Here is a 72089-nt window from a genome sequence, read left to right on the forward strand (position 1 = left end):
CACAAGGTCCCATAATAGGTTGTCTGCAGGCTAAGGAGCAAGGAGAGACAGTTCAGGTTCCAAAACTGAAGAACTTGGAGTCCGATGTTCAAGGGCAGGAAGCATCCAGCATGGGAGAAAGATGTGGGCTGGGAGGCTAGGCCAGTTTCTCTTTTCACATTTTTCTACCTGCTTATATTCTAGCCACGCTGGCAGCTGATTAGATTGTGCCCACCCAGATTAATGGTGGGTCTGCCTTTCGCAGCCCACTGACTCAAATGTTAATCTCCTTTGGCAACACCCTCACAGACACACCCAGGATCAATACTTTATATCCTTCAATCCAATCAAGTTGACTCTCAGTATTAACCCTCACAGTCTGGCTCTGTGTCCCCACCCAAATCTCATCTTGAATTGTAATCCAAATTGTAATCCCCATGTGTGGGGAGAGGGACCTCATGGGAGGTGACTGAATCATTGGAGCAGTTCCCTCATGCTGTTGTCATGATAGTGAGTCAGTTCTCACAAGATCTGATGGTTTTGTGAGGGGCTCTCCCCCTTTGCTGTGCACTTCTTTCATTCTTCTCCTTCGAGATGCCATGTGAAGAAGGACGTATTTGCTTTCTCTTCCGCCATTATTATAAGTTTTCTGAGACCTCACCAGCTCTACGGAACTGTGAGTCAATTAAACCTCTTCCCTTTATAAATTACCCAGTCTCAGGTATTTCTTTTTTCTTTTCTTTTTTTTTTTTTTTTTTGAGACAGAGTCTCGCTCTGTCTCAAAGCGAGACAGAGTTGGAGTGCAGTGGCGCATCTCGGCTCATTGCAAGCTCTGACTCCAGGTTCACGCCGTTCTCCTGCCTCAACCTCCTGAGTAGCTGGGACTACAGGCGCCCACCACCACACCCGGCTAATTTTTTATATTTTTAGTAGAGACAGGTTTCACTATGTTAGCCAGGATGGTCTCGATCTCCTGACCTTGTGATCTGCCTGCCTCGGCCTCCCAAAGTGCTGGGATTACAGGCGTGAGCCACCGCGCCCGGCCAGGTATTTCTTCATAGCAGCATGATAATGGACTAATACAGTAAATTGGTTTTGATAGAGTGGAGTGCTGCTATAAGGATACCTGGAAATGTAGAAGTGACTTTGGAACTGGGTAACAGGCAGAGGTTGGAACAGTTTGGAGAACTCAGAAGTAGACAGGAATATGTGGGAAAATTTGGAACTTCCTGGAGACTTGTTGAATGGCTTTGACCAAAATGCTGATAGTGATATGGACAATGAAGTCTAGGCTGAGTTGGCCTCAGATGGAGATGAGGAACTTGTTGGGAATGGGAGCAAAAGTGACTCTTATTATACTTTAGCAAAGAGACTGGCAGCATTTTGCCCCTGCCCTAGACATCTGTGGAACTTTGAACCTTAGAGAGATGGTTTAGGGTATCTGGCCCCGATTCCTTTGCTGTTCCAGCCTTTGGGCTTTGGAGTGTCTGAACCGACTCAGGGCAGAAGGGATCCCCCAGCACAGCACAGCCGCTCTACCAAAACATGGCCAGACTGCTGCTTTAAGTAGGTGCCCAATCCCATTCCTCCTTACTGGACTGGACCTCCCAACCAGGACCTCCAGCCACCCCTGGCCAAGCTCTCCAGCCAACACAGATCTGAATTCCCCTGGGGCAGTGCGTCCAGAGGGAGGGGCAGGCCACCATCTTTGCTGTTTAGGCAACTTAGTTGTTCTAGCCTTTGGGCTTTGGAGAGTCTGAGCCGACCTGGGGTGGAAGGAATCCCCAGCACAGCACAGCTGCTCTACCAAAATGGGACCAGACTGCTGCATTAAGTGGGTGCCTGACCCTGTTGCTACTTACTGGTTGGGACCTTCCAAACAGGGCCTCCAGACACTCCTGCCTGAGTTCTCCTGCTGAGAGAGATCTGAATTCCTCCTGGAGCAGCTCTCCCAGAGGGAGAGGTGGGCCACCATATTTGCTGTTTGGGCGTCATATCAGCCTTTGGGTTTCAGAGTGTCTGAGGTGACCGGAGGCTGAAGTGGACCCCCAGCATAGCATAGATGCTGTGGCAAAACGTGGCCAGACTGCTTTTTAAAGCAGGTCCTGATCCCAGTTCTCCTCATTGGGTGGGACCTCCCATCCAGGATCTCCAGCCACTTCCTACAGGTGTCTTTGGGCCAGCAACAGTTCTGTAACTCCCTGGGACAAAGCTTCTAGAGGAAGGGGCAGATTGCCATCTTTATGATTTTGCAGTCTTCACTGGTGACACCTTTAGGTTCTGGAAAATCCAAGGTGACTAGAGACTGGAGTGGGCTCCAACCATACCACAGCAGCTCTACAGAAAAGTGGCCAGACTGTTACATGAGTGGCTATTCCCATATCTCTTTACCAGGCAGGTCCTTCAGGCCTGGGCCCCCAGCCACCTCCTGCCAGAGCTATTGAGCCAGTACCAACTCAGCAACTATCTGGACGGAGCCTTCAGGGGCAATTGAAAGCCTCTTGGCCACTCCCCCTGTGGTGGAACTGTCCTTGCCACCTCAGACTAATGTAAGAGCAAAGACCCTAAGTGCCTTATCCATACCTCCAACAAGTTGTAATCAACCTAAGGAGAGGAGGCCAGTCCCTTTCCCATAAGTCCCACACATTCCCCCTGGCTCATCACTAGACAGGGAACCCCTGGCTTGAACTCACAGCACAAACCCTCCATCTTGCTGAATGAACTGTGTGATTGCTGACCTGCATCTCTCTGGGATGGAGCTCTCAGGAGACAACCAAATGGCCCATGGCCACAGCCACTACTAAGATCTCTTCCTCTGCTGCCTCTAAGCTGGGGAAGGAATATAAACACTGAGATTGTCCCAGAGCTACAGTGGGCAGCCCAGGAGTGCCAAGTTGTGAGCTACAGGCAGCACTCAAGGGGGAGAGGAATCCACACTTTCAGAGAACTGAGAGGGAACATGGCTGCAACTGTGAGGAAACATAGGGGAGCCACACAACTGGGCAAGAGTCTACTAACTGAACAATATGCCTCGGTGTCACCCACTGGATCACACCCAAAGGCTTCAACACCAAAAATACTTCACTGACATACCTCTGAAGCCAGAGGCAAGAAGTCAGCTTCAAATAGAGACGCTACATAAAGCCTTGTTCCAGTGAAAACATCCAAAAAAGAAGTCTATTGACCGTACTCAGTGTACACTGGAGTTAAAGGAACACTCACACACAAAGAACTCCAGTAACTCAAATGGCCGGAGTGTCATATGTCCTCCAAACAACTACACCAGTTCTCCAAAAAGAGTTCTTAAACAGGCTGAACTGGCTGGAATGACAGAAATAGAATTCAGAATATGGATATGAACAAAGATCATCAAGATTCAGGAGGATGGCAAAACCCAATCCAAGGAAAATAAGAATCATGATAAAGTAACATAGGAGCTGAAGGACAATATAGCCAGTATAAAAAAGAAACCAGTGGTTCTGACAGAGCTGAATAATACAATATAAGAATTTCACAATGTAATCACAAGTATTAACAGCAGGATAAACCAATTCAAGGAAAGAATCTCAGAACTTGAAGACTGGTTCTCTGAAATAAGACAGTCAGACAAAAATAAAGAAAAAAAATAAAAAGGAATGAACAAAACCTCTGAAAAGTATGGGATTAGGTAAAGAGGGCAAATCTATGAATCAGTGAATCTATGAATCACTGAAAGGGAGGGGGAGAAAGCAAACAACTTGGAAAATATATTTCAGGATATAATCCATGAAAACTTCCCTAACCTTGTTAGAGAGGCCAACAGTCAAATTCAGGAAATATGGAGAACTCCGTCAATATCCTACACAAGAAGATTATCCCCAAGACACATAGTTGTCAGATTTTCTGAGGTTGAAATGAAAGAAAGAATGTTAAATGCAGCTAGAGAGACACAGCATGTCACCTACAAAGGGATCCCCATAAGGCTCCCTGTCACCTACAAAGGGATCCCCATAAGACTAACAGTAGACCTCTCAGCTGAAACCCTAAAAGCCAGAAGAAATTAGGAGCCAATATTCGACATTCTTAAAGAAAAAAATCTTCAACCAAGAATTTCATATTCAGCCAAACTAAGCTGCCTAAGTGAAGGAGAACTAAGATCCTTTGGAGATAAGCAAATGTTGAAGGAGTTCATTACCACCAGACCTGCCTTACAAGAGAGCCTGAAAGAGGCACTAAATATAAAAAGGAAAGACTGCTACCAGCTAATACAAAAACACACTTAGACACACAGACCAGTGTCACTGTAAAGCAACCATACAAACAAGTCAACATAATAGCCAGCTAACAGCACAATGACAAGATCAAATCCACACATATCAATACTAACCTTGAATGTAAACAGGCATAAATGAGCCACTTAAAAGGAACAGAATGGCAAGCTGGACAAAAAAGCAAGACCCAATGGTATGCTGTCTGCAAGAGACACATCTCACACATAATGACACTTACAGGATTAAAATGAAGGGATGGAGAAAAATCTACCAAGCAAATGGAAAATGCAGGGACTTCAATTCCAATATCAGAAAAAAACAAATTTCAAATCAACAAAGATAAAAAAGAACAAGGAAGGGTATTACATATGGTAAAGGGTTCAATTTATCATGAAGACCTAACTATCCTAAATATATATGCACCCAACTCAGGATAATGAGTTCTTGATGAATTGAGCACCCAGATGTATAAAGCAAGTCTTAAGAGACATACAAAGAGACATAGACTACCACACAGTAATAGTGGGTGACTTCCACACTCCACTGACAGTATTAGACAGATAAGGCAGAAAATTAACAAAGATGTTCAGGACCTAACCTTAGGGTTGAGCCAAATGAATGTGATAGATGTTTACAGACGTCTCCACCCCAAAACAACAGAATATACATTTTTTTTCATCACTACATGGCACATACTCTAAAATTGACCACATAATTGGAAATTAAAAAGTCCTCAACAAACGTAAAAGAGGCAAAATTATACCAGACACACCCTTGGACCACAGCAAAATGAAAATAGAAGTCAACACAATGAATATTGCTCAAAACCATACCATTACATGAAAATTAAACAACATGCTCCTCAATAACTTTTAGGTAAATAATAAAATTAAGGCAGAAATCAAGAAGTTCTTTGAAAATAATGAGAACAAAGATACAACATACCAGAATCTCTGGGACACAGTTATGGCAGCGTTAAGAGGGAAATTCATAGCACTAAATGCCCACATGAAAAAGTTAGAAAGATCTTAAATTAATAATCCAATTTCACAACTGAAAAAATTAGAGAAGCAAGAAAAAATCAACCCCAAAGCTAGCAGAGGATGAGAAACAACAAAAATCAGAGCTGAACTGAAGGAAATTGAGACAGGAAAAACCATTCAAAAGATAAATGAATCCAGGAGTTGGGTTTTTGAAAAGAATAATAAATAAATAGGCCACTAGCTAGGCTAAAAAAGGAGAACAGAGAGAAGATTTAAATAAATACAATTAGAAATGATGAAGGCAATGCTACTACTGACCCCACAAAAATAAAAGCAACCATCAGAAACTACTAAGAACAGCTCTAACCACACCAGCAAGAAAGCCTAGAAGAGATGGATAAATTCCTGGTTGCATACACCCTCCTAAGACTGAGCCAGGAAGAAATTGATTCCTTGAACAGACCAATAATGAGCTCCGAAATTGAATCAGTAATAAATAACCTACCAACAGAAAAAAGCTCAGGACCTGATGGATTCACAGCTGAATTGTACCAGATGTACAACGAAGCACTGGTACCATTCCTATAGAAACTATTCCAAAAAACTGAGAAGAAGGGACTTCTCCCCAACTCATTCTATGAGGCCAGCATCATCTTGATACCAAAACCAGGTAGAGACATGACAATAAAAGAAAACTTTGGGCAAATATCCTTGATGAACATTGATGCAAAAATCCTCAACAAAATAATTGCAAACCAAATCCAAGAGGACATCAAGAAGCTAATCCACCATGATCAAGTAGGCTTCATCCCATGATGCAAGATTGGCTCAACATATAAAAATCAATAAATGTAATTCATCACATAAACAGAACTAAAGACAAAAACCACATGGTTATCTCAATAGACGCAGAAAAGGCGTCTGATAAAATGCAACATCTCTTCATGTTAAAAGCTCTCAATAAACTACATATTGAAGGATCATATCTCAAAATAATAAGAGCCATCTATAACAAACTCACAGCCAACATTATACTGAATGGGCAAAAGGTGGAAGCATTCCCTTTAAAAACTAGCACAAGACAAAGATCCCTTCTCTCATCACTTCTATTCAAGATAGTATTGGAAGTCCTAGCCAGAGCAATCAGGCAAGAGAAAGAAAGGGCATCCAAATAGGAAGAAAGGACGTCAGACTCTCTTTGTTTACAGATGACATGATTCTATATCTAGAAAACCCCACAGTCTTGGTCCAAGAGCTCCTTCAACTAATAAACAACTTCAGTAAAGTTTTAGGATACAAAGTCAATGTACAAAAATCACTAGCATTCCTATACACCAACCACAACCAAACTGAGAGCCAAATCAAAAAGGCATTCCCATTCACAATTGCCACACACACACACAAAAATAGCTAGGAATATAGTTCATCAGGGAGGTGAAAGGTCTCTACAATGAGAATTACAAAACACTGCTCAAAGCAATCAGAGAAGACACAAACAAATGGAAAAATATCTCATGCTCATGCATAGAATAATCAATATCATTAAAATGGCTGTACTGCCCAAAGCAAGTTACAGATTTAATGCTATTCCAATCAAACTACCAATGACATTCTTCATAGAACTAGAAACAATTATTTTAAAAAGTATATGAAACCAAAAAGATTCCAAATAGCCAAGGCAATTCTAAGCAAAAAGAACAAAGCTGGAGGAATTGTGTTATCCAACTTCAAACTATACTACAAGGCTACAGTGACCAAAACAGCACGGTACTGGCACAAAAACAGTCACATAGACCAGTGGAATCGAATATAGAGCCTAGAAATAAAGCCGTACGTCTACGACCATCTGATCTTTGAGAAAGCTCACAAAAAGAAGCAATGAGGAAAAGAGTTCCTATTCAATAAATGGTGCTGGGATAACTGGCTAGCCATATGCAGAAGATTGAAGCTGGACACCATCCTCATACCATATACAAAAATTAACTCAAAATGGATTAAAGACTTAAATTTAAAACCCAAAACTATAACTACCCTGGAAGACAAACTAGGCAATATCATTCTGGACATAGGAATGGGCAAGGATTTTATGACAAAGACGCCAAAAGCAATTGCAACAAAAGCAAAAATTGACAAATGGGTTCTAATTAAACTTAAAATTTTCTGTACAGCAAAAGAAACTATAAACAGAATAAACAGGCAGCCTAAAGAATGAGAGAAAATATTTGTAAACTACGCATCTGACGAAGATCTAATATCTAGCTCCTATAAGGAACTTAAACAAATTTGCAAGAGAAAAACAGCCCCATCAAAAAGCAGGCAAAAGACATGAACAGACACTTCTCAAAAGATGACATACGGGCTGGGCATGGTTGCTCATGCCTGTAATCCCAGCACTTTGGGAGGCCGAGACAGGCAGATCACGAGGTCACGAGATTGAGACCATCCTGATCAACATGGTAAAACCCCATCTCTACTAAAAATACAAAAATTAGCCAGGTGTAGTGGCTCGTGCCTGTAGTCCCAACTACTCAGGAGGCTGAGACAGTAGAATCACTTGAATCTGGGAGGTGGAGGTTGCAGTGAACCGGGATTGTGCCACTGCACTCCAGCCTGGTGACAGAGTGAATGGAACTTTAAATTCTTTTAATTCATTTCATTCTTATTACCACTCTCTGAAGCAGGTGCTATTGTTATTTCTATTTTGTTTGTGAGAAAATGGAGGTACAAAGTGTTTATGCAACTTACTCAAGGTCTCATAAACGTGAGTCTATGCTCTTAATCAGTATAATATACTTCTTCCTGTACAATCTAAATCTCACCAAGGAGCATTTTCATAACTTGGGAGAAAACCTTCTGCCATAAAACCATAGTTGATCTTGGGTAAGAAGATTCAATATTTTGAAGACACCAATTATCCTTATCTAATTAATCAATTCAGTGCAATCTCAATCATAATATATGTACATTTTTTAAGCTAGGTACACTTGTTCTTATATTGCCAGAAACATTAAAGAAAAGAATAAGTAATAAAGTAATGAGGGAGGAATTTTTTTATGAATATAGATACACTAATATATATTAGTATAATTAGTATATATACTAATATATATTAGTATATATATTAACTAATATATATACTAATTTAAATAATTATGTGTTGACACCTGAGTAAACAGACACATTATTCAACCAATGTGAAGAGCCTAGAAACTCAAATATAAATAAAAATTTAATTTATGGGATAGCTGATATTTTAGATCAATGGAAAAATATATTCCATAAATTGTGTTAGGACAAATAAACTGTATCCTTACTTCACTGTTTGAACCCAAATAATTTCTAAGTGAATTGAAGATTTAAAAGTAAAAAATGAAGGCTATAAAAGTACTAGAAGAAAAATGAGAAAAGTTTTAAAAAATGTAATTTTATCGTGTGTGTATGTATACAGGGGAGGGGAAGATTTAAAAGTAAAAAATTAAGACTATAAAAGTACTAGAAGAAAGTGAGAAAAGTTTTTAAAAATGTAATTTTATCGTTTGTGTGTGTATGCAGGGGAGGGAGCTTTCTTAGCAAATATAAAACCTAAAAACCACAAAAGAAGATTGATAAATGTGTTTACATATATGTGTAAAAATAAAAAGACACATTTCAAGTAGAAAAACATTTGGAAATATATGATAGAAAGACAGCTCATTTCCTTAATCTATCAAGAAATTTTCAAACCAATAAGAAAAAAGCCAACAACTTAAATTGCAACATGGATAAAGGAAAAATACTTCTATCATATAATCATTTTGTATTTTAAAATTATATACACATAAAACTTTTGAACAAAAAAGTAGAACATCATTATCCTGTGATAAACCACCTCTCTATATATCTTCTCAGATCTTTTTTATGATTTTATTTTTCACAAAAAATGAATTATGTTTTATGATAATCCATTTTGTCATCTAACATCATAAACATCTTTGGATGTCATAAAATTTTCTTCTATGACATAATTGATGACAAAACAATTTTTCATGTTGTATATATTTATTCCTAGTTTTTTATTACTGTGAATATTCTCTAAGTAAAATCTTTGTGTCTATCCTTATTTTTTTATCAAATAAACTCCCTGAAACAGAATTGCTAAATTTAAAGGGTATATGCATTTTAAAGTCTTTCACTAATGCCTTTGGACATTCCTAGGTGGTTCTAATTTACACATTCTCAAACAGTATTTGGGAGTGGCTCTTTCGTTGAATTCTTGTCAATATTGTGTGTTACATATTAGGAAATTTTGACTAATTAGACCACTCAAAAGATAATACTATTATTATTTTAATATTACATAAATGATTACAATTGAGATTGAATTTTAATATATACGCATATTGGGTTTTTTTTTTTTCTTTTGTGAGTTTAGGCATCTATTTAGAAGAAATTAATGCTGTGCCTACTTGGCTAAAATAAGTATCTGGACTGATCATTTTGCTTTCCATAATCATTAAGTAGGTAGTCTTGCAATCAGTTTAACAACAGTGCCACAAATAGTATCTTGACTAATCTCTTAAATCGCTGCTTTTGTCGGGAACCTATATGTGCAGATTCCCCAAGCAGTCATACAAGAAGGAAAGCCTGATGAATTTTCACAAAATTTAGATAGTTCTCCAGTGTTCATGCAGACAGTAGAGTTTTTACAATTGCTTCCTCTACTTTTTTTCTTATAATTTCTTTACATAATAAACCCGATAATTAGAACTCTCCCTTCAACCGGATTGGTTTCATTTCCAACAGTCAAGGGAAGACACAAACAGCTTGGTGTTACATTGTCAATTAAACCAAGGTGGAGGAGGGGGAGGGTGGGCACAGTGATAAATGAGCAGTCATTTCAATGTTTTCTTTCCAGCCGAAATCAGAGCCAGATTACACTTTATCTCACCCTGACTTTTAGCAAGATAGATAGCCACGCAAAATTTTCAGGTTCAAATAGTCTCCATCAAAAGGGCTAAAACCCTCATCTTCTGGCCACATTGAACTTTCATCTTTTTAACTCAAGGGATCTGATTCCTTTTACTGAATAAGAAAGTATTTTATTCAATTTATTCTCCCGGTCTTAGGTCTTTAACCAAAATAAAGGCAAACAATTAAACAAATTAACCTCACTGCTTCATGCGCAGCTTTTTAGATATTGTCCTATCTAAAAAGTGCTGTTTAAGATCCTGAAAGCAAAGTGATTAGGTTTACTTGTTATCAACAGGGGAGTTCTTGTTCAGAACTACGTATTTTAGGTATCTAAGGCTGCATATTCTGATAAAACAGCGCTGGCCTTAAAGCTGAGGCAGCAATAAATTACATTAAAAGTAATAGACTTCCGGAAAAATAATTCATTTTGATTGCATTGCAGTTAGAAATTTACCTATTTATGTTTGTGCGTAGATATTTAATACAAATATCTTTGTTTTCAAAGGATTTTAATGTATCACCTATATGCTAACAACAGAAATAAAGTTCAGAAAAACAGAACGAATGAATTTGGCGGTGGTTTGTTCTTTTCACATTAGGAGCAAGGCTTGCAGGGTTTTGGAGCGGATCTACTGCAGAGTCGCTGACACCAAGGGTTATCTGCTGTTAGGAACCAGTATATTTTAGTTACCTTTAATATTAAGTGGAATTAAATTTCACGTTGAAATCACTTGTCAGCGCAAAAAAAAAAAAAAAAAAAAAAAAAAAAGAAAAGATTTCTAAACGACCTCTCAGATCTATGACCCGGCTGCTGCCAGATCAAATGCCTTTTATCCAGGTGAACCCTTCGCGGGTACTGGGTCACCTGCAGGGTAACTGGGCAGGAGCTCAGATTTGGTGACCGTCCCAGAAGCTGGGGAGAAGGTACCCACGGAGAGTTAGCGGAAATCTCCCTTGGAGGCCTGGAGGCAGCAGTCCGAACCCTTCAAGCCCCTCAAGCCGGAGGGGGCACCCTGGCTGGCTGGGGCCGGCAGGGCTGCAGCCGCGCGTCCGCAGGTGAAGATGCGCTCCCGCGGGGCATGAACGCCCCCTGGGGTCAGCAGCAGGTGGGAGGATCCTACCTTCCGCCCCAGCACCGCCTGAGGTCAGAGGGACTGTCCTCTCTTGCACTGCCCAATTTGTCAAGGTCCCGTATCGAATAAATAGCTGTCTCCCCAGACCTTTATAGTGACTAATCCAAATAAATCGCAGTCACTTTTACTGTGCGTTTCAGCGGGCAGCCTGGCTTTAATGGCTCTGCCTCCTAGACCTCCGGGGAAGACTCGCCGCGGCCTCTCCGCGATCCTCAGCTCCCCTGTCTGGCCTCAGAGCCTCAGCCTCCCCTCCGGGTTTCGTAGGGTCACTGGGAGCGGTCGCAGCCCACCACCTGTACGCTGGCACTATCTGCTGACTGGAGTTGCCCTCTGGGGTCCCCAAGGTTAAAAGCGAGGGTAAAGCCTCCCACCTTCCATGTGCGCCTGTCTAATATGGGCTCTCCTCTGAGATCTTGTTTACTCCCTACCTTTCCACCCTCTTCCCCCTGCTCCTCTAAACCTCCGAAATTCGAATTATCTTTCACATTCCACTTAAACCCCTTCGGCCAATCAATCCGGATGTTACCGATTTCCTCTGGGATCTTTAAAGCTTTGATCCGCAGGTTTACAGCTCCATCTTACGCACTCCCATCTTTCCCCTCTGGGATCCCTCTAGCTGCCTGCTCAAAATACCTGCTGGCGCCAGAGGAAATTCACATGTAACAGATACCCAACGGGTGTGAAACCAGCACTCTGCTTCCAGGGTCGTTTTCCTCCTCACCTTCCCCATCAAATTGTCGATTAGTGAGTGCTAACACTAGGCATTATTGTGAATCATGAGTGCGGGGCTGGAAGATATGGAACCGCTTTAATAGAGCCGATGATTGCTAACTTACACGTGGCATCGAGCGCTCCTCCCTCCTCTACTCGGGGCAACCCTGGGTGCCCGACGTCTGTAAAATTAATATGAGCCCCAGGATTGGTCCGCAGGTAGCTTTTGTAAAGGGGTCCAGAATGACTTCAAGCAAACTTCAAGATATCTAAAGTAAAAGATAATTATCTTTTAATTAGAAGCAGTTTTGCTTCTAAAACTGTTACTGAAGTAGAAAAAAAAAATCAGAAGAAAGCAGCAAATCTCACTCATTTTATTTTGGTGAAAATAAACTACTAGGAAGATGCTACTTCTAGTAGATGAACTACTACTAGATGTTACTAGGTAACATCAATTTTGCAATGAATTTATTCCAGATGTCTTTTACATTTCATATATAAAGTGAATTATCCATGAAAATAACCACATTATATGAATGCAGATGGCCAGGATGTTGAAACAAATGAAATTGGCTTCAGAGAGAAACAGTAAATAAAAGGGAGACACACTTTCCCTCCCTAAACATTTGCAAGAGTGTCAAGTAGGTTTTATTTGAACCAAAAACCTTATTATAATATTTTTTTTCAAAAGAGCAAAAACTGGTGGTCCATTAATAACTTTTTTTATTGTTGTATTTTTCTCATTCAATTTATTATTTAATATCTGATCTTTTTCAAATTTTACACTTTACAAATCATTTGGCATACATGTGATTATCATCAAAACTGTTGAACTTTATAAAATACTGAAAAAATGTATGTGTTGTGTTTAGATTCCTAACATTTGAATTTCTTGGGGAGATAGTGGATAATCCCCAGTGATTTTATTTGAACATCTCACCTGACAATTGTCTTTCAGAGGAGGTGTGGCTCTGGAGTTTCTGCCTGGCTCTGTCTTTATGCTACTGAGCAGAGTTCTAGGCTCTCAGTAGAAGCTCACAGAATTCCTTTTGATTGATGGTGAGGGGTGATGGCCTATGCAAAGGTCTCTACTTCCAACTTCCCTGTCTGCTATGGCAGCTTCAGATTAGCTCGGTGAGTGTGGGGTGGAATTTTCAGTCAAGATGCATAATGCCTCATGGTTTACTTTCTACTGTAGCATCACTCTTACTTATGGAACACTGTTGAGCAGTTGCCTCATTATCGATTTTGGAGATCTTGGCCTATTTGTTATTTAGAGATGGATTTTAAACAGTGATAAAGATAAGGTACAGATCTACACTGAGAATTAGTAAGATCTTCCTTTGGAAAAAGATCTACCACATTTCAGAGGTTTGGAACTGTTAGTGGAGCCAAGAATGACATATAATTTTTGTTACTTGAGGTCTTTCTCATTTATCCAGTTTTCCAGTTTGCTTTTCTGCCAAACAGAAATGGCAGAAAACATCAGCATATGAAAATTTTAACTAGAAGACAATATCGTCTAGGTTCTGGGAAAGCTAGAATGATTTTAAGGAGAATACCAGGGAGAGCATAAGAAATATTTTACAAATTACATTTAGATGTCAGAGTTACAATTGTTGTTTCTTGAACCTTTTAGAGAACATGAGGGATTAGGATTATCAAATTAGATTTCTAAGTTGTCCATCATAGATTTTTTGTTTGTTTGTTTGTTTGAGACAGGGTCTCACTCTGTCACCCAGACTAAAGTGCAATGGTACAATCACAGCTCACTGCAGCCTCAACCTCCTGGCCTCAAGGATTCTCCCACCTTAGCCTTCCCAGGTGCACGCTACCATGCTTGGCTAATTTTTGTATTTTTAGAAAAGATAGGGTTTCACCATGTTGCCTAGGCTAGTCTTGAAGTCCTGGGCTCAAGTAATCCACCTGCCTCGACCTCCCAAAGTGCTGGGATTACAGGCATGAGCCACCAAGCCCGCATATGGAATTTATTTGATGGTTAAATTGTGCAAGGTCAGTTAAACTGATTGGACTTTCTCACTCCAGAGTTTGGTAGGTGGTAGAGCATAACACTGTTGCTTGAGATGTTAACTTATCCTAAAAATAAGTCATTTTTGATAACACCTAAGGTAAAATTATTAGCTTCAGGTTAATAAAGCATGAAAACAAAGTTTCATTTTGTTAAAGTTGAGGTAAGTTATTATAGCATTAGAACAGACAAAAAACAACAACAAATGAATGGGGAATAAAATATTAAGATCAAAACAATAATTTAACGCCAAGTGTGATAATTATATCACTTTTGATTATCTTCTTTTGAAAGTAAAATTTACAAAAGTCTATTGTACTTTTAACTGTCTCAGTATTTTTCTTTTAAAGGGAGAGATTAAGAAAAACCTTAAAAACAGTTTAGAAATACAGGAATTACATTATCAAAAAAGTACAGCCAACAGTAGTTTTCCAGTGAATTTGAATTGTGAAGGAAATTAAGTAGGTAACGGTGCTTCCAAATAACAAATCTAATCTCAGATAATTATTCAAACCTCTTCTCCACATTTTCACCAGAAACCTCTTGCTCATTGGCAGTCACTCCCATTCTCCTCTCCCAACCCCAGCCCTATGCAATGACTAATCTATTTTGTCTTTATAGATTTGCCTACTTTAGAATTTCATATAAATTGAATAATACAATTTGTGGTCCTTGATGGCTGGCTTCTTTCACTTAGCATGTGTTTTTGAAGTTCATCCATGTTGTAGCATGTATCAGTAATTTATCCTTTTTAATGGCTGAATAATATTCCATTGAATAGATGCACCACATTTTGTTTATTCATGCCTCAGTTGGTGGGCATTTCGGTTGTTTCCATTTTTTGACTATTATCAATAATGGTGTTGTGAACATTCATGGCCAAGTTTTTGTGTTCTCTGCCTTTATTGTGTAGATAGCACCAAGCATGACTTGGTCTGTATGTCCATGTGATATTATGGAAATTTGCTCCCCATCTTGAAGAAGTAGAATTCTAATCCAAGTTTTTCCTGTTCATTTACCAGGTTGAGAGTTGTTTTCTCTGATACATGCATGTGGTTTATCTCCAAGAAGTACCATAGGAATGAAGAGTTGTCTATTTATTTGAACCAGTTGGAAACAAGGGATCTAGAAAACAGAAAAATATTTGTATTGTTTGCATCTAGGCAAATTAATATAATTAACCAAATTAAGTTACTTTCAAGTGTTAGGAACTAACTATATTTGCTTATGGACTTTCCATCTGGTACAATTTGGATGATTTTTTTTATTCTGCTAATCCCCAATTCTTTTCTCTCTCTTTTTTTTTTTTTTTTTTTTTTGAGACGGAGTCTCGCTCAGTTGCGCCCAGACTGGAGTGCAGTGGTGTGATCTTGGCTCACTGCAAGCTCCGCCTCCCGGGTTCATTTCCTGCCTCAGCCTCCTGAGTAGCTGGGACTACAGGTGCCCCCCACCAGCCCGGAATATTTTTTGTATTTTTAGTAGAGACAGGGTTTCACCGTGTTAGCCAGGATGGTCTCGTCTCCTGACCTCGTGATCCGCCCGCCTCGGCTCCCAAAGTGCTGGTATTACAGGCGGGATAGACTGTGCTCGGCCTACTAATACCCATTTCTTGAATGCTTGCTATTGTACTTCCTATGCAGAAGGCCCCCGATTTACAATGGTTTAACTTAACAATTTTTCAATTTTACAATGGTGTGAAAGCAATATACGTTCGGTAGAAACCACACTTTGAATTTCGAATTTTGATCTTCTCCTGGCCTAGGGATATGTACGATACCCTCTTCTGATGCTGGGCAGTGCAGCTCCCAGGTAGCCACACCATCCCAACAGTAAACAACAGATACTACACAGTGCACTGTAGTCAATAAATTACATGAGATATTCAACACTGTATTATAAAATAGGCTTTGCATTAGATAATTTTGCCCAACTGTAGGCTAATGTCAGTGTTCTGAGCACACTTAAGGTAGACTAGGCTAAACTATACTGTTTGGTATATTAGGTGTATTAAGTGCATTTTCAACTTATGATGGTTTCAGCTTACAATGGGTTCCTCAGGAGGTAACTCCCATCGTAAGTCAAGGAGTATCTATATTCCCATAGAATATGCATCTTACACTTTATGTAATATTCTATTCCATTTGGTAAGCATAGCTTCTTTAACCTTTTTTTGGTTTGATCCTATCTAGGAATATTTGATTTCTATGGCAGCAGGCTTATTTGTGTGTGTGTGTGTGTGTGTGTGTGTGTGTGTTTAGGAGGTTTAACAGAATACTTCTGGTATTCTGTCTTGCAATGGTGATGAATCTGGCTCCACCACGTATTTTAAAACAATGTTTCCAAAGTAGAACTCCAGGGTCATAACATGGTATGATATTGGATTGTCTGAATGGCTGTTAGCACTTATACATGTTCTCTGTATAAAGGGGTTATACATTCATTCAACAGATATTTATTGATTTCCAACTATAGCTATTAAAATCTCTCTGCTTTAGGATATTATAAAAGTGTTATTTATTATACAGATTCACCTGGCACCTCTTAGACTATCTGAGACCTTTTTGGAACTCAAAAGTTACATGGAACATGATCTGTAGCACACAGCAGTTTACTGTCTTTGAAATAACGAATGTAACTCCAACTGAATTAAGGTTTACATTGCACAGAGTGAATTATAGAGCTAGTCGTTATTACTATATAGTTAATACACATTAATAATTGCAGATAAGGCCGGGCGCGGTGGCTCAAGCCTGTAATCCCAGCACTTTGGGAGGCCGAGACGGGTGGCTCACGAGGTCAGGAGATCGAGACCATCCTGGCTAACACGGTGAAACCCCGTCTCTACTAAAAATACAAAAAAAACTTAGCCGGGCGAGGTGGCAGGCGCCTGTAGTCCCAGCTACTCGGGAGGCTGAGGCAGGAGAATGGCGTGAACCCGGGAGGCGGAGCTTGCAGTGAGCTGAGATCCGGCCACTGCACTCCAGCCTGGGTGACAGAGCGAGACTCCGTCTCAAAAAAAAAAAAAAAAAATAATAATAATAATAATAATTGCAGATAATTCAGAAAACTTACTTTGGTAGTATCAGCAACGCTTTTGCAAAAGTCTCAATGTATATTTTTTTTGTTTGTTTAGTTTTGTTTTTTGATTATTTTTGAGACGAATCTCACTCTGTCAGCTAGTCTGGAGTGCAGTGATGTGATCTCAGCTCACTGCAACTTCTGCCTCTTTGGTTCAAGTGATTCTCCTGCTTCAGCCTCCAGAGAGCTGGGACTACAGGCGTGTGCCACCAACTATTTTTTGTATTTTTTGTATTTTTAGTAGAGATGGGGTTTTGCCATGTTGGCCAGGCCGGTCTTGAACCCCTAACCTCAGGTGATCTGCCTGCCTCGACCTCCCAAAGTGCTGGGATTACAGGCGTGAGCCACTGTGCTTGGCCAAAAATCTCAACATATATAATATTTCAAACGAAATAAAGTAGATCTCTTTCAATTAGCAAGAAAGAATCTTAGATTCTAGTTATTCAGGCAACTATGGCATCAGGGTTAAAATAATAACCCCTGAAAAAGATGTCATTGACTCTTTTATAATCTCAGCAGTCCACATCCAGTATTATATCTTGTTTGAAAGAGAATATGGGCTTTCCTGGACTGTGTAAGCTGTACAGTTAATGCAATGAGATTCAACAGGATTTTAGAGCTTTCCAATTCCCTTTCTCTCATGTGTGATCTTGATTAAATGCATCTGTATTCTAAACCTTGATGCAAGCTAATCCCTTACCTTGAAGTCCCTTTTTAAAAACCTGTATAGGCAAGAAGCGTGTTTTGGAATTGGGTACAGCTAGTTGTCTAAGAACAGAATTTTAAATATGGTAGCATGGTTCTTGTGGTATGGAGTTCAGGTGAGGATACTTCACTCAGTTGACATCTTATTGGCTAAAGCTTTTTACTGACTAGCACTTCAAAAGATACTCTACACAGCAAACATTCTCTTGAGTGTTGGAAAGCTTGGTTCCAAGTGTGCTTCTACATGGAACCAAGGATATTTGGGTGTTGAATACTGTAGGAAGGTGCTTTGGTGCAATGAAGAATGTCAGAACTGTTTGACAAGGTACTTGGGCACACCAGACATAAGCTTCTTCATTGCACAACTATTCTCTAGTAATTTTCTTTGCAAGAAAAGAGACCTGACTTCCTTTCATGGATATAAATAAACGTAATATTTCTTATAGCTGTGTATATTTATCTTCTTAATGACACAGAAATTTATAACATAAATATGTTACTTACATATCACAGGACAAGTAGCAATTTATAACATAAATATGTTATTTACATATCACAGGACAAGTAGCATCTTGACGAACTGTCCTCAGAATAGAATACAGTAATTAATGTGTGTGTGTGTGTGTGTGTGTGTGTGTGTGTGTAAACAAACACTTTTTTTTTTTTGAGACGGAGTCTCACTCTGTCACCCAGGCTGGAGTGCAGTGGCCCAATCACTGCAAGCTCCGCCTCCCGGGTGCACCCCATCTTCCTACCTCAGCCTCTCGAGTAGCTGGGACTACAGGTGCCTGCCACTATGCCTGGCTAATTTTTTATATTTTCAGTAGAGATGGGGGTTCCACTGTGTTAGCCAGGATGGTCTCGATCTCCTGACCTTGTGATCCGCCTGCCTCGGCCTCCCAAAGTGCTGGGATTACAGGCGTGAGCCACTGTGCCGGCCGAACAAACACTTCTTTAATAATGACTTTTGAAAAAAATGATGAAAAGTTATAAATGAACCATCAGTGTTCAAATGAGGTTTCTGTGATTTTTATAAAGGCATAGCATCTTACAAATACTACAAATTAGTTGGTGGATATTTAATATGATAGAAACTATTCCATCTGAATTTTCTAAGAAGGTCAAAGTTAATTTGGTATTGTAACTCTTTTAAGCCAAATTAATTGGGTTATGTTTTCTTTTTTTTTTTCTTTCAACTTTTATTTTAGGTTCAGGGGATACATGTGCAGATTTATTACATGGGCAAATTTCATGTCGCTGGGATTTGTTGCATAAATGATTTTGTCACCCAGATAGTGAGCACAGTACCCAAAAGGTAGTTTTTTGAACTTCTCCCTCCTCCCCAACTCCACCTTCAAGTAGGCCCCAGTGTTTATTGTTTCCCTCTTTGCACTCAATGTTTACCCCCCATTTATAAGTGAGAACATGTGGTATTTGGTTATTTGTTCCTGCATTCATTCACTTAGGGTAATGGCCTCCCGCTGTGTCCGTGTTGCTATAAAGGTCATTTCATTCCTTGTTATGGCTGCACAGTATTCCATGGTGTATATGTGCCACCTTTTCTTTAGCTAGTCCACCATTGATGGGCATCTAGATTGATTCCATGTCTTTGCTATTATGAATAACGTTGTGATGAACATACATGTGCATATGTCTTTTTAAACTATAGATATTTTGACATTAGTAGCATGCAAATCACTTTCTAAAACCATTATATAGACTGTCTAATGGTGTCCAGTTAAACTTAAAAGACACAAAGATAAGTGAATAAATAAGAGAATGAATGATGGAATAAATATACTATAAAATCCAGGTATCTGTTTTCTTTGCAGGAGGGAAGAACAAATTTATCATGGACTTTTGAATCTAATTTGGAAATTTGCATTTTATCATCTTCTCTCTTGTCTCCTTGCACTATAAGAATACAAGTTACTATTATTACTACCTGGAAAGTTAAACAGTTTGGGCTATTTTACTACACAGGCTTTCAAGGCTTATATTCTAGGGAAGAGGGAATGAATATTTGGAAGATAAGCATGTATCTCATTGGGAATTTAAAATGTTTTAGTTTAATTCTTTTGTAGATTCTGTGTTAATGGGAGGGGGCTGGATCTTGGTGAAAATACAGAGGACAAAGCAACTGTGGTAAACACTGATCTTCCCACTTTAGGAACCCGAGCTCTATTATTGTCTAACACCATGAGTGCCCAGTAAATGTCCAATGATTGCTTGAATAATTACTATGTGTTCAGATATACAACTCTGTGCTTTTGTGTGTGTGCACATGTGTGTGAAAAAAGGAGATTTAAAAGACCTTGAACTTGCCACTCTGTAGTAACTAACAAAATTAGGTACATAGTACTCAAAATAAAATTTCATATTTAGGATTGTTAGAAGAACAAACAGAGAAAATTATTAAATTTTAAATTTTGTAATAGGAGACAGAATAAACTCAGTTTTAACTATAGTACAGTATTTTTTTTAGCAGCAATCCTTACAAAATACAACTGAAAATCAATTACATAATTTTTCCTTCAAGGAAAGAACTCTTTGGTTTCTATTACTCCTGTGTTTTTAATGTCTTTGTGTATTTAAAAGATGGGTTAGGAGATCAATAGACAAGTCCTTGGAACATTAAAAACTATTATCCTAATTTCCTTCTTTTAAAAATATGCATATTTAATCTATTTTGGAACAATCTGAAAATTCAGGAAGCATAAAGTAACAGATAATTATAACCATGACTCAATTCTGATTAAATCTCATAATACAACTATCTTTCTTTTTTTAATGGTTGCCTATTCAATGTGCTAAGTAATTAACACCTTCTATATATTACACATGCAACAGAAAGATTACAGGATCTCATTGTGCAAAATTGATGTAAATGAATGTCTCTTAAAGCTTCTGTCATTTTGCATGGATAAACAGAAATAATAACAAGTATAACAAATAGACCAACATTTGCTTCTTTTATTTTGAAATTAAGGGAAATATGTCCAGCTGGTGGTAAGAGCTACACATTGTTTTATTTCAGAGGAAATGGACCTTTGAAGAATTATCTGTGTTCCTTTTGGTTGTTAAACTTTCAAAATATGTACTAAAACAAGAAATAATAAATTATTGTTGTATACAACTCTTTTTTTCCCAGGAAAGAACAGTGGAAAACTGATAAATTATTTATTCAGTCCAATTGAATCACTCTCATGAAATAAAAAATACCGCTCTAAGAAACTGTGACTTCTTTTATTTCAGATAACCCAAACCTGTCAGGGTAAGCCCAATCTACACCATCACTTAAAGCTGACAGGAAAAAAAATGTATACTATAACTTTTAGTTCAAAATAAATACCACTATGCATGTTTTTATAAATTATTCAAGTCAGAATTTAAAAATTATGTAGCATTCAATATTAACTGAACAATTCAGAATAGCAGGTTTTTGTAATTAATATTTGCACAAACTTCTAATAATTATTAAAATGGCCTTTATTTGTTTTTTCTTGCCACTGACCTATAAGATATAGTAAAAGAAGACAGATCAGTCTCTCTCCTGATAAGAAGAGTCACTAAGAGGAACATCTGCAACAACTAGGTTGTGTGAGGAATTTCTTTTTTAAATGTACACAAAAATATGTTAATGTACACTGCCTTGGGTAGATGAGATGTGTTAGTTCTTTAATAAGTTTGAAAACATTTACAGAAAAACAGTTAACATAGGTACTTGTTTCTTTATTTCTTATAAAGGAATTAGTAAAAATGGAAGTTCCAGAAAATGCTAATTTCTTAGAATAAGATCTGTTTAAATTTTTCCAGTGCATAACAAAACACTTAAAACATTTTTTAAAACATTAAATTTAACATACTGTGTTTTAGAAACTATATGAAAGCAACCTGGATTTAGAGGGTTTAGACCAAGCCTTTGAAGTATCTTAAATCTCCTTGAGACCTAAAAGACTTGTTTATAACTAACAGTTGCTTTGTAAAAACAACATTATGAGATGTTTGAAAATTTTCTTGTTAAATTTTTATAAGAATATTTCGGTTGGGGAAGGAAGCATCTGCATTGCAAGATGATTTTTATTATTGATTTATTTAATCTCAGGAATGGAGAACAGGATGCCTTGCAGGGAAGTTTATCTGTGGCTTGTAAACATGAAGCGACTGAAAATATGGCAAGTTCTATCATCTTTGGATGGGCCTAATAATTTCTCATTATGAGTGTAAGACTAGTGATATGGCATCTTTAGTAGATTTTTGTGTGTCTTTTTTCTGTAAGACTACTGGAATTTAATCCTGGTTCACCCAAGTTTGAGAGTACACTGTGAGACTATTGAACAGATCAAAGCCACTAACAAGTAATTTTCTCCCAAGTTTTGCTTTTAAAGTGATCAGAATTTATTTAAAACAGATTGACATAAGAAACTTATTTGGAAATAAAGTCTGCATTAGTATTTGGAACTATTGATAGGGAGAGAATTTTTTTCTAAGAAAAACATTTCACTGTCTTGCTGTATAATAGAAGAGCATTTTTCACATTTGCTCTGTGCCTCACTCACTCTTGGCTATGTACTTTCGTAACATTGTCAGACTTTGCAAGAGAAGGTCAAGAAATAGAGGGAGATTCAACAAAGATACCACATTCGAAAATGCCAAGTTCTTATTTCTCTACTATGAATTAGTCTTCTAGTCATTTATTTCACTAATTAAGTCCTCCAGGAAAATGTGAACTTAAATTTGTACCACTGTTGAATCCTAAAGTAATAAAACAGTTAGGTTTTAATTAAGAGATTTAGTAGAGAGTTCGATATACTTTGCATTTTACTTGTATTATTAATATATACTTTAGTATATATTAATACTAATATAAATATATTTAATAAATTTAATAAACATAAATATATTTAATATTAATATATTATCTAAATCTATTTAATGTATATTAATATATTATCTAAATATATAAATATAGATGAAGTGCACTTATTTTTCTCTTTTCGATCACATATGTATTCTAGAATTTTCAGAATTGGTTGCAGTGACCCCCACAGTTTTCCTCCTATTTTCTCTAGATTCATTATTCAGACTATTAACAACTTATAGTCTCCAATACTTTGTCCTTACATCTCAATAATAAATGTATTTTGGTCTATTTTTTTCTTTAGATTTTGAGGGCTTTATTATTACAGGGTAATAGTCGTAGATTTCTTAATATTTTGGAAATTCTATCATTAAATTACTGAGTGATTTGGGGAAAGCCGTTTTTTTTTGGGAAGAATTGCTTTGCATTTGGTGTTTAGTTTTGTGTTTTTAATCCTAAACCCTATACTATTGACAAATTGGACATATTTGTGCTTATGTTGAAAAAAATGATTTGAGATTAATCTTTTTCTTTTTTAAACAATCTTGCCCTGTCACCCAGGCTGGAATGCAGTGGCACGATCTTGGCTCACTGCAACCTTTGCCTCCCTGGTTCAAGTGATTCTTCTGCCTCAGTCTCCTGAGGCAGAAGTAACTGGGATTGTAGGTGTGCGCCATCATGCCTGGCTAATTTTTTGTATTTTTAGTAGAGACAAGGTTTCACCCTGTTGGCCAGGCTGGTCTCAAGCTCCTGACCTCAAGGTGATCCATCTGCCTCAGCCTCCCGTAGTGTTGGGATTATAGGCATTAGCCACTGTGCCCAGCCCTAATTGAAATTAATCTTATAAGAGTTATATTTCTACTTCTCTAAAGAATCAGTGTTTATTGAGTAAATATATTCATTAAAAAGGGCAGGCTATAAAAAATGCATTAGATATGATGTCATTTTTCTAAAAACAATATACACATAGGAAAAGATTTAAAAAGATTTACGTCAAGGTACTTGGTGGGTTTTAAGGAGATTTCCCTTTGTATATCTGTATTTAGTAATTTTTCTACAGTGAATCTTAATTGATTTTATAAGTACAATAAATTTTAAAAATAATTCATGTTTTGGAATTGAGTATAGAAAGCTAGCCACACTGGATCTTGATAGATTGAGGTACACTTTATACTTTGTCAGCAGTTAGGTCAGAAGCCACATCCTCATCTGAGAGCTGAGATTGGGTGTGGGGAGGATGATTATAACTCAAGAATTGTTGAGTGCTCAGCTTGTAAAGAACTCCAGAGCTGCTGCTAGGGCAGTCTTCTCCTCCATCCTGCGGATGAAGTCACTGAAGCCCTAGCTATGAGGTCATGAGTCCAAGTTCACATGGCTACATGGCTAAACCTGGTTTCAAGAAGTTCTTTTCTTAGAGGTCACAGATTTGTGAAACATTTGCTGCTATGTCAGGTCTGCAGGCCTATGAATATTTAAGAATTTGGGATTTGTGTCTGCATTTAACAATCAGGAGTATTCATATAAAAATCCAGATATCTAAGTTATCTTGAGAAAAATCTTGAAAAGCCATACTTCATGTTCTTTTCCTGAGGTAACAGGTGGAATGGGACACGGATTGCCCATTTATGAGGGGCACAAAATTTGTTCTCCATTGATCTCACAAGAACCACCTGGCCCCATAGGCCTTGGAATTAGCAACTTCTGTATACTGGCCCCAAACAATGAAACAGTGAGCGTGATTCTTCATTGATAGTAATTAGGATCACCAAACACCATTTCTCAGAATGTCTTCTCAGAATGCTTCTTTTCCTCCTATACTATGTCATTTGGGAATCATTACTGAAGAGTGAAAAAAACTCATTACTGAGCTATTACTCAGTAATAATGAAGTTCTTATTAGAGTGAGAGGGTGATTCCTAAACAACAGCTTCGAGCACTTAGTGTCAGACTAAGTTAGGAAACAAATGTGGATTTGTCAATCCTATGATACCTGGATAGTCAGAAAAGAGAAAGCAGCAGAGGAGATGGCTCTGGCTCATTGGGCTTTCCTGAGACGAGTTTTAGACAGCAGGAGGTAACAGTGCCTTCTAAGTGTCTTTTTTCCCTTGACTCATAAACCTGCCACTTATATTCATTTATATAGTTATTAATACTTGATTTTTAACTCTGACAGCACCATGAAGAAAGCACATGTTTAATCCACAATGTGAAAAATGCATTGCTAAGTCTTGACTTGAGTTCAAAGTCAAGAGGATGTCTTAGCTGTGATGTTATTTCTAGAGTATCCCCTCTGAAGGCAAATTATCAAGATTTGTTAGAGATACCTATTCATGTGCATCTTACTAACCCTTTTCCAAGATGGAAGCGGATTCTGAGATGGATGTTAGCATGACAATTAAGGGTAAATGGCAGGACATTTTACTCAAGAGGCAAAGAAAAGCCATATATGGTTTAAATGGGATGCCAAATAAGGTACTTGCTTTTCCCATACTGTATAATGCTGACACTTACATCTTGAAGACATTGTAAGTTTGGATTTGTTTGGAGGTTCCATTATACACTGTCATACATGCAAAAAATTTTATACATGCTATAGTTAGAGATTCCAAAGTACTTTTGGTTATTTTATACTTTTCTAGAATAACTCTCATATGTTGGCTCTGAATGACCAGATAACTTGCTTACATCTTTATAGCTGCATTATTGAACTTGACCAGTTTTATTTGAAGGAAAATATTAATCTAAGCAGAAGCATTCAGAACATGTGTAAATCATTTCTCCCAGTACACATTCGTTTTGTTGACTTTAGTTCTCAGTGTCTCACCAAGCTGCCTCTAGCACCATTTTCTTGTTAATCTAAATAGAGAAGTCTTCTTCAGTCCTGCATGACTGTTTACAATTTTGCATGACTGTTGATCAATTTTGTTTGATTTTTAAAAGTTTTAAAATTTTAAATCAATTTTGTTTGATTTTTGTTTGGTTTTTAAAAGTTGTTATTAAACCTAAAGAGAATACTTAATATTTAAAGCATGCCACTTTAAACATCTTTTTCCTGGTTTTATTCCTAATTTAATAATTAGGACATGAGAAACTGATTCCTAAATAGTTTTTGGCTTAAAATTACACACTTTTTTTTTTTTTTACACAATGCTTAGCTATGGCTTTTGGCCAGCGTTTATTCCTTGCATGTCATTTGTGAATGCCTTCAAATAAAAAACGTGCAGAGTTGAATTTATATTTTTGGCTTCAGAGACAGCATAAAAACTGTTTCCATTTTAATTTTAAGCTAGTTCTGTAAAGAGATATAATGCTACTTAAATTTTAAACACATCAAGAATCTCAAACGGGGCTGTGTTACGTTATCACATCTGGTCGTTCTTTGCATTAGGATTATTCCTAATGTTTTGCAATGTTCACTACTTGGGCATCCAAAATCTCAATAACAAACCAAGACCCAACAGGGTCCCTATTCGAGAGATACTATCAAGAGTAAAGAATAGTATTGAAATACACTTTTGTCTTTAAGACCAGTTTTTAAAGTTTTGGGTTCACGGGTTTCTCTGAGAATCTAATGAAAGCTGTATAGCCTTCTCCAGAAAAAGGCACACACAATGGAAAAATCTGAATATTCAGTAAAGCTCTCATCATGTCTCTAAGTTTATAGATCACAGGTTAGAGAGCCCTGTGACAAACTGATATAGATACATGTTCATAGATATGTATGTATGCACTGTATATGCTATAGGATATACATATATTTAATTTTTTAAAAACTTCCTTTAAAATCTCCTCAAGTAGTTGAAAGCTCAGAAATCTTGGTTGCGTCTAAGGATTGTTTACTTCCATAGAAGGCAGGTAGATGTACTGAGTTTTAGGAATCAATATATTAATGAAATAAGAATGTGTCTAAAACAAGCAACTGACCTAAAGGTAGGTTATCTAACTGCAGTTGTATGACACCATCATACCCTCATCCCTTCAACAGTTTTTGACTTCTAGCATTCATGACATGCCATTTTTCAGACATGTTTATAAAAACAGATATTACATTCATTGTCTTCAGTCACATTCAGATCAACATGTTTCTAATTTTACTTTTGATGTCTTCTTTGCATACAGGACAAATTGAGAAGTTTGTTGTATAATTCCAAAGTTCTTAGAAATGTCTTATTAGGTTTTTTCATGATTTTCAAGTATTTTGAGTTTTTATATATTTCTTTTTGTTTGTGTTTTCTGTTTTCTTTCTGTTATTCTCAGAAAACATACCGTGCATGATTTCAATCTTGTGGAATTGACTGTAATTTGGTTTTTATATAGCCCTTTTAGTTGAATGTTTTGGATGCACTTAAAAAGGCTGTTCTGCCACTGTTGGTTATAGTGTTCTGTATATGTCAATTAGATCAAGTTGGTTGATATATCTTTACTGATTTTTGTCTATTTTCTTGATTACTGAAACTGGAGTGTTAAAATCTCCAAATATAATTGTTGTACTCGGTTGAGTGGTATTCCTTCAAAATCTGTGTCTACCCAGACCTGTGCATGTAACCTTATTTAAAAATAAAGTCTTTGCAGGTATAAGCACGTTAAAGTGAAGTGGGGCTGGATTAGGGTGGGCCATAATTCAATGGTTGGTGTCCTTACACACCTAGAGATCTGGACACACAAGTAGAGGGGAGAAGGCTATGTGAAGAAGGAGGCATAGATTGAAGTTATGGTCAAGGAATGGCAAGGACTGACAGCAAACACCGGTAGCCTGAAGAAGGAAGGAAGGATCCTTCCCTAGGGCCTTTAAGAGAGCATGTCCCTGCTGATACCTTGATTTCAGACTTATGGTCTCTATAACTGTAAGACAATAAATTTCTGATGTTTTAGGCATCCCTCCCCCACAAAAATAAAAGGTGTTAGGATGCAATAATTATTTTGACAGATTTCTCTGGAAAGCTTTAAATTTTTTAGAAAGCAAAAATACTCCATCACTATCCTGATAGCAATCAACATGTAGTCAGATGCTTTAGCTAGCATAGTCTTACTAATATTTGTGTCAATGAGTAGGGTTGTAGTATTAAGATTTTCAACATGGTAGCAAATATTTGTCCCCTGCACTTCCAATTATAAGGTCAAATTCAAATAAAAGTAAGGACACAAAGATGAGAACCCTCATCCAAATTTTGACGTAGATTATTATTTATCAATCATCAATAGACTCTGTGTCAAGCACTGGGCTGGGCGCTGTACCTTTTGAGGATTCAAAGGTAGAGTAAAAGCAGTCCTGTCCTCAGGGTGCACTGGACACTGGGCCGGGGAAGACATACAACCAGCGACACCATAATATGGGCCATCAGTACTCTAATAACGCTGACAGGAGTGATGTTTCAGAAATACTTCTCAGTTCGTGTTTCCTTATTGGCTAGCTACGCTTTCTCTCCCCGCTCCTTGCCGATCTTAAGGAATCCAAGAAAAGGGCAGACCACAGCTATTCAGGAGAGAAGAGCGGTCTTGGTGAGATTGCAGCAAGAAGGGGAAGGTTGGTGGGCGTGGTGGCGAGTGCCTGTAATCCCAGCTACTCTGGAGGCTGATGCAGGAGAATCTCTTGAACCCGGGAAGTGGAGGTTACAGCGAGCCGAGATAGCGCCACTGCACTCCAGCCTGGGCGACAGAGCGAGACTCCGTCTCGAAAACAAAAACAAAAACAAAACAAACAAAAAGGCTGGGAGTGGTGGCTCATGCCTGTAATCCCAGCACTTTGGGAGGCCGAGGCAGGTGGATCACCTGAGGTCAGGAGTTCGAGACCAGCCTGACCAACATGGTGGAACCCGTCCCTACTAAAGATCCAAAAATTAGTCAGACGTGGTGGCACATGCCTGTAATGCCAGCTACTAGGGAGACTGAGGCAGGAGAACAACTTGAACCCAGGAGGCGGAGGACGCAGTGAGCCGAGATCGCACCACTGCCCTCCAGCCTGGGCAACAAGAGCGAAACCCCGTCTCAAAAAACAAAACCAAACAAAACAAAACAGACCAAAAACCCTGTACTAGAATAAGTGCTAGTTCTCTCTTTTCTTTAAAGACAGGCAAGATGCAATGTTTTAATTCTCATTTTACCTAATAATAAAGGATGTACCGTTAAAATCAAGTAGGAATTTATCCTTGTCTTATTGTCATTTTTTAAAAATTGTGCTATTCTGCACAGGACCAGTTTCTCTAGAATGTTTCCTTGCTGACTTTTCCTCTAGTAGTATCAGTTATACTGAAAATCACTTGTATTCTTTTGCTTTATTTTACTGGGCACCATCAAACTAACAAAAGAGGAGAATAACAGAGAGTAGAAGAAGATGGAGGATTCAAGGGAATAGGACACCTGTGTCCTAACCTCCTCCTGGGTATAGATCCCAGGTTAGGGAACTCTTTCCACAAGCCCAGAGAGAACTGGTAACAAGAGGGCTGGGCGCGTGCCAGTTTCGATCCAGGCAGGGCCTCCTGGTGGAGCGCCTGGGATCTCACGGGCACCTGGTCCCCGGAAGGGCGGATTCAGCCCCTGGGGAGCAGGCGCGGGAGGAGCCCCGATTGATTCTGCACGGGATGGGCCAGGACTCACCGGGCCAAAGGCGGCGCCCAGGCAAGGGGCGCGGATCCAACACAGCTCCTTCCCGGTCCAAACCGAATAAAACTCCCAGCAGACCACAGGGAGACCCAGTGGAAAAGGCGCCCTCTGCCGGAGAGGCACAGAGGGGCGGAACTGGAAGAGACAAAAGCCAAAACACCTGAACATTTATTCCAGCGACTAGAATACTTCAAGGAGGAGGCAGGGGGGACGCGTGCCTTGTCAAGTTAAAGCGGACAACTTGTTCCTTCTCAGCACACCTCACTCCCAACTATCCTGCAGGATGGAGGTGTATCAGGAAAAAGAGAGCAGCCGGATCCCTTACCTGAGATCTAAAGAGGCCACATTTTCTTCGCAAGCGTTCTTAAGTCAACTGGGAGGACAAAGATTGCCTGAGTGCTTGGCTTATATGGTTTCATTTCTGTTTTCCAGTTGTCCCTGTAGGCATGGTCAATCTCTGCATAAACAAAAAGAATAGGTTTAGGAGTAAAGTATCCCTGAAATTAAGATTCTAACTGTTCCCTTTCTAAGTGTATTTTAAAAAGACACACCCAATTTCTTGATGTTTTGGATTTATTATTATTATTATTATTATTATTAAAGACAGGGTCTCACTCTGTCGCCCAGGCTGAAGTGCAATGGTCCGATCATAGCACACTGCAGGCTTGAACTCCTGGACTCAAGCGATCCTCCAGCCTCAGCCTCTCAAAATGCTGGGATTACAGAGGTTAGCGATTTCTCCCGACTGCATTTTGTTATTCTAATTGCGCGGCTTTGTCTAGTAAATGATGGAGGACTCAACGGAATAGGACACCTGTGTTCTAACCTCCTCCTTTTGGGTAGAGATCCCAGGTCGGGGGCCTATTCCACCTGCCGGAACAGAGAAGTGCGGCTGCGCGTTTCGGTCCGGAAGAGGCCTTGTATCAGTGGTAGTTCTCCATGCCTTTGTATACCTCTTCTGTTAGTTTGATGGTGCCCAGTAAAATAAAGTAAGAGTACGACTGATTTTCAGTATAACTGGTACTACTAGAGGAAAAGTCAGCAAGGAAACATTCTAGAGAAACTGGTCCTGTGCAGAATAGCACAATTTTTAAAAAGTGACAATAAGACAAGGATAATTTCCTACTTGATTTTTAATGGTACATCCTTTCTTTATTATTAGGTAAAATGAGAATTAAAACATCGCATTTTGTTTGTCTTTAAAGAAAATAAAGAACTAGGACTTATTCTAGTGCAGGGTTTTTTTTTGTTTGTTTTGTTGTTTTTTGTTTTTGATGGAGTCTTGCTCTGTCGCCCAGGCTGGAGTGCAGTGGTGCGATCTCATCCCACTGCAACCTCTGCCTCCTGGTTTCAAGCAATTCTCCTGTCTCAGCCTCCCGAGGAGCTGGGATTACAGGCATCCGCCACCACGGCCACCTAATTTTTGTATTTTTAGTAGAGGCAGGGTTTCACCATGTTAGCCAGGCTGGTCTAGAACTCCTGACTGCAAGTGATCCACCTGCCTTGGCCTCCTAAAGTGCCGGGATTACAGGCCTGAGCCACCGTACTCAGCCTTTAGTGCAGGTTTCTACATTAATCTTTCTCTCCTTTCTTCTTGTGAGCTGACTATCAAGACCAGATTAGGGTATGGGGTTGTTTCCTAAGAGACCTATGCTTGGGGGACGTGTGTTTGTTTTGGGAGTATGTCAGTGTGTATGTGTGTGTGAGTATGGTGGGCAAGGGAAAGAAAGATGAGATCCACCCTCTCAGTTTAAGGTAGCCTAGGTCTCAGGAAAGAAATGAGGTATGAGCTGCATAACATTTGGGTAATGAAGCAGGGCTGTGAAGAACCAATAGGCCTCCAATATCTCCATTGATGGCCATAGGCATGGAATCAATGAAATGGATGAGAGTAGGTTCCAGGTCAGGATCATGACCAGGGAGTTGAGAATTCACTTTTCTTTCTTTCAGAAGACCAATTTTAATTTTTCCACCCAACAGGGGTCAGCAACACACAGAAACTTGTCTTAACTAACTCTTTCCCCTTCTTTAAAATATTATCTATATATAGATAATTTCTCCTGCTTTAAAAATTATCTATAAAATTCTCTCTCTACATATATTGATAATTTTTAAAGAGGAAGATATATACATAAAGATATATATGTTTACTATATAGATAATTATGTATATATAACTTTTATTTTATATATTTGATAAAACAAAAGGGAAAGAGAGAGACATATGCGTGTGCACTCTCTTTTTTACCCAAGTACCTATGGCTTTCTAGTGCTTTGCAGAGTACTTTGAATAAGAAGGTTCAGAGACATCTGAACATTATCTGTGAAATTTTGCTATTCTGATTCTTTTAAGGTGGTATATTATAAAATTTTTAAATGTACAAAGTTACTTTAAAACAGCCAGTGGGTTAGTAGTTGGTAATGCTAGTAGCTAATAGTAGATGACATGTAAGTGCTCACTATGCCACTATGCTGGGCAACACAAGCAAATACCACACGTACATTATAGGACTTGATTCTCTCCAGCCTGATAATACCAGCGTGTCTCAGGCTTTCTGTGTGGTATCCACTGCACTAAACACTTCAGTATCCACTGCACTAAACACTTCAGTGCATTTATTTTTTCTTAACCTTACAAAATGGGAACTGCTATCAATTCCACCTTAGAAATGAGAACACTTTTGATTACCTCTGTAAAAAAGAAAAAAAAAAGGAAAAATGAGAAAATCAAGGCTTAGGAAGGTTAAATAATTAGCTTAAAGTCACACTGGTAGTAAATGGCGGCACTGAGATTTGAGCAGGCAGACTGGTCTTCGCCACTCTATTTATTATACATTTTACACTATTTTACAGAGGAGTTAGTTGAGATTCTTTAGAGGTAAATCAAATCATGTTACTCTTATTCAGTATCCTTCAGTGATTTCCCATTTCTATCAAAGTAAAATCCACATTCTCTATTATCACGTACAAGGCCCTCTGAGTTCTAGTTCCCTGTTACTCTGACATCACCTGCTACTGCTTTCTTGTTCTCTGCCAGCCATAGCTGTCTCTTTGCTCAACATGCCAGGCAACACTCTTCTGTCTCAGGGCCTTTGCACTTGCTGTTTCCTCTTTTGGGAATGCTTTTTTCTCAGCTATCTGCATGACCTCAGGCCTGGTGAAGCATCACATCAGGAAGTTAGGGACTACTCTATTCCAAGTTGCTACCTTCCTTTCTACTCCTAATCTTGACATTCCCTATCCTTCTCTCATTCCTTATATTTTTTCTTAAATGTCTGTGTTTTTAAATCCATCTATTTATTAACAGTTATTCTTCCTCTTTAAGATATAAACATCACAGAGGGTGGGTTTTGCTTCCCTGTTTAAATTGCAGCATCAGCATTTACAATAGAATGTAGCATAGTAACAGGCACTCAATAAGTATTCGAATGAATGACAAGAGCTTAGGAAACTCACCCAAGTTCACACAGTTAGCAATAGGTGAAGTGATCTTTGTTACAAATCCAGTATTGGATTTATCCACCTATCAAACACATAAACCATCTTCCTGGACTCTTCTTAGAATTCCCTTGGTCTTTAATTATAATAGACTGGGTAAGCATGAATAAACAAACCAAACAGGAAAAAGGCAGCATTTGTTACTGTCTCTTAAAGTGGGATACTTTAAAGTGAGATCAAATCAGAGGCCAGGTCAGGGAAAGGGGACACTGGTCTTTAACAGAAAGGGAGTTGACAAGTGATGAAGTCAGGAATGTGCTGATGTTTCTGGGCTGCGTGAAGGGGCAAAGTGTGGGAAGGTCCTGGATGAAGCTGGTGTTGGGTTAATTAATTAGGGTGGGATGCTTGTGCATTAAGGGGAGGAAGGAACCAAGGGGATTGATTTGGTGTAGACTGGAGTCTCAAGTAGCATTTACAAAGGATCCTGGAGGCACAGGAAGGATGGGAGAAGTGTTGGGTACAGCTCAATTTGGCAAGTGGCCAAAGAAACATGTCAGATATTAGTGAAAACAGGCCACAGCTGCTGTACTTTACAAGCTAAATGGCAGGCCTTTCCTTAGCCCTCCCCCACCCCAGCCCATCTTATGTCTTGTAATAGTTATTTTCTTCCTGAGACAGCCAGCCATAACTCAGTTCTCACTCGAGGGCACAGAAGAAGCAAAAGGATGCCGAGGCTTCATTGCTAAAGGAAGAGGGTTCAGAGCATGAATGAAAACTCAATTTATCCTGAAGCTGAGAATTTAAATGTTAGTGTATTGAAGACCCACCTCTTTCATTCCCAGGATCATTAAAAAAAAAATCATGGTTATTTCTCTTTAATCTCATGATATCTAAACTTGTCATTTCTAAGATTTCTAGAATACTTAAAAGTCTTTGAAAACTGTTTTCCTCCTCAAAATGTATTCATACATTTTGCATATTTGTATATTTCTCCTTTCTAGAAAAAAGATCCTAGATAGTTCAGAGTAAAATAAATGTGTGTGTGTATTTTTATACACACACACACACACACACACACACACACACACAAACACTGAAAGAGAACACATGTTGTTACTGAATAATACAATTTGGTTAAGCTGCTTGGTGGCATCTCTTCCCCTGTCTTTCCCACCCTTACCATACAAAACTTTGCAATTAGGTGCATGGACTCTGGAACTCATAGCTTCGTTTCAATCCAGGCTCTGCCACCTTCTGGTTGTGTAATAGTGCCCACATTATTTAGCTTTTATTTTCCTTAATTTTCCTCATTTGTAAAATGAGGCCAAAAATAATTAACTAAAGGACATTCATAATAAAATAGTATTAAATGTTAAATATTACTATTATTTGCAGACATTATAATTTTTTTTTAAGTTCAGGGGTACATGTGCAGGCTTGTTACATAGGTAAACACGTGTCATGGGGGTTTGTTGTACAGGTTATTTCATCACCCGGGTATTAAGCCTAGTACCCATTAGTTATTTTTCCTGATCCTCTCCCTCCTCCCACCCTTCACCCTCGATAGGCCCCAGTGTGTGTTGTTCCCCTCTATGTGTCCATGTGTTCTCATCATTTAGCTTCCACTTAAAAGTGAGAATATATGGTGTTTGCTTTTCTGTTCCTGTGATAGTTTGTTAAGGATAGTGGCTTCCAGCTCCATCCATGTTCCTTCAAAGGACATGATCTCATTTTTTTATGGCTGCATAGTATTCCATGGTGTAGAAGCACCACATTTTCTTTATCCAGTCTATCATTGATGGACATTTAGGTTCACTCCATGTCTCTGCTACTGTGACTAGTGCTGCAATGAACATAGGCGTGCATGTGTCTTCATAATAGAAAGGTTTATATTCCTTTGTGTATATATACATCCTTTGTGTATTTTTATATTCCTTTGTGTATATATATAGAGAGAGATTGCTGGGTTGAACGATCTTTCTAGCTTTAGGTCTTTGAGAAATCACCATGCCGTCTTCCACAATGATTGAATTAATTTACACTCCCACTAAAAGTATATAAGCATTGCTTTTTCTCTACAACCTTGCCAGCATCTGTTATTTTTTGACATTTTGATAGTTGCCATTCTGACTGGTGTTAGATGGTATCTCATTGTAGTTTTGATTTGAATTTCTCTAATGATCAGCGATGATGAGCTTTTGTTTCATATGATTGTTGGCCACATGTGTCTTTTTTTGAGAAGTGTCTGTTCATGTCCTTTGCCCACTTTTTAATGAGGCTGTTTATTACCTCTTATAAATTTGTTTAAGTTCCGTATAGATGCTGGATATTAGACCTTTGTCAGATGCATAGTCTGCAAAAATTTTCTCTCATTCTGTAGGTTGTCTGTTTACTCTGTAAATTCTTAAATAATTTTTGTACATATTTGGAACTTCATATTGGCTACTCATCGTTTAAAGTCTAAAGGGGGTGGAAAACTGGTTTCTTAACCGGTTTTATACAGCACTTAGGAAAACTACTTCAACACTTTTATCATGTTGAGGAAAAGAAAACATAATTACAGTTCTAGTCAAATGATGCTTCTTATTCTTGATGAAAATATAAATGTACATGGCATATGAAAAACCCTTCTATTTAGTGAAATAAAAGTTAATATAAAATTAAGAGCAGGTTCAACATTTAGGAAGTGAATTTATTAAGTTTTCTTAGTATCAATTTTTCTTTCTGACATTGTCCAAATGTTGTGTGAAGGTTTTTTAAATTATTTATTTATTTGTTTTGGTAATAACACTCATTTGAATGCTGAGATGGTGTAAGGTCCATAACCACAGGAACTACCTGCTGTTTAAGATGAGGAAAGTGGTGGTTTATCAAGCACATCTGATAAGAATGAAGATTTTACTGCAATTTCTTCCTTGATTTCTTCTAACATGAATTGATACCTATGAGAGCATTGTAAAGTATGGATAAAGCTTGTGAAAAGCATTGAAACCAAACTAAATCCTATGTAAGTTATCAATGAATAGATTTACCTCAAATTGCTAATTTTAAGTGCTTTATTGGTTAATCAGTTGTTCTGTGGTCAGTTGATTATTTAAACTAAACGAATTACTGATTTTTAAAAATCAGGTGCTGAACCTTGTTAAAGCGACTAGATATAAAAAGTCGCATAAGACAAGTCCTGCCCTTAATAGAAGTCATTTTGTATTAGAAGAGATAGAAGTTATCATCTTTTAATTGTAATGCACATGGTAATGCTATGAGAATATAGGATCAGAAGGATGCTAAAAATACAAGGGCTAATTCTTCTAGAAGTAAGGGGTGTGGGTGATCTTGAAGGATGAACAGAGGTAACACAGTGTTAACTCAAAGAGCAGCCAGAGAATACTTGGTTGTTTCTGGTACATGCAAATAGTCTGTTGAAGCAGGAGTGTAGGTTGCATGGTGGAGACTGTCATGATATGTGACTGGAAAAAGGATAAAGCTGAAAACAAGGCAATGATGATGAAAATGGAGAGGAAAGTATTTACTTGATAAACATTTTGAGGTATGATAGACAAGACATGGTGACTAATGACTGTGAAGGTCTAGGGAGCTAGAAATTGGGGATAAAGTGGCTTGAGTTTGTAATATTATCTGAGATAGGAAACACAGCACAAGTTTATTTTTGTTTTATGCTTTGCTTTTGCTTGGCAAGGATGTGCGTATTGCTAATTCAGATTAAAGTATTTTGAGTTTAAATATTTTGTCACCATGCAACCAAAACTACCTTTGCCTTACTGTCTCTGGTATTCAGCTAGTCACAGCATCCTCTTAACTTGTATTTTCATTGTGTCACGCATCTCATGGCTGGTCTCATTCATTTTTCATCTCTTATGGAATGTTGTGTACCTTTTTCAGGGCTCTTAGTTTTTAATGCTAGCCACAAGCAATAGAACTGGCTAGTACCAACTAAAATAAAACAAAGAAAGCTCTTTCTATGATTCAAATAGGACACATACCCAAACAATGTAACCCATTCCCCTGGGCACAGTATTCCAGGTGACTGTTTTGGGCCTTAGAAACTTCTAGATCCCCAACCAGACATGAGAGTTAGCAAAGGAAGTAAACAGTTCATTTGAGTGCACCAGGAAACTTCTCTCCACTCACAGATACATTCCTATTCCTGAGAGTTATGCACAAGTCAATAAATATTAACTAAACAGTTGCAAATACAACTAAATAAAAGCTGAGACTTTTAAAATCACTCAAGAATATGCACATTGTAAGCCATTTCATAGGAAACCGCTGCGTATTTGTTTTTGCTCTATTTCTTAACACAGTTTCTTAAAAAATCAGCTTTGGGCCCAGGTGCGGTGGCTCCCACCTGTAATCCCAGCACTTTGGGAGGCCGAGGAGGGCGGATCACGAGGTTGGGAGATCGAGACCATCCTGGCTAACACAGTGAAACCCGTCTCTACTCAAAATACAAAAAGCTGGGTGTGGTGGCAGTCTCTTGTAATGCCAGCTACTTGGGATGCTGAGGCAGGCAGATCACGAGGTCAGGAGATTGAGACCATCCTGGCTAACACGGTGAAACCCAGCTACTTGGGAGGCTGAGGCAGGAAAATGGCGTGAACCTGGGAGGCGGAGCTTGCAGTTAGCCGAGATGGCGCCACTGCACTCCAGCCTGGGCTACAGGGCAAGATTCCGTCTCAAAAAAACAAAACAAAACAAAAAACAAAAAAAATCAGCTTTGGCAGAAGAATGGAAGATCCTTTGTAAATGGGTACTTGAGAACTTGGGCTGTGTTCATAATTTTCTTCTTAAACTGACAGCCTTAATTCACACTACTGATGGATGAGCCATATATTTTCTCCCTTTAAAACTGATTTCTAACTGTAGTGTAAAATGTAAACATAGGCTGGGGTGCGGTGGCTCACGCCTGTAATCCCAGCACTTTGGAAGGCGAAGGTGGGCAGATCTCTTGAGGCCAGGAGTTCGAGACCAACGTGGCCAACATGTGAAACCCCATCTCTACCAAAAATACAAAAAAATTAGCTGGGCATTTTGGTGTGCACCTGTAAACCCAGCTACTTCGGAGACAGAGGCACTTGAATCGTTTGAACCTGGGAGGTGGAGATTGCAGTGAGGCGAGATAGGGCCACTGCACTCCAGCCTGGGTAGCAGAGCGAGACTCCATCTCAAAGAAAAAAAAAAAAGTACACATATAAAAGTGACGTATATTAAACAAAAGCATATTTTAAGAGTTTTTAAAACAGATGAAGGCAAATATTCTTTTGGTTTATTAATTTATATTTAGATGTTAGTCTAAGAGTACTTTAAAGTACATATAATTGTGACTAGTATTTAATTTTAGAGAACAGTTATCCAATTTGTGGACTCAAAGATATATGAAGTTTTAAAAAATGTCATTAACTTTTTACTTTTGGTCTTGTTGTAATTAATTTGTGTATTTTTTCAGGATGAGGATAGAAACATGAAGCAAATCAATTCTGCTCCTTGAATATAGCTCTAGTACAAAGTCAGGTGGAGTTGAGAAGATTTAAATTACTCTGGAAACTGGAATAAAGTTTCTAATGATGTGTACATTTAGATTTATTTACACCAGTTCTTCCAGTTACAATGTAGAATTGAAAAATGGATTTAAATTATAGGAACCATGCATATTTCAATGCTAGAATGTCTTCATTGGAGAGAAAGAAGTACAGAGTCAATAATTTGATAGCATATTTTATTTTTTTCCTGTAATTTGTAAAAATGTATGGGCTACACATGCAATTTTGTTACATGCATAGATTGTGTAGTGGTCAAGTTAGGGCTTTTAGGGTATTCATCACCCAAATAACGTACATTGTACCTATTAACTAATTCCAAATCATCCTTCTCCCTCACACCCCTTCACCCTTTCAAGTGTCTGTTATCTATCATTCTACTCTCTATATCCATGTTAAGACATTTTTTGTTTGTTTTTAGCACCAACTTATGAATGAGAACATGAGATATTTGTCTTTCTGCTCCTGGAGTGTTTAGCTTAAGATAATGACCTCCATTTCCATCCATGTTGCTGCAGAGGACATGATTTCATTCCTTCTTAAATGGCTGATAGTATTCCATTGTGTATATATTCCACATTTCCTTTATCCATTCTTCCACTGATGGACACTTAGATTGATTCCCTATCTTTGTTATTGTGAATGGTGCTGCAATAGACATACGAGTGCAGGTATCTTTTTGATATATTATTTCTGTCCATTTGGATAGATACCCGGTAGTGGGATTGCTGGATTGAATGGTAGTTCTATTTGAGTTGTTTGAGAAACCTCCATACTGTTTTTCCATAGAGGTTGTACTAACTTACATTCCCCTCAATAGTGTGTAACGGTTCCTTTTTCTCTGCATCCTCACCAGCATCTGTTATTTTTTGTCTTTTTGATAAGCGTCATTCTTGCTGGTGTGAGGTGGTATCTCATTGTGGTTTTAATTTGCATTTCTCTGACGTTGATAATATACTTTATAAAGAGTTAAAAGTTGATTTATTTAAAATCTTCAAATGCTTTAAATATCTAATAACTCTTATTTGTGGTTTCCAGAAGAAGAATTGAGTCAGTATTGCTGGTTGTTCTGCTCAGAGTAAGGGCTCCTCTCTGGCATAAACAGTTATTTTACTCATTTCCTTTTTTAACATTAAGTTTGAGAATGTAACAGTTGCTAGAAAAGGAAAACAAAGGTTTTTTAGACATAAAAATCTTAAGAAGATATTTTTAAAAAGTTTTAATACTTGATGAGTTCATTTAAAAGATTTCAAAAGTATTTTCAGATTTGACTAATGTACTTATGTCAGAGTTCTTATCAGTTTTGAATAATTTCATTTTCAATTCATTTAAACTTGAAATGCTAGTACAGACTATAAAAATAATAAAATTAGTTATTTAATATTGACTAAAAGCTATCGTAGTAGTTTTAATTGATAATTTCAGTTTTATTTTTTCCTCAGTTGAGGTTACTAGCAGAGCCATTTCTAAATACATTGTTGACACGCAGAATTTTCCCTCAGAAAGTAATCCTCTCTTTCTTACCATGAAGCCAGAAACCTCATATATTTCCTTAAATAAGATTACCTACTGTAGAGACTCCATTTCATGTTCTAGAATTTTCTTTCATTTTCTCTGTTAAAACTTCTTTTGTCTTTCCTCTTGGTTTTGAGCTCTGTTCCTAGACCATCATTAAAGCATTAATGGCCAATAGGCCTTAATAATAAGGTATGCCTTCCAGGCAACATCTTTCTATACTTCTAAGACAAAGTAATTTTAAGGAAAAAAAATCAGGAGTGCTTTATTTGAAAGGGAGCCTTTTCATTGTTTCCCCACATCATACTTCTAGAATCTGCTTGCCTAGTTTGGTGCAGTAATTTCTAATAATCCCACAGAGCATTTTATAGGTCACAACTTGAAACCATATGAGAGTGCTGACTTGATGGGCATTGTCATACTCTAGGGCAGGGTTCTGAAAAGAAGATGATGTCCCTTTCCCTCCTCCACCCCAAATATATTTGGTAATGTTTGTAAACATTTTTTATTGTCACAACTGGGGAAGTGCTACTGGCATCTAGTGGGTAGAGGCCAGGTATGTTGTTCAACATTCTATAATGCGAACAGTATCCTCCTACAAGGATTACTTAGCTCACAAATGTGAGTAGTGCTGAGGCTGAGAAATCCTGCACTAAGACAATACCAGCCTAGGATGCAGATAATTAATCTAGCCAAAAGGCTTTCCTGTTAGTCTGGAATCAGAAGTAAAGTAAGTTTTGATTTACCACCTAGAGTGGCACGGCTATTTATGAGATAGTCTACTACTTTCTTGCTTTGGCAGAGATAAATAGTTAAAATATATATACTTTCAAATTGGAATTTAAATTAAGCATTCTGTAATAAATGAAACAGGGAACTTTAGAGTTTTGCCTTAGTCATTAATATTATAGTTTTAGAAATAACATTTTTAGTGCTTTTTCTTAGTGTTATTTCCCCACTCAGATTCTTTTCATTTTCTCCAGTTTGGGACAGATAACCCAGCAAGCTTCTTGGGTTTGTGTGAATGCACAATATTTATTAATATTTACTGTATTTTCTTCTGTTTCTTTAAGTTACATCTTTCTATGTTTGAGTTCCTCAAAGCTTTCTATAGTTTGAATCATTCACGAACTTATTCATTAAATAAATGGTTATTGTCAATTGATCCAGATAAAGTATGTTAGGGCTACAATAATGAATAAAATGGACAAAAATCCATACAGTCAAGGAGTTTATATTCTAGTGGAACAGAGAGACAATAAGTGAAAATACACCAGAAGATTGCATAGGGATGAGTGCTGTGGAAACAAGAAAGGAAGAGAAGGGGGAGTTTCAGGGTGAGGGATGGGGGTAAAATTTTAAATTGATTGACAGGTAAAGACTAACTGAAAAAGTGGCATCTGAGCAAATACCTGAAGAAGATTGGAGAGTGAGCTGTGTGGAATTCTGGGAGAAGTACATTTCAGGAAGGGGAAACTACAAGTGTGAATGTCCTGAGGCTGGAATGTGCTTGGTCTGTTTGAGGACAACAGAGCAGTCCGCATAGCTGGAAGAGAGCGAACTGGAGATGAAAAAGCAGCAATGGAGTCAGGGAGGTGATGGATGAAAGGATCATGTCAGAATTTACAAGGTTGTTGGAGACATGTTGGCTTTTACCCTGAGTGAGAGGGGGAGCCATTTGAGACTTTTGAGCAGAAGCATAACAGAATCTGACTTGTGTTTTAAAATGATCACTTTTGACACTTGCTTATACACTGTTGGTGGGAATGTAAATGAGTTCAGTCACTGTGGAGAGAAGTTTGGAGATTTCTCAAAGAGCTAAGAACTACTATTGGACCCAGCAATCTGATTACTGTATATATACCCACAGGTTCTACCAAAAACATGCACCCATATGTTCATTGCAGCACTATTCACAATAGAAAAGACATGGAATCAACCCAGGTGCCCATCAATGGCGGATTGAATAAAGAAAATGTGGTACATGTACAACATGGAATACTATGCAGCCATAAAGAATTAAATCATATCCTTTGTGGCCACATGGATGCAGTTGGAAACCATTATTCTAAGCAAACTAACACAGAAACAGAAAACCAAATACTACATGTTCTCACTTATAAGTGGGAACTAAATATTGGGTACTCGTGGACTTAAAGATGGGAACAATAGATACTGGGGAATACAAGTGGGAGGAGGGAAGAAGAGGGGCAAGGAGTGAAAAACCACCTATTGTCTACTATGCTCAGTACCTTTATAACAAAGGTATGATTAGACCTGCACATATATCCCTGATTCTAAAATAAAAGTTGAAAATACTTATCAAATAGTGTTGTAGAATTCCAAAAGAAGATAATTTATTAAACTAAAATTTTAATAATTAAAATAAATAAAATGTTCACTTTTGCCCACTATCTGGAGAATAGGCTAGTGGAGAAAGGGTAGAAACCGGAAGACAGGATAGAAACCTGTACATGGTGTCTGGACCAGGGCGCTCGAACCTAGAGTGGCAGATCTATTGATGGATTTGATTTGAGAACAAGAGAGGAGCCAAGAGTTTTAGCCAGAGCAACTGGAGGACCAGTGTGCTAGATTGTTTTACTCTTTACCAAATATTTTAGTTTTACTCCATGTAGGCTCCCTTCCTGTAAGGGGACAATACACCCCTTCCCTGTGGAAAATGGGAAACCATTTGACTTGCTTGATCAATGGAAGTGGTCAGAAGCTTTAAGAGCCAGCACTTGGTTCATGTGTCATTTTTCCTTTTGCCACAAACCCAGCAATTTTCCAGATAAAAGTTGCTCTGTCAGTCTGGCTCCTGGAGTAAAGCTGATGTGGATGGCAACTACAGGAGACAGGCAGCAAGAAATAAACCTTTGCTTTTGGAAACTGGTACAGTGTTCAGTTCATTTATTGCTGCAGCAGAACCCAGCTGAGCCTGACCAATACAGATAGGGTGGGCATTAACTGAGATGGCGATGTCTGCTGGAAGAGCAGGTGTTGGATGCGTATGGAGAGACCAGGAGTCTCAGTTTAGGTAAGTGAGATTTGAGATGCCTATTAGACATCCAAGTGGAGCTGTCAAGTAGCTGGTTGTCTATAAACAGCTGGAGTTCAAGGAAGAGGTCATGGGTAAGGATCTACATTTGAGAGTCATCAGCCTGAGACTGAACAAAATTACCAAGGGAGTGTGTAGATGTATAAGAAGCCTAGGAACTGGGCTTGGGAGTATTCCAACAATGAATAAATGAGACTGAGAAGGAGCAGCCATAAAAGAGGAGGAAGACTAGGAGAGCATATTATCCTTTAAGCAAAGTGAAAAAAGTATCTCAAGAATGATCAGCTTGTCATATGGTACTGATACATCAAGTGAGGTTAAGACTGAGAATTGACTTTGTGATGCAGCAATGTGGAGGTCACCAATGATCATGACAGGAGCAGCTTAGACAAAGTGGTCTGTAGGAAAGCCTGAATGAAATGGGTTCAAGAGGGAATGGTAGGAAAAGAGTGAGTCAGCAAATATAGATAACACTTCCAAGGAGCTTTCCTGTAATATGGAGCAGAGAGTGATAGCTGGATGATATGGTCTGACTCTGTGTCCCCACTCAAATCTCCTCTTGTAGCTCCCATAATTCCCATGTGTTGTGGGAGGCACCCAGTGGGAAGGACCCAGTGGGAGGTGATTGAATCATGGGGACAGGTCTTTCCCGTGCTGTTCTTGTGATAGTGAATGGGTCTCATGATATCTGATGGTTTTAAAAATGGGAGTTTCTCTGCACAAGCTCTTTCTTTGTCTGCCGCCATCCATGTAAGATGTGACTTGCACCTCTTTGCTTTCTGACATGATAGTGAGGCCTCCCTAGCCATGTGGAGATGGAACTCCATTAAAATATCTTTTTCTTCCTAGTCTCTGGTATGTCTTTATCAACAGCATGAAAACAGACTAATGTACTAAGGAAGGAAATGGGGCAAAAAGGTGTTTGTGTTTTGCTTTTTTTTTTTTGGAGAGATGGGTAAAGTGAAAACTTACTGATTTGCTAATGAAATGATCCAAGAGAAGAAAAACAATTGATGACGCAGGTGAGGAAGGGAAAATTGCTGGAGACATGTCATTTAATAGGCCAGAAGAGATGGGATGTGGTACACAGATGGAGATGAAGGAGCACATACAGTCCATTTACAGGAAGAGGATGGGAAGGAAAGTACGTGGATATAGATGGGTGTGGGTTGAGAGCTTGTAGAACTTCTGGTTGCTTCTGTTATTCTCATTAAAAATGGAAGTCAGGTCATCCACTGAGTGCGAGGATGGGGAAAGAGCTGCTAAAGATTTGACATAGTTGTGTGTTTTTCTCCATCTATGTTCAGTTGGATGTAATGTAGGTGTGGAGTGATGGAAAGATGCATATAACCATGGTTGGAGGTTTTCCTAGCAAATTCAGCAAGGCAAAGGAGGATGAAGTGTTTGGGGGTATATTCAGGGGAGCAATTACAGTTAACAACCATGGAATTTTAGGTGGGTAAGGAGAGATGTGAGGAAATGGGGGCATTGAGAGACAGTGAGAAGACGGTACTGTAAATGGATTGGTGAAGTTGAAGTAGAAGGAATACATTGCAAAAACAGAAGCTGTTGGTCAGAGAATGGGCTGCTTAAAGTTGAGATTCTAGAAAGGCTGCAATTGGTAATGGCAAAGGCTAGGGTATGTCAATGGAAATGAGTAGGGTGTAGGACAAGATCCTGGAAGTCTTTTACTCTGAAGTTGTTCTATTTAATTCATTTTTTTCTTAAGCATTTTCTTTCATTGAAATTCCTCAATTAAACTCGTATTTCTTGTGAGTTCCATCCATACGGATTTCAAATCTAATGAAAATGGACAAAGCCAAATTGAATAAGGAAGGAATTTGTTGAGTATTATTTCAATAACTAAGATGTGTTTATATCAAAGATGACCTAATCACTCATTAAAGTCCCTAAATATATTAGACAGTTAAAAATTGGTTATTTATTTGTTTAATATTTGGCTTCATGCTACCTTTATAAATTATTATCTTTAATATCACTCTTCTTACCATCATCTATTGAACTATTTATATTCTTAAGATATTGTTTAGTGTTGGGCAGTCACATTGTTATGTTGTGAAAATCAGATAGGAGATACCTAATTATTCAAAAAGGTGAATGTATTGTTTATCTTAAACAATGGAGAAAGTCCTGTTTTATACTTATGAAATCACAGAAATATAAGTTAACTTTGAAGCATCAGTGCTGCAGGTCAATTTTGGATGCTTAGAAAAACTTGATGGTAATCATTGAATTTATATGAAAAAATAATTACAAACAATTTAAAGTCTGAGATTAAGAATGAGACTTATGGCTAAGGAGAAGATAAGCTTATTGATCCTAACCTGACTGATTTTATGTCAGTCTTTTACATTGACATTTGATTGATATAAATCTCATACAACCCCAAATTTTGGATTAGTTTTTTTCCAAATGATTTCCAATGAATGCAAATTCATATGTATTTCTAATTTACATATATGTTATATAAATTTAATTTTATGAATGATTCTGAGGTTGTTAAAGGTCTCTAAGGCAGAAGCTATTATCTCCCAATTATCCTTCTCCTTTCTTTAATATAAATACCTGATTTTGTCATAGCATTTTGCAGCTTAAAGACTGCATTTTCCAGGCCTGAAAGCAGCCCAGTGAGCTTTGGGAGTAGGTTGGAGAATTTTAGGTGGTTCTTCTTAGAAGTCTTCTTTAAAGTGAGCATGCATGCCCTTCTTTTCTCCCTCTGTCTAGTTTCCTGGAACTCAGATATACACGTGATGTCTGGAGCTCTGGCAGCCATTTTGGATGATGACATGAAGGAGTTACCAGCACTAAAATTGCCAAAGAAGACCTGGAAGGTGTCTGGGTTGCTGAAGAGCTCATGAAGCCACTGCATCAGGCTGGACTGCTGAATATCAGTTTTCTTGACAGAACAAAATCTTGTTTGTGTAAATCACTATTATCCAGGTCTCTCTTAGTTGCAGCAAAATTCAGTTTCTACAGATAAAGTAAGAATCATTCATTCTCATCCCACCCATATGTCTTTTCAAGAAATTTTTCTTTTATTGACTGATCTTCTGATACCTCCTCATTTCTCTATAACTTCCTAGGGAAAGACAAACTTTGGGTGGGCCACTGTTTCCATGTACAAGATTTCTAGCCATTTGTCTTGGTGTTCCACATCTATGACAGCAGTTTGATCTCATTATGAAGTAACAGCTCAAACAGTAGTTCTACATGAGGATGAGGGTGGGGGAGTTGTAGAATCATTTTGGGGAGTTTTTCCAAACTACACATTCCTAGCTCCATTATCTCTGCAGAGATTCTGATATTCTTTATCAGCTCACATTTGAGACTTACTTATCTGTAGCACATCCGCAAGTTTCTACTTGCTTCCAACTGGCAAAATGTAACATTAAAAACAAACTAGGAATTCTGTGAAGTGAAAAACTGCCTAGAGCATTACAAGATAGTAGAAAAAAGGTATATATTTTTTAATATTTTGAAATCCAGTTAGAGGCTCACAACCTTTTAATTTAAATGTGTCTTGAATCTTAGTTTGAAAAGCCTCAGTCAAATATAAGTGGCCTAATGTAAATGACCATATATTTTTTCTCCACTAGTTTCTTCCTAGAATTGCTCCTTCAGAAATGTGGGGAGAAAGTTTGGAGGAAGACACTGGGCTATATGTCTGTCAAACCACTATTTTTCTTTTCATTATCACACTTTCAGTAATATATATTAAACACTAAACATATGTGTTGCTGTGCTAGGTACTATATGCATTTGCCAATGGCAAAACACAATTATCTCCTGTTTCCATCAAAAGCTCTTCCAGGTCTCTGTGGGAGGACTCAGGGTCTTCTTTTTACTCTCTTGGTGGGTGGCCTGTTGAGTTGGGCTTACACGGCTCAGCATGTACTCATTTGGCTAAGCAGTAATTAGACCAAGACTGTGGCATTTCTTGCTTTGTCTACAAGATGTGGTGATAGAAGGGACAAAGACTGAATTATATATATACCTGATATATTTGATGAAGAAGTAGTGTGTTCAGGACAGGGGAACTCTATAAATAAAAATAATCAAAAACAGAAGCAAAAAGTGAAAAGTGAGCAGGATTACATATAACAAGGAAATAACCTTAGCTCAGATGTGTGGCAGCAGCATTGCCGATTTTAAAATTGAAAAACAAATCGTAGACTGCCTTCAATGATTAGTTCCACAATTAGAGAGAAACTATTAGGATGCAAATACTGTACTTGTGTGTACTCAGAGCACTGCAGAACAGTGTCTTGTGCAAATCATATGCTCAGGGAATGTGTATTATTGACTACTTTTTTTTAAGTAGTAATTTTATGCTTTGGGTGATACTGAAAGTTCATTTCAATTTGAGTATGCTTTTGATTTAAAAATTTTATTTGTGCAACTTTAATTGTACAGTCTTATATTCTTTGCTAATTTATATAAGTTGTGTGAAGTCAGGGATTTATTATGGCATTCAGCACAAGCTTTTAATAAATAATGGGTGGATTCAGTAAGTACAAGGGTAAAACCTCAGCATTTTTCTGAGATTTGACTTTTTACCTTATCAATTTTCTTTTTACCTTATTGACTAAGACATAAGCCTTACGTACTGGATTTGAGAGAATGACTGTGGTCGTCAGCTGTCTACCTAAGTCCAGTCTCTTCTCTGCTTTAGTGAAGGGAATATTGCCAGGTAAACGCTAAGACTTCTTCCTTGGCTTTTGGGTGAAAGTGACTTGTGTCAGATCTGGGCTGGCTGAGGCTTTTTATAAGTGTACCTGTGTGGTCTTCCATGCTCTTCTCCAGTTTCTGCCCACTGGATACAGATGATGATGCATCACTAGAAGATAGGAGAGCCACATGGTAGATTGTGGAGAGAGGCCCACTAGTATGAATACCAGCCCTCTGCTCCTACATATGTGAGAAATAAACGGCTATTGCTTTAACTCACTAAAATGTCCAGGTCTATTGATTACATAAGTTTAGTTTATTTTAACCAGTACAGATTTTAACTTATTTATTTTACATGAAAATTAATTATTCAATCATTAAAATGCTAATACATAATTAAAGTAGAAACAGATATATGCTATGTACTACAAAAGTCTGAAAAAGTAGCTGATATAATGACCACTTTCAAAGATGGGAAAGATTTTAGAAAAATGAGATTTCTGGGAGCAAACTCATAGGATGGAGACTGTATGTTGAGTAAAGATCTTGATTTTTGGTGCCTTAACATGACTGGAGTTCTATTCCTTGTTTTGCTGCTTAAGTAGTTGTGATCCCAGGAGGCTTGGCTATGGTTTTCTCATCAGTTGAAAGAGGTTAACCTACTGCTACTTCCAAAAAGGCTAAAATTAGGGAAGATACTCTATTTTTGATGAGTTGCCATAGTTTTTTGGGCAATTTGAGATTATCATTGGGTTTTTATTAACTCTGTCCTATCACAGCTTGCTTCTGTTACTGTACACAGTGTTCATACTTTGTGAATTATAAGTAAAATGTCATCAGATTTTCTAAAAAAATTACTTAGCTTTCTTTCAGTCTCTTGCTTTAGTATATTTTCCAATTTATAAAACTAATAGTGCATGGAATAAATGTATTGACTTACACATTTAATAGTATGCTAAATAAATCTATTTATTTCTATTCGGTAGCATATTTAATACTGATGTGGTTTAGGCTGTGCCCCATCCAAATCTCATCTCGAGTTGTAATCCTCATAATCCCGACGTGGCAGGAGGTGATTAGATCATGGGAGCTGTTTCCCCCACGCTGTCTTCATGATAGTGAGTGAGTTCTCAAGAGGTCTGGTGGTTTTATAAATGGCAGTTTCCCCTGGGCTTTTCTCTCTCTCTCTCCTGCGGACTTGCGAAGAAGTTGCTGGCTGCCCCTTTTGCCATGATTGTACGTTTCCTGAGGCCTCTCCAGCTATATGGAACTGTGAGTCAATGAAACTCTTTCCTTTATAAATTACTCAGTGTCAGGGACGTTCTTTACAGCAGTATGAAAATGGACTAATACAAATACATTTAATAATATTTGGCACCATATTGAATAAACGCATTTTCCTCATGTCTGTGTTTAGGTCATAATGAATGAGCTGGATTATTTGCTGTAAGGTTCTTTTCTAAAAACTGAGATGTATTTTTACAGGAGGAAGTTTACCGAAATGCTATAAAAGGGAAGCATTAGGCAAAGAAGAGGCAGACTGTCCAGTCGGCTCCAAGACAGACACAAGCTGGGAGTCTTTGCTTTCACGGGATAATTCTTTTTAATCCAGTACATAGCAACAATTTTTGGATTTCTTCTTCACTCTCAGTTCTCCCCTCTGCAACTGTGCTGTTCTACTGCACCATGCTGGCACTGTGGTTCTAGGAAATACCTTGACTCTAGGGCCCAGGTCCTGGCATTTTTTTTTTTTTTTTTTTTTTTTGAGACAGTGTCACTCAGTCGCCCTGGCCAGAGCACAGTGGGGGAATCTCGGCTCACTTCAACCTAAGTCTCCCAGGCTCAAGCTACCCTTCCGCCTCAGCCTCTGGGGTAGCTGCGACTTCAGATGCACACCACTGGCATGCGAGAATTTTTTTTTTTTTAATACTTTATGTTCTAGGGTACATGTGCACAACGTGCAGGTTTGTTACATATGTATACATGTGCCATGTTGGTGTGCTGCACCCATCAACTCGTCATTTACATTAGGTATATCTCCTGATGCTATCTCTCCCCTCTTCCCCCATCCCACAACAGGCCCCGGTGTGTGATGTTCCCTTTCTTGTGTCCAAGTGTACTTCTCCAGGTAGATAGGTATTGCCCAGGCCCAACAGGCTGCGTGTGCAGAGCCTCACTTGTCCAGTAGGGGCGCCAGCCACACTATGTTTGGTTTAAACTCTAAATTCCCATTGGGTCTGGGGTGCATATTGTGTAACGTTCTTTCTCTCTGCAATCACTCCTGAAACACATTTTTATTTTATTTTAAATCTGTAATTTATTTTACCTACTTATTTAAAGTCCTTATAACACTTTTACATTAGTTAGCAGATTGCTTAGGAACAAAATAGTACTTGAGGCTCTGACTTTTAATTATGGAGTAAAACATTTGATTAAGATATAGATGTTCAGAATAAGGCTCCTAATTCTTAAGAGCTGGAATCATCTTTGCCTAAATATTTGCTGTTGTCCTGAGCAATTGTTTGGTCTGACTCTGCCAGCACCCATCTATTTTTAAAAAGGGTATTTTGGCCGAGCATGGCGGCTTACAGTTGTGATCCCAGCACCTTAGGAAGCTGAAGCTGGAAGATCGCTTGAGAACAGAAGTTCAAGATTAGCTTGGACAACATAGGGAAACCCTGTCTCTACAAAAATAAAAACGATCAAACAAACAAATAAAAATGGTATTTGTGTTTAATGTGTCATGAATGAAACATTTTCCTTCTCCTTCCATTTGCAAGTGAGAGGGAAGTCCTGACATTACCACAGCATTGTCCATTATACAAGCAGCATCTGCAGGCCTGTTCTTCCTCTCCCACTGCCAACTCATTATGGATATATTGGGATGCATAGGTATCCAAGGCTCATTAAATACACAGTAAAAAGTTGGACAGGAGAAAAAGGGGTCAAAATCTATGCAGAACTCTCCCAGAGAAGCTAAAAGGCAAGGAGGTCAAAGTTTCCTTGTGTGTGTTTCAAATTTTTTTAAGTGAAAGAAGACACTGTTTTTATGTTCTGTGTGTCCAAGTGTTAACAGAATGAGAAATACTTTTTGTTCACATTCTCTTGTAACCTTGAACTAACTGAGAATGTTGAAGTTTTTGTCTTTCTTTTTTATTGCATCCCACAAAAAGGTTATTCCAAATTCACTTGGCAATATTCAGACAAGCTATTTCCTAATTCTCAAAATAGCTTTTGTTTTGAGTGTTTCCCGAAAGTCTTAAAATATGTTCATGTTCATGAACTGTATATATGCTTCATTACTAAACTTTTGGATTGAAAATCCTTAAAGGAAAAAATGAAACTTGAAGAGCAAAGATTTTTAAATATTGTAAATCTAGATAAGCAGGAAAGCACTTTAAAATATCATCTTTTTACTAATAAATAGAAAGTAGCTTAAAGTTACATACTCAGAAAAGAACCTCATCAATACTGGAAAGTTAAATTTTTGTTGTTCTTCTTGCGAATCATACTAATTTATTGATTTTTCAACCACAGAAATTTTTTTACTTAACATAAAATTACTCATGGAGTAACAAACAAAGTAATATTATGAAATCATTCAAAATTGAACGTCCTTTCGAAGCATTCCACATGGTGTGGATTTTCTCCTAAGGAAACACATTCTGTTTTCTGAAATTGTAAACTCATTCATTTACTTATTCAACAAATACTCATCGAGGTCCAGCTGGCACTGTACTGGTACTGATAATACAATAGTGGAGGAATTAGACATTAATGAAATAATCACACACAACTCTACAATCACAGATTGCGATCTGTATGATGAGGGAAATAAGTTGGGAGTCTTGAGAGACCTGATTGAGGCTGAAAAATTGGGAAGAACCTTGTGAAGAAGTAACCCTTGAGCTGTGATGTGAAGGATGAGTAGGAGTCAACCAGGCACACAGCAAACCAGGACCGCATGCATCATGGTCCTGGCATGAGAAGGAGCACAGCATCTGTGAGGACCTGAAGGAAGGTGAATGTGCCCACGGCACAGAAGGTGAGGGACGATGTGTCCCCTGAGTTCAGCCAGGTCTGGATCTTGTTGGATCTGAAACTGTGCTAAATATTTTGATTTTATGTTAAGCCCAAAGTAAGTTTTTAAGGTATTTTAAGAAAAAATGGAGAAAGACCATATGAGCATTTAAAAAATTGCTCTGGCTGTATCGTGGAGGATAAATTAGAGAGGGAAATAGGTGTGGATGAGAGAAATCCAGATAAGGAGCAGTGTTAGTCCGTTCTAATGCTGTTATGAAGACATACCTGAGACTGGGTAATTTATAAAGAAAGGAGGTTTAATTGACTCACAATTCCACATGGCTGGGGAGGGCTCAGGAAACTTACAATCATGGCAGAAGGCACCTCTTCAGAGGATGGCAGGAGAGAGAATGAATGCGAGCAAGCAGAGGAAATGCTAGATGTTTATGAAACCATCAGATCTTTTAATAACTCACTCACTATCACAATAACAGGATGGGGGAAGTCGCCCCCATGATTCAATTACCTCCCACCAAGTCCCTCCCATGACACCTGGGGATTATGGGGATTATAATTCAAGATGAGATTCGGGTCCGGTACAGCCAAACCATATCAGGGGCTATTAAAATGGTACAGGGGAGAGTTGTCAATAGTAGCAGTGGAGATAAAGTGATAAGTAGAGAGGTTCAAGAGATTTTTAGAAGATAAAATCGATAGGAAACTTTCTAGAGTTCTCACATAGTGAACCTTAGAAGTATGGGCAAAAGCCTAATTTGATGAGGCACCCATCTTCCTCATTGTTGAAAGGTAAACGGCATTTATGTGACATCAGCAGAGGCGGTTGCTGAAGAAGGTAGACAAGTAATAGGCTATTGTATGCCAGAAGTTTCAATCAGAAACAGAAGAGTCAAAGTTAAGGCAAGATAGTGGCCAAGCTAAGGCCAGCAGCAACAGCTGGGATCTCTCTTAGGAAGGCTCCTTGAATGAAGCAACTAAGTTGACATTCAACGCAGGCTCTATATGGGGTGGCTTGTGATTCTCAGGCAGATCTGCTTGTTCACCAAAGTAACCCTAGAAAGCTAAACCTGCCAAGCCACGTGACTTATCTCTGCAACTGTTTGATGTGTTCTCTCTCTTTCCAGGTTGCAACACAATAGTCAGGGTTCCTCATCCCTCCCTCACTGAAGAGAAGTTGATGTTCTAGAAAGATTTTGGAATAGGGAGTCAAAAGGTTGGGGGCTAAACGCTAGCCCTGAATTTTTTTAGTAGTGTAAATTTTAGAGACACAATTTCCCTCCTATTTAAACTATGGGTAATAAGATCTACAACCTTGCAGTGTGGTTGTGAAGATTAGGTAACAGGTACTCTGCAAATGGTAGCAACAGCAATAATAATAAGTAATAATTTTTTTATTGTTGAATATGTTTTTCTTTCACATGTTTTTTAAATAGTTATTTTTGAGATCACTTTTTTTTTTCACAATTATAGCTTCACCTATATCTTTATTTGGCAAATGTTGCATACTAGTTAGGTGCCAGATACCACAGAAGGTGATGAAGTTAAAGTACAGGAGACGAATATATTCTCTGTCCTCACAGACTTTTCATTTTAAATTTTCATTTTATATGTATATTTTTTGAGACAGAGTCTTGCTGTTTCCCAAACTGGAGTGCAGTGGCATGATCTTGGCTCACTGCAATCCTCTAGAGCTTCATGCAGGGGCAATGGTGATCACCTGCTAACTTATAACATTCCCAGCAGCCTCCCTCACTTTCAGTCTATGCTGCCAGCCCCTGTTACATTAGCCTTCTGAAAGCATTGGTGTTATTACTTCCTGCTTAAGTTCAGTGGCTTCTCCTTATCTATCAAAGTGAACTCTGTAGCCTTGTATTCAAAGTTTACTGTAACCTAGTCTCATTTTACATCTCTAGCTTTTTCTTCTACCATTCTTACCCATGATTCTTAATGCAAACAATATTGGCCTTTGGGAGGGAATATTATTTGTTGAGCCATAACTTCCCAGGAATTATAGAGCATTTAGCCATGCTGAGCCCATCCACTAAATGCCAGGAGAACTCTCTGGGCTTTATAAAATAATAAACATGTCCACAAATTTTGGAAAAGGGAGCAGAAGACTGTCCCTGGTTGAGAACTCATATGACTACACCATTAACAAAAGACAATATGTATTTATTGAGTCTGCACCACTCTGTTATTTCCTTATTTAATCCACATAACAACTGCCTGAGCTAGGTGTTATTTTTATAAATATAGATATTTGGAGAAAAGTTTGGCTCAGGAAAGTGAAAAAGTTACATAGCTACTGAGAGAAAGAGAGCTGGCTCAAAATGTTCACTTGTATACTTCATCCAAACTGGGCTAACATGCTCTATTTTATACTGATTCTCTTCATTCTGCTTATTCTGCCTGATATGGTTTGGATATTTGTCCCCTCCAAATCTCATTTTAAAATGTGATCCTCAGTGTTGGAGGTGGCCTAGTGGGAGGTGTTTGGGTCTTGGGGGCAGATCCCTCATGAGGGCTTGCTGCCACCCTTGCGGTAATGAGAGCGTTCTTGCTTTATTAGTTCACATGAGATCTGGTTGTTAAAGGAGTCTGGAACCTCCGCTTCTCTCTCTCTTGCTCTCTTTTGCCATGTGACACGCCTGCTCCCTCTTCATTTTCTGCCATGTGTAAAAGCTTCCTGAGGTCTCACTAGAGGCTGAGAAGCTGAGTAGAAGCTGAGTCTCACTAGAAGATTTTAGGGCACTAGAAGTGCCATGCTTGTACAGCCTGCAGAACCATGAGCCAAAGGAACCTCTTTTCCCTAGAAACTACTCAGTCTCAGACATTCCTTTATAGGAAAAAAGAAATACATTGCCTAAATACCCCTAATTTCTTCCTCTCTCTTTCTCTCCTTCTTTCCTCCCTCCCTCTCTCTCTCTTTCTCCTTCCTTCCTTCCTTCTTTCTCTCTCTCTCTCTTTCCTTCCTTCCTTCCTTCTTTCTCTCTCTCCTTCCTTCCTTCCTTCCTTCCTTCCTTCCTTCCTTCCTTCCTTCCTTCTCTCTCTCTCTCTTCCTTCCTTCCTTCCTTCCTTCCTTTCTTTCTTTCTTTCTTTCTTTCTTTCTTTCTTTCTTTCTTTCTTTCTTTCTTTCTTTCTTTCTTTCTTTCTTTCTTTCTTTCTTTCTTTCTTTCTTTCTTTCTTTCTTTCTTTCTTTCTTTCTCTCCCTCTCTCTCTCTTTCTCTCCCTCTCTTTCTCTTTCTTTCTTCTTTCTGTTTGGCTCTTGTTGCCCAGGCTGGAGTGAAATGGCATGATCTCAGCTCACTGCAACCTCTGTCTCCTGGGTTCAAGTGATTCTCCTGCTTCAGCCTCCTGAATAGCTGGGATTAGAGGCACACACCACCACCCCCAGATAATTTTTGTATTTTTTAGTAGAGATGGGATTTCGTCATCATGGCCAGGCTGGTCTCAAATTCCTGACCTTGGGTGATCTGCTCACCTCGGCCTCCGAAAGTGCTGGGATTAGAGGTGTGAGCCACTGCACCTGGCCACCCCTTGCTCTGTCTTCAAGCATGAGTTTCTATACCATTCCCTTTAGGAAATCTTCCTTGATCACATTAACCAGGGACCTTTAAGGAACCCTGTGATGCTTTCTTCTGCTGCTCAGCCTTTTCCACGGTTTGTATTGGACCATCCTCTGTGCATCCTCTTCTCCTCCCATGTTGGGGCATACACTCCTTAAGGGCAGGACTAATAATATTGAAGCCATTGGGTTGCCATGAGAAGTAAATAAGAATGTATAACATATTCAGCAAATTAATGGGAGCTATTGGAAGTAATAATGAAAATAGTTACATATCAGGGCTTTAAAAAATCAAAATAAATGTTTTTCAATGCTGACTTAGGCATTTTCCTGTAAGTCTAGGACTGGGACATTGTACATATAACTTTATAAGATTGTGATATGAAACCAACCATTCATTTATGCATCCACCTATCCATCCTTTCTTCCTTCCAGCCATTCATCCATAGGACACCTGGCATTTTTAAATGCCACCTATGTATCTGTATTATGCTAGTAACTAGAGCTGTAATGAGTAAGAAGACATAGTTTCTGTCTTCAAGAACATTATAGTCAAGAAGGTCAGAGAGAAATGTAACAAATACAATGAACACAGTTATCAAATCAATTGTAGAAGCATGCATAAAATGCAAAGTCTTCTGGATCTCTAGACTGCCAATAGACTTGAGGACTATTCTTAGACTTTAAAAGAAGTGATAGAAAACAGCTTGCTTTGTCTAGTAAAGTAGGGTCATCCATTGTGTAAGTTAACTGTGAAGTTAGAGGGATCAGAGCATACAAGGCTGCCGTCATTTCTGATACCAGTTGCAAATTCAGCAGATTCCCAAAACGACTTCAGGTTTGATAACTTGTGAAAAGGGCTCACAGAACTTACTAAAAGCTGTCATGCTCACAGTTATGGTTTTTGGAAGGGAAAAGAAACAGGTTAAAATCAGCCAAAGGAAGAGACACATAGGAAATGTACAGGAGTACATCAAAGAGGGAGCTTCCAGTTATCCCCTGTGGTTGACTCAGGACAACATTACTTCACTAGTGTCAATGAGTGACAATATGCATGGAATACTGCCAATCAGGGATTTTTACTTGATGTCCAGAGTTTTTATTGGGGCTTCATCCTATAGGCATGATTGATTGCTCATATAGCTGATTTCAGTCTCCCGTCTCTCCAGAGGTCAACTGATACCACATGACCCAAAGTCCCTACCCTAATGACATTGTTATTATTAACTTAATCAGTAGCCTAATAAAACTACCTGGTGTTTCCAGCCCCCACTGTAAATCAAATTGTTAGGCTATCCAGTAGGACTCAAGTCTGCCAGACAAACAAAGACACTCCTATTGAGCATGACATTCCAGGAGCTCAGAGATTCCTTCCAAGTAGCCATGGGCAAGGCCAGACCTCTCTTTGGGCAACGCTAAATTCTTTACCACAAATTCATCTATAGTACTTTCAATTTAAAAATTCTCACAGTTTATAGTAACTGAATTTTTATTGTCTGCTCATAATCACCTACCTAAATGAATTTTGGAAGTTCTGCTCAAGGGTTGAGGATGAAGGGATTAAGATGACTAGATGAATTTGGTGGATTATCAGATACATTATTTGGGATTTTAGTTACAAATAATAAAATCTCTGCAGCTCTGGTATGAGAAAAAAAGTGGGATTTATTAGGAGGGTAAGTTCATGAAATTCACATATGTGCTTCTTTCTTCCTGAAGTCTAGAAGGAGGAACTTGGTCACTCCATGGTTCAAGATATATATGATTTAGGTTGAGTAAAGGAGACACTGATTATTTCTTTTATTGTACCAATTCCAAATTTCAGTTAGAAGGAATTTGATGGGCTCAACGTGAAGAAGCTATTTACCTCTGGGTCAATAAGCTAGGACCAGTGGAATAGGGCTACCAGTTGTAAATGTGTGGCAGGGAGCCAGAGAAATATGACAGGGAAGCTGTCCTATTAGATGTTAACTATAGCGATCCAGATCCACTGCAAAGGTTGATCACCCATGAAATGTCATATAGCAAAAGGACTCACGGGCAGCTTAAAAGCAAGGTAGGCTAGATGACTGGGTAAACCCTGGGATTACAAGAAGGATGCTTATGTTCTCCTTTTAATTTTGCCACATATTTACAGCATTATTTTATGTCAGACTATGCATTAACATAAGAAAGACGTGGCATCTGGATACAAAGAAACCACATTTAGCCTCTTACTAATGTCTACGTTAATTATCTTCTTGGAGCCTTTGTTAACTTTTTTGTGAAATACGGAAATTCCCGACCCATGAGGTTGTTGTGAATAACAAATGAGATCATGTATGTGAAAGCACTTCCTAAAATACTGAGCACACATTAACAATTATCTTTTGGAAGTAATTTATTGACTTAATCCAAAGATTTTCTAATTTGTGTACTGAAGAAAATGTATACATTTAATTAGTCTATTAAGTATTTTGAACTCAAAATTATATGCAGATCTAAGCATAAAGATTCATTTTGATGCAAAAAAATGTTTCTCAAGGAACTATAGGACTTATTCAACAATATCCTCGTTAAACTTGATGATTGATTGTTTTATAGCTGACGAGATGGTTAGTTAGGGATAATGCAACGTGTTTCAACAATTCTTTAAAATCTCAGAATACTTCAGTTAAAAAAATGTTGAGTGGTCATGATGTGCAAAGAATTGTTTTTCCTTAAAAGGAAAGAGGGAAATCTAATTAATACCATGATTCAGAAGGTTGGTGCTACTTCTTTAATCCTCTTTTTTGATGTATTACAAAATCTAGATAGAATCTATTTATTAGACCCTTACTGAATTACTATAATAAAGGAATTTATTTTCCCTGTGTTTCTAGGTTAGCAGATATAACTGATATCTCTTATTTCACCTTGGGGTATATAGTATTTAGATTAAATGACTGAGCATGTGGTCTACGAATAAGAAAATGTCTTACTTCTTTCCCAGAGATCTTCTTCCAACAATAACTTCGAGATCCTCCCTGAAATTTTTATATAGTCCAATGAGTCTGTCCTACTTCCTGTTGTCCCATTGAGAGAACAGGAGAGCTTAGGAGTCTCACTGTGACTGTCACTGAAACACAGATGTTGTGGTCTTTCTAGTGGTATCTTCATTTTTGTCTACTAAAATAAAAAAGTCCTTCAATGACAGGGTCTCCACTGCCATGGCTAGCTGACTTGTGGTTTCTCCAGTCTGGTTTCCCTGTGCTGCTTTCACCTGCCTTTGTTGCATGCTCATACCATCATTTTCTCTCTGGCATACCTGAAGGCCAAGAGAGTTGGGTCTGCAGGGTTTCCAGCCTAAGTGACTGTATTAATCCATTTTCATACTGCTTTTGAAGACATTCTCGAGACTAGGTAATTTATAAAGAAAAGAAGTTTAACTGAGTCACAGTTCAGCAGAGCTGGGGAGGCCTCAGGAAACTTACAATGATGGTGTAAGTGGAAAAGACACTTCTTTCATGGCAGCAGGCAAGAGAGAATGAAGAGCAAGGAGGGAAGAGCCCCTTATAAAACCATCAGATCTCATGAGAACTCACTCATATCGTGAGAACAGCATCAGGGAAACTGTCCCTATGATTCAATTAACTCCGTCTGGTTTCTCCCTAGACACGTGTGATTATAGGGATTACAATTCAAGATGAGATTTGGGTGGGGACACAAAGCCTAACCATGTCGGTGACATACTGTGCCAGCCTTCTCCCAAACCTTCACATCCCAGCATCAGAATGTGACATTCAGTGCAGGGGAAAAAATCCATCTTGTTACACAGAGATGGAGAAAATGTATTTCCTAAAGGCAATTCAGAAGACATAGTTTAAGTAATACATAGTATGATTTAAAGCTAAAATAACTGCTTCATCTTGTTTACAATTAACAAAACCTTGTGCTATGCAAACTACTATTCCTCATTATTATGCATATGCTTAATTTCTCTTTGCAGTTGTGGCCATAGAATGCTTGGGACAGCTTGGTTACATAAAGAAGATAACAAATTCAATGAAGAAACTCAGAAACGGAAAACTGACAAATAGAATAAACAAGTTTATCATATTTCCAAAGGAAAAACATAAAGGGTTTGCCAAGGGGATTGTAAGATTTGCTAAACTTCAATGTGTGTGAGTGTATAATGTAGTTTCTAGGAATTTTGGCCATTTCCCTCATATAACACTGCTAAGTTACAGAGAAAGCAGACAAGTAAACAAAATATTTACAAACATGTCAGAGGACATTTATGGGCCTTTGGCTTTACACACTCTCTTTGTGTTTGCTTCTTACCTCAAGTTGTTCTTCGTTTCCCAACAGAAAGATATCATGTCTGTTTATTATTTAAGTCAGGCAGATTTCCTCTAAAAACTACATTCTCACATATCTCCATAGAAATAATGGACACTGGTTTATTTCAAATCTTCCAAATATAACCAGAAGTAAAAAATGTAAAAGGCATTAATCATATTATTCCCTATCTTTTAGACTTATTTGGCGGATGACTCTATGTGTAAAAATTTATTTTGATTCTAACTAAAAATTTAATACAGTAACTGCTGAATTTCAATTATTTGGGGGCCCCCAAAAGTTGACAAAACATAGTACTGGGGTTTAAACTGCTTTTTATGGAGTTCCCTAAATTGCTTCAAATGCATTTTCATTTTAACCCTAATGTCAACAGCTGGAAATCGAATCATGACATGCTTCATTAGTTAAATGAAAAATATGAAAAATAAAAATTTGATACACTAGTGTTAATATAAAGGTTACCTTTTTTTGTTCACTTCACATCTCTAGTCAATTTCACTCAGGAAGAGAAGGATACTCCTCCTGCAGAAAGGGTATTTGGCTGATCCCACCTCTGTTTTGTACATACAGAAGATGATTCTCCTCTCAAAGGATTTCCTACTCATTATTCCTATGATCAGTGTGCCTTTTCATAAACTAGGAAGAAACAAGTTTTCTATGCACGTGGCAATGAGTAAATTGAGGCTTATGGTTACTCAAAGCCCATCTCAGTTCTGAAGGATGATTCTTTAGATTTTCTAAAACAATCATGTTTTTGTGGAAGTGGGCAGTCTGTTCAGGATTGGCCATGAGCCGTGAAAGGAATCAGGGAAAGTGATCTCTGTGAGCCCTACTCCATTTCCCTGGTGTACTCGCTTTCCTCATCTCTGAGAAGGCAAATTGATGTCATCTCCTCTGTCATCAAACTTTCAACTTCACTTTCCCATTCTTCACTATCAGCTGGTGACCTCATTTGTTATTTCACTGAGAAAACAGAAGCATTCAGAAGAATATGATCTCATCCTTGCATCACCAAATTGACCAACCTTTACATGTTCTTGTATATCAACTTTTCTCTTGTTCAAATGAGGAGTCCTGTGCTCTTCTAAGGTCACTGGTCCCATTCATCCTTCCACAACTATCATCTCTCTCTTGCATCATTATTTTATCTAACTAAATTATTCCCATGAGGCTTCAAGTATAAGGCCTTTTGTCTTAAATAAAAACAAACCCTCTGTTGACCGCATACCCACGTCTAGCCCACTTCTTTGCTCTTCTTTAGTAAAATTCCTGCCATGACTGGGCATACTCAATATATTCTTAATATATTGAACCTACTGTAATCAGCTTTTCACCCTCACTATTTCACAGAAACTGCTCTTGTTCATAAAACCACTCACCTCCCCTTTTGACAAGCCAAAGGTCAGTTCTGTGTCACCTCCTGGCTTGTGCCCTGTGTAATATTTGGCACTGTCAACCACTCTCGCCTTTTTGAATGCTTCCTTCTTTGAGCATCTGAGATGACACCACTCTCTTGGGATTTGTTACCTCACTGATTGCTCCTTCCCAACCCTGACCTCTCAATGTTGGCACGCCTCAGGTTTCAGGCCTCAGCTCTCCTTTTTCTTCCATTTGTACACTTTTCCTAGCTGACCTTATTCTGTATAAATTTTTTTTTTTTTTTTTTTTTTTGTGATGGAGTCTCGCTCAGTAACCCAGGCTGGAATGTGGTGGTGTGATCTCAGCTTACTGTAACCTCCGCCTCCCAGGTTCAAGTGATTCTTCTGCCTCAGCCTCCTGAGTAGCTGGGATTACAGGGCATCTGCCACCATGCCTGGCTAATTTTTGCATTTTTAGTAGAGACGATGTTTCACCATGATGGCCAGGCTGGTCTCAAACTCCTGACCTCAAGTGATCCACCTACCTCGGCCTCCCAAAGTGCTGGGATTACAGGCATGAACCGCTGTGCCCAGCCCTGTGTAATGGTTTTAAACACCTTCAGTATGCTAAAGTTTATATTCTTCAGTCACGACTTCCCTCCTGAGATTCAGATTTGTGGGTGTAACTGGTTATTTTAAGTTTCTGCTTGAATGTCTAATTGAGATCTCAAATGTTAGCGTGTCCAAAACATAATTCTTTATATTCTTACCCAAAACATATGATTCCTTAAGCTTCTCCAACTGAATAAGTAGCATTATATTTTGTTCTGGTCCTCAAACTAGGAAGCATAGTGGATTTCTCTCTTTTCTTTACCCTCCATACCCAATCCGTTAACCAGCGCTGTTGGTTCTGCTTTTCTAATACATCCTGAATCTGATCACCCCTCACTGTTGTCACTGCTCCCATCCATTCTGGAACAGTTGACTGTCATGCTAGGCCTGGCCTCCCAACATAGCCTCTTCACTGGGCTTCATGTTTCTTTTGTGCCATTTCTGCAATCAGCTTCTCATTGGTTCCCATCGCATTTGGAATAAATCCTGTTATTCTGCATTATCTAGTGTGGTCAAACTCTCCTACTACTTTCTCCTTGACTCCCTCCACTTGTGCTGTACTTACCGTTTTGACATTCTTCGAACCATCTGTGCTCCTTCCTGCCTTAGAGCCTTTCCACACCTCTTCCCTTAATGCCGATGCTCTTCTCCCACTTCTTGATATAATTCAGATCTCTGCTCAGACATCACCTTTTCAAAGAGGCCTTCCCTAATTGCATGATTAAACACATTGCTGTCCTCCTCCTTTTATTTGCCATTTTCTCTCCCCATCCCTGTTTCATTTTCTTCATATCCCTTATCACCATTTGACTCTAATTATTTATTCAATTTTGGTGTTTTTAAAAATCTCTTTTAATAAAATTTCTATTCATTGATATATTTACATTACTCTCTCATAAAAACACCTCTATTTCTTGGCATCTGGGACACCACTTTCTTGGTATTGTTTATCTCTTTCCCAACCTGACTTCAGACTTCCTGTTGCATAACTCAAACAGAATGGTATGGGGCCAAGGAATAGGGAACTGCTAGGCTGGAAAAATTGGGAAATATTTAGGCTGCTCAGGGAAAGTCAGAGGGGCTATCAGAAAATTTCAAGGTCTAGACAGCTTGTCTGGAGCCAACCTAGGGTCAGAGTTGCCCCTGGGAATTCTCCTACAGAAACAACAAAACTGAACATTAGTGGTGGTTTTAAAATGGAGTGGCTCAGGCTTTCCCAGTCATGTTCTGGAGCAATCTTTCTCCATCTTAAAGATAACATGCTCTGGTGGGTAGATGAGGTTCTCATGTAAAGCTTTTACTTTTATTTTCCACCTCTTTTGTCATCTCTCTTTCTGTTGTCATCTTCTCTCCTTCTGTTGTCTGCCCTTGCACTTCGTAAGGTTTAATTTTAACAAGTTAGTAGAAGTAACTCTTAAGAGGATAGAATATATATGATAAGATGTTTTATGCAAGAATCTGAAGGTAAAATGGTGAGCAAAAGAGACTTTTCTGAGTTTTATTGAATGCTTTTTCAGCATCTATTGAAAAAATTATATGGTTTTTGTTTTTGATTCTATTAACAATATGCCTCAACATGATAAAGGCTACATATAATAATCACACAGTTAATATATTGCACTGGTTTCACCAATTTTATTCAACATAGTGTTAGAAGTCGTAACCCGAGAAATGAGGCAAGAAAAAGAAATAAACAGACATTCAATTTTGAAAAAAAGAAGTTAAATTATTATTGTTTGCAGATGACATACTCTTATATTTAGAAAAACCAGACTCCATTAAAAAAACTCATAGAACTGATACACAAATTTAGTAAAGTTGTAGGATACAAAATCAACATACAAAAATCAGCAGCATTTCTGTACACTTAACAGCAATAAATCTGAAAAAGAAATCGAGAAAGCAATCTCATATAGAATAGCTACAAAAAATAAAATACTTAGGAATAAATTTAACCAAATAATTGGGTAATTACATTTAGAAGAATGAAACTAGACCCTTACGTCTCATTATACACAAAAGTCAAATAAAAGTGGATTAAAGCGTTGAATCTAAGACCTAAAATTATGAAACTAATTGAAGAAGAAACATTGGGGAAACACTGTAAAACATGATTTGGGCAAAGATTTTTTGTTTAAGAACTCAAAAACACAAGCAACAAAAGCAAAAACAGACAAGTGAGATTATAGCAAACTAAAAAGCTTCTGCAAAGCAAAGGAAACAATTAATAAAGAGACAGCCCACAGAATGGGGGTTTTGCAAAGTATTCATCTGACCAGGGATTAGTAACTAGAATATACATGCAACTCAAACAACTCAATAGCAAAAAACCAAATAATTCAATGTAAAAAAGGGCAAAAAATCTGAACAGACATTTATCCAAAGAAGACACACAAATGGCCAATAGGTATATGACAAAATGCTTAACATCACTAATCGTCAGAGAAATGCAAATCAAAACCACAATGTGATGTCATCTTACCCCAGCTAAAAAGGTTTGTATCAAAAAGAGATGGTGAGAATGTTGAGAAAAAAGAACCCTCATACACTGTTGAAAAAAATGTAAGGTAGTACAGTCACTGCGAAGAACAGTATGGAGGTTTCTCAAAAAACTAAAAATAGAACCACAGTATGATCTAGCAATCCTATTACTAGTTATTAAAATCTTGTCATTTGCAGTAACAAGGATGGAACTGGAAATGATTATGCTAAGTGAAATAAGCCAGGCACAGAAAGACAATCATCACATGTTGTCAGTCATATGCAGGGGCTAAAAATGTAGATCTCATGGACCTCGAGAGTAGAATGGTGACTACAGAGGCTAGGAAGGAAAGTAAGGAGGAATAAAGAGAAGTTAGTTAATGGGTACAAAAGTACAGTTAGATAGAAGGAATATGCTCTAGCATTCGATAACATGGTAGGGAAATTACAGTTAACAATAATTTATTGTATTATTCAAATTAACTAGAAGAAAAAGATTATGTTTCCTACACAAAGAAAAGATAAATGTTTGAGGTGATGGGTATCTCAATTACCCTGATTTAATAATTGGACATTGTATCAAAATATGACATGTACCTTCAAAATATGTACAATTATGACATATCACTTTTACAAACATAAAAAAGACTTTCCTGGGGCTTAAAGCTTAGTAGGAGAGACATACGTGATCACATCCATGCATGCGTGTGAACACACACACATACACACACATAATTTTCAACAGAGAGGAGTAAAGGAAATCACTCATCAGCCTGAGTCAGAAGTGACTTCCCTAGAATTCAGACTGGAAGGTTGACTAGGAGTTAATAACTGCTTTGACAATCTGAGCCACATCACTCCCCATTTACAGGTTAATACTCTTTTCTGTGCAGAACACAGTCAGGGTGTTTCTCTCTTTAATTGTTTCTTAACATTTACCAATATAAGTGATAACTGTGTGCCCAAGGTCAAGTCTGGCAAAGCAGCAGAAGTGAGGCTGAGAAGAGTGGAGGCTCTGGAGCTTAGTCTATGGAATCAATAAAAAATCATTATGAGGTTAGGTTGTGGTTTTCACAGAGACAATATAACCATGTTGGAATTCATATTTTGTGTGGCACAGGCTCAGGCCAGCTATTCTCCCCAGATGACCCACAATAGGAGTCTGAAATACACAATACCTTCATGAGATCATGGTAGACATTATTATTACTCGCCCTGTTTTCTGCTGAGCCAGCCTGGCTCAGAATCCTTCTGAGGAATGTCTTCTAGGTGTCCTTCACCAATTGGCTACAGTCAGCATGAGAAGAATTCTATTTGCCAATGTGAGCACAGGTAGTGTATATGCTGATAGTAGCATCCATTAATAAATTCAGTAATGGTTGCTGGTGAAGTTATTTAGTCCCCGTCAGTGAAAAAACGAGCTGTGATATCTTAGAGCTGTAACTTTCAAACCTTAAAACAAAGTTTAATACCTTCTTTCTCTAATATAACTTTGAAAAACTGGCAATGAACCATAACTGCAGTCTATAAACCATATAACAAAAGAATTAATGTGCTCGCAGCTGGAAGTGGATTCTCCCCATCTTGGTCCTAATGTTTTTATGTTTTTCAAACATACAGAAAATCCCGAACCATCCACGGAATCCTAACCACTATTGACACATTCTGAAAACCACTGTCCCAGATGATGTCCTGACATGACTTTTGACTATGGTTCATAGTTTGGGGGCTCATGAATTATAAGATTCAAGTTTGATTGATACCCACTGGCCAGGGTCTTCTAAGACTACAAGAATGGCACTGGTCTAAAATGTCTTCATAGCTCACATCTTGGTTGATAAAGACACTTGTTCACAATTCAACTGAGATTTAAAACATTTTTGGACCACAGACATTGATACGGTTTGGCTGTGCCCTCTCTCAAATCTCATCTTGAACTGTAATTCCCATAATCCCCATGTGTGGTGGGATGGACCCAGTGGGAGGTAATTGAATCATGGGGGTGGTTCCCCCATGCTCTTCTTGTGATAGTAATTTCTCATGAGATCTGATGGTTTTATAGGGGGGTTCCCCCTTGGCTCGATTCTCATTTTTCTTTATCCTCCTGCCTGTGGACCTCCCCAGCCCTGTGGAACTAATTAAACCTCTTTCCTTTATAAAATACCCAGTCTCATACGTGTCCTTATAGTTGTGCAAGAACAGACTAAAACAGTAAATTGGTACCACAGAGAGTGGGGTGCTGCTATAAGGATACCTGAAAATGTGAAAGCAACTTTGGAACTGGGTGATAGGCAGAGGTTGGAATGGTTTGGAGGACTCAGAACAAAATAGGAAAATGTGGGAAAGTTTGCAACTTTGAACTTGAGAGAGATGATTTAGAGTATCTGGTGGAAGAAATTTCTAAGTGGCAAAGTGTTCAAGAGGAAACAGAGCATAAAAGTTTGAAAAATTTGCAGGATGATGATGCAGTAGAAAAGCAAAACTCATTTTCTGGGGAGAAATTCAAGCCCTCTGCAGAAATTTGCATGAGTAACCAGGAGTCAAATGTTAATTACCAAGACAATGGGGAAAATGTCTCCAGGGCATGTCAGAGACCTTTGCAGCAGCCCCTCTCATCACACACCCAGAAGCCTAGGAGGAAAACATTGTTTCATGGGTCAGGGCCCAGGGCCCCCCTCCTGTATGCAGCCTAGAGACTTGATGCCCTGTATCCCAGCCACTCCAGATGTGGCTAAAAGGGGCCAAGGTGCAGCTCAGGCCATAGCTTCAGAGGGTGCAAGCCCTAAGCCTTGACAGTTTCCATATGGCATTGAGCCTGTGGGTGCACACAAGTCAGGAATTGAGGTTTGGGAACCTCCACGTGGATTTCAGAGGATGTATGGAAGTGCCTGGATGTCCAGGCAGAAGTTTGATGCATGGGTGGAGCTCTCGTGGAAAACTTCTGCTAGGGCAGTGCAGTTGGGAAATGTGGGGTCGAAGCCCCCACACAGAGTCCCCACTGGGGCACTGTCTTTAGTGGAGCTGTGAGAAGAGGGGCACCATCCTCCAGATCCCAGAATGGTAGATCCACCTACAGCTTATACCCTTGTGCCTGGAAAAGCTGCAGGAACTGAACACCAGTCTGTGAAACAGCCTGGAGGGGGCTGTACCCTGGAAAACCACAGGGCTGGAGCTGCCAAAGGCCATGGGAGTCCCCCCTCTTGCATCAGCATGACCTGGATGTGAGACATGGAGTCTAAGGAGTCTAAGGAGATTATTTTGGAGCTTTAAGATTTAATAAATGCCTTGTCAGATTTTGGGCTTGCATGGGGCCTGTAGCCCCTTTGTTTTGGCCAATTTCTCCTATTTGGATTGGGAGTATTTACCTAATGCCTGTACCTCCATTGTATCTAGGAAGTAACTAACTTGTTTTTGATTTTACAGGCTCATAGGCTGAAGGAACTTGCCTTGTCTAAGATGAAACTTTGGACTTGGACTTTTGGGTTAATGCTGGAATGAGCTAAGACTTTGAGGGATGTTAGAAAGGCATGACTGTGTTTTGAAATGTATGGACACAAGAGTTGAGAAGGACTAGGACTGCAATGATATGGTTTGACTGTACCAAATCTCACCTTTAATTGTAGTTCCCATAATCCCCGTGTATGGTGGGAGGGACCCAGTAGGAGGTAACTGAATCATGGGGGTGGTTTTCCCCATGCTATTCTCATGATAGTGAGTAAGTTCTCATGAAATCTGATGGTGTTTTAATGGGCTTCCCCTTTGACTCAGCTCTCATTCTTCTCTCTCCTCCCATGTGGTGAAGAAAGATGTGTGTGCTTCCCCTTCTGCCGTGATTATAAGTTTCCTGAGGCCTTCTCAGTCCTTCAGAACTGTGAGTCAATTAAATCTCTTTCCTTTATAAATTACCCAGTCTGCAGTATGTCCTTGTGGGTACATGAGAATGAACAAATATAGACACCCTTTAAAATCTAATGAAATCTATTGCACTTCTTCCTTTAAAAAATTCTGAAGCAAACATGGACACATTATTTGACATACAATTCCAAGGACTTTAAGTACCTTTAGAAGCTCTTGATTTAATGATAGAGGCAGTCTGGAAGATGGAGCTCCTGGATGTTTATAGTTAAAGAAAGAAAAAAATGAGCTGATCCTGGACAGGACCACAGGTATTGGGCAGGAACATGAGTTTTCCATACAGTAGTATTGAGAATTTCCTTTTTCTTAAAAGACCAGTGCTTATTAGAGAAGGCCCTGGTATAATGTTCACATCCTAAATATATATAAATGGTAATTTGCCTTCAACATTGTTCCCTCTCTTCTCTGTCAGCCATTTCCATCTGCACCTATAGGAAATTGGGTGTTAGATCCAAAGGCAGTGGTGGATCAGCAAGGACATGACCCTACCCACCTGGGTTCACAAAGGCTGTCCTGGTCTAGTCTGCCAAGTAGGCTTTGTCCCAATGAGATAGCATCCTCTAAGCATGAGGCAACTTGCACAACTTCCTCATAAGGATTTTGAACACTTTTCTATGGTTTTATCCATCAAGAAGAGCTCTGGTCCTGCAACCTGTTAGAAAGATCATAAGTTTAGAAATAAATCAGAATTGAAAAGCTGTGCTTTGGAGCTGTGATTCATTTTGATGGGGAGAGGTCATACCCCTCTTCTGGGGCCCAGAGGGTACCCATGAAGTGGGTGCACACTAGCATTGTGCTCCAACTTGCTCAATGCTAGTGTTATGCAAGTTGCCTGTAGTTGAATTAGGTGCTGTAGACTGGGGTTTGGTGAATAGATTTTGGGGCAAGATCAAGTAACTGACTGTCGGTTGCTGCTGGTGAAGGGTACACAGGTGTATTTTACAGATGACAGGAGGCTGGATTAGTCACTCCAGGTTAAGCTTGGTGAGTAGAATTAAGAACAAGATCAGGAAATCCCTAATTGGCTAGGAGTGATGGAAAAAGGGAGGTCATTGCTCATGAATAACCAATAATGGGAATAAAATTGTACCTTTGCTGGATAAACAGCCCCCTCTGGAGAAACTTAGAGATACATGGCATGGCAGATAGACAGGAAACAAGCTCCTAAAACATGAAACTGTGGTCACATATTGGTGAAACCACACAAGCAGTGAGGCAAGACTGAGACATGGTCAAGAACAATAGTTGGTATTTCTTGTTGGTGGTCAAGCTGTCTCAGCATAGCCTGCTTCAGTATCAGAGTTTATTGTTAAACTAAGTGGCTCAGCATTTCCCAGGCAACTTCTTAGCTATCTCAGCATTTGGTGTTAAATGGGCTACTTCTTGGGGACTTGAGGTTTTCCGCTGACACCCAACACTTGAGAGACTTCTGTAAATTTACATGAGGGAAGAATAGAGCACTCTAGAGAAAGAAAAACTCTTGGGCATAGACTTAAGAGGTTGAACAACAAACAGGCCGAGAGCGTCAACTAGAAGCTACTGGAACTTCCTCTAAAGCAAGCTAGAAGTCTTTAGGTATTGTAGGCAGTGAGAGGAGGGGAACAACATAAGTTTGAAATAGAAAGACTGAAGAATAGAAATTTATAATTATAAGGGTTAGGGAATAAGTTGCTTGTATGCAATTCTTCAAATTGTGATATAAAATACATTTTGCAATAAAATAGTTAATATTTATTCTTAACATTTTAGTAAAATCACATTTGTATCAAGACAGCTTAATTTAGTTGAAAAGAAGTAACTCTCCGTGTCAGTTATAAAAAAGTCTAACTGGAGCAAAAGACACCTAGGCACCACCATCCACTGGGTGATAATATGTCTTAATTGAGAAAGTAAACCTGGGAATGGTGTTTCTCAACTGGAAATATACATACATGCCCTTTTTGTCAAAGTAATATCTCCTGTCCCCACAGCTGGCTACATAAATTGTTGACTATAAAAGAAAAATGCTAGGCTCCTTACTCAAAATGCAGGAAAAAAGCATTTTCCTTTTTTTCTGTTGTCTCTATTGACCTGTTATGGCATTCTTTGTTATTTAACATCAAACTTCTGTACCCTCGCTGGCATCCAAGGGTCACATACCATGACTTGGTGTGTGGGTTGGACTCTATTGCTTCCTAGACCTGTGCTCTGACCTCACCTGGGGCAAGAGTAGCAGGGTCACTGGGCAGGGGTTGGTGCAGGCAGCTGCAGCCCTTACTGGGGAGGTAGCAAAGTGGTGAGAAGCAGGTGCTTCTGAGCAGAGGCTCCAAGCCTCTGCTCATGCTCTATGACCCCATCGGACTTCACTTACAAACACAAATTCAAAGATAAAAATAAGAACATCAAAACTGCAGAGTACTGAGCCTCATGTGCAGGACGGGGAGGGAAAGGAGCCCTTCTGAGAGCTCCTAATCAAACCCTCATTAAGCTGGCCCTGCTCCCATGGCATCAAAAATTCTGATATATTGTCCTTAGTTATGACAAAGCCACTTTGTCATAAACCAGTGTGTTCTTCAATGTGTTGGTCATCAAAATCATCTCCAGAACTTTACACACAGATTCCTGGGTCACACTAAAGAGATTTCTGTTGGATTACAGAAATCCAACAGGAATGTTGGAAGAAATTATTTCCTCATCACTTCACATATTTACTGAGCCCCTACCAGGTTCTAGGCCCTGGGGTAAGCTTTATGCACAGAATGAAGATAATAACAGTCAACATCTCTGTCTTTGTGGGCCACGTAGTCCACTGAGGAAGACTGTCCAAAAACAAACAAACAAACAAACAAAAATCTAACCATATTTTGTGGAAAGAGCGGTGAAGAAAATACACCAAAGGTAACTGGGAAAGGTTTAGCCTGGAGGAGAGGATGGATGATATTTAAAGCCTACAGTGAGAGTCACCTCTATTTATAAGAACCTTCTCAAATAATCCTGATTATTTACCAGGTTTAGAGTTTTAACTAAAAGTCCGACTGCTATCTTCACCATGTAAGAGGAATTTGGCAAATGCACCCTCTCTAGCTTGTACTATGAAAGCAATATGAAATCACCAAATCCTATCATAATAATGAATATGCTTTTCATATGATAAGTGCTCTCTAGAGATTTCTCCATCCCACCTCTTGGTTGTGAATCTGCAAATCTATTAATCTTCCAAATACAGTGATGACATGTTTCACAGGCACCGAGAAGGTATACTACGGGCCAAGGCAAGGTTGTAGCATATGACAGAAATGTGGCCTAAAAAAACCACATCTCTTAATTCCCAGTCTGTGAGAGACCACAGATGTCATCACACGTCTGTAACACTTAATATCGAACATGAAGCTTCCTTGTTGCCTTCATAGAATCACTTGTATCTGTCACAGTGTAATTAATGATGGCTGTGGCAAATGGGTCAGTGTGAGGGTAAGGATCTTTTTGTTTTTAACACAGAAAAGCTGTAAGAGACACTGTAGTTCCACAAAATGCCTAACAAATCTTAAATGCATATCTCAATTGATCTTTTCTTCTGTTTTATGACTTTTCTCATTACAGTGCCACAACTGAACTAGGACATGAATAAACAGGCCGAAAAACCTTCACTCGTGAAAGCTGGGGATGGTAGACTTGCCCTTCCACATTTCAGGACATCCAGTAATAGAGAATGATGGAAAGGTGATGCCCAAGCAGAACTTTCTGAACCAATGAAAAATGTGGATCATTGGGAAATCTACAATAGGATACATTTTAAAAATATCATCACCTAGATACATTGTGTTGGAGCATTGGAGTAAAACAACAAAACTTAATTAGACCAAAAGAAAGAACAGAGAAAACTATTGCAAAATCAGGAGATGCAGCACAAAACAAAATTGTAGAAATAAATTCAGATCTATTAGTAATAGCAATTACTATAAATTCAATAGACTTGACAGTTAAAGTTATAGATTGTTAAGGAGAATGAAAGAAACATCTAAATTATGAGTACAGAGAAAGGTCAAAAGTAAAGGGGAAAAGATATACTACACCCCAATCCACTAACATCATGGTGAAGAGATAGGCCAGTCAAGATAGTCTTCAAGGTAAAATATCGTTAAGCATAAAGAGTATTGCTATATGATGATAAACATTTAATTGCAAACTATAAACTTTTTAGCATAGCCTCAAAAAATGTATAAGGCCATAAATCTACAATAACAGTGTAAGAATTTACAAATTCCTCTGAACAACTGATGAATCA

General features: G+C 38.5%; 1 long non-coding RNA gene across 1 annotated transcript; it reads left to right on the forward strand.

Annotated features, from left to right (window-relative positions):
* The first annotated feature begins 21294 nt into the window (after window positions 1-21294).
* On the forward strand, window positions 21295-49184 carry LOC126952903 (uncharacterized). The gene is made up of 3 exons (XR_007725068.1): window positions 21295-21413; window positions 45590-45846; window positions 47456-49184. It is a non-coding gene; the product is annotated as an uncharacterized LOC126952903 (long non-coding RNA).
* Window positions 49185-72089: the final 22905 nt, after the last annotated feature.

Source organism: Macaca thibetana, chromosome 4, assembly GCF_024542745.1.
Source record: "Macaca thibetana thibetana isolate TM-01 chromosome 4, ASM2454274v1, whole genome shotgun sequence".
NCBI classification, from domain to species: Eukaryota; Metazoa; Chordata; class Mammalia; order Primates; family Cercopithecidae; genus Macaca; species Macaca thibetana.